The following is a 72089-nucleotide window of genomic DNA, read 5'->3' as shown; positions in this document are numbered from 1 at the left end:
GTATAAAAATGTAAGGTGATATGGGATCACATTGTCTTAGGCCTCTAAAAGAGAAAATCTTGCTCAAAGGAGAACCATTAAGGAGCACATTATAAGAAACAATTGATATACACTCATTAATAAGTTTTTTGGCCCTAGGGGAGAACCTAACTTATTCAAAATGAGATCAATAAAGCACCATTCTAGTCTATCCAAAGGCCTTGGCCATATCAAGCTTGATAGCCATCCAATTAACCTTGTTTTTTCTGTTTCATCTTTTCCATGGAGTGAAAAATCTTACTTGCAATACTAGTATTATCTCTATAGATCTGCCTTTGACAAAGGCAGCTTGGTGAGGAGAAATAAGCTTATGAAGGAGGGATTTTAGTCTACTTGCAATGATTTTGGAAATTATCTTATAGATGAAGTTGGTTAGACTAATAGGTCTGAAGTTTGAAATGTGTTATGGATTGGTAGTTTTGGGTATGAGTGTGATAAAAGTCTCATTTAGAGTGAGAGAGAGTTTATTTGAAAAGTGTCATAGAAAAATAATGCAAAACATCTGGCTAAACAGTGAATAAGGATTCATCATCTTTTTCAATTCAAATGTTCATCATGAGCATCAATCCCTTCTCAAGAGGTTATGAAATGTTAAATCTTTCAATGAGAATGAGAAATATCTTGGTGTGCCTAGTGTATTATCTGCCAAGAGAAGTGAAAATTTTGAGTATGTTAGCCCATTTTCAGATATCAAGATATTTCGGTGAGGACTTGGGAGACCCGAAAGGGTTTTTTAGACATTGGTCCTACTATTACTATGGTAATTATTAGACTTTGGTCTATAAATGCTGAAATATTAATTTTTAGTCCTACCTCTGCTACTTGACCATCAGTCAACTCAGTTGACTCTGGTCATGTTGCTTGCTCTTTTGAAATGGCAAGAATGTCCCTAAGCATGCGTCTCACGCACTTACCTAAATAATATTGTTGGAATCCAACAAAATTGACTTGCCACGTGTCAAAATCTCACAGTAGGATCAACGACCCATAAAATAGAGTCATTGGCCAATTATTCTATAAGAGTTCAAACTTCAAAGTACTCTTCTTCATGCATTTCATACTCCACTTCTTCCTCTAAGTAAATTTAAAAATAAATAAATAAATAATCATCCAAACATAAAACAAGCAAGCAAGAAGTTTGAAATATGGGTGGAGCTCCTTTCAAAACATTTTTTGCACCACAGGTAGGTAGACTTGCACTTCACCTTCAAAGTCTTTAATGGTTGACAAGTAGGACTAAACTCTAATATTTAAGTTACAGCAAGGACCATGTCCTAAACGATGACATTAATACTTGGGTCAAATTCTAACTTTTTTTTATATATATATAGATATGCCACCCCTATGCTACCAAGAAGGTCACACAGCTGCCAAATGCCCTTACCTAAAAAAGAGATGCAATCATGATAAATGTAGAGGCATTATGAATTTGGTCAAGTATGAAGATAAATCAGGCAAAGTACGTGAGATGTGGCTCCATTGTGATTGGGTTGGATGCTTCAATAAGATTCAACTAACCACTGCTGACAACAAACTTATTCTGCCAATTGAGAAGAAAGTCACATTTGTCCTTGATTGTGATGCATGTGGGCATGAGTGTTGCTTTGTTGTGGAGTATTCCCTATAAGGACATCTAATTAATGAAATAAAAGTTCATTTCTGCCATAGTAAGTGTTTGTAGTGTGTGTGCATTTCTGTAAGCAATATGAAGTATAACATAACAAAAGAACTAATATATATAGCACTGCAAGTAAGAAACTAAATAACATGGCTTCATACCATAAGAGTCATCTGATTAATTCAAATCCAAAAAACAGACATGATATTCCAACACATACACAAACATCTAAAACATGAAGACAACCTAAAACCAGTAGACAACCTAGAACCTAAGTAGAAGCAACAGCCCTAAAACCATGAAACACCACTTTAAGCTCCACTGACAAAGGCTCACCAGCATCATGCTCCTTTTGCTTTTTCCCCACTGACTTGTGATTCTTCATCTCCATTCCCTATTTCTTGATTTTATGTATTAAAGCACAAACCCCACAAACCTTGCCTAAGCCTTTGCCATTAGATTCGGTTAGTTCATTTGAATTTCCTTTGCATTTGACATCTAATGTTGCAGTTTTTCCTTTCCCTTTGACTGCTGCTATTTGTGTTGCCTTTCCATTCCCCTTGCCTACTGTTGCTGCCTTTCCTTTTTCCTTTTTCTTTTCCCTTGCATGTTGCTGTTAGTGTTGTCTTTCCTTTCCCCTTGCCTACTGATGTTGCCTTTCCATTCATCTTGTCTTTCATAAAAATTGGTTCTGATAACAAATCAAAACTAGGGGGTCGACTTATAGCCTTTGAAGTGGTATTAAATGAAGGGGTTGTACTTGGGAATACAATAGCATGGGAAACAACTATACTTAGACTTCCAAGACACTTACATACAACTACCAAGACAAGTTAAGTATCCAGTACTCCTGCAACGAACTAACTTAGATACCAACAACACCTAAACAATAAATATTCACCACAACCAACTTTTTGTCATGCTGTCACCACAACCAACCAAATGACCAAAGCATAGAAACTTATAGCAAATATAGCAGCAAAATAAATAAATAAAAAATGACTCATAAATCCAATAAGCAAAATATAACATCATTCCATGAAAATTACATCCAAAGCCAAAATATATACATGATCATTCTCAAAATATATGCAAACTATCTAAATCTAACAACCAAAATATATGCAATATCTACAACCATGCTTCCATAAGTAGGACAATACCATATGCAATATCTAGTGTAGCCCAAAATATAACTGAAAAATAAAATAAAATGGTACACTCAAATGATGAAAAGTACCAACTTTATCCACTTACTGTGTCTGGGTAAGGGGCTCTGTAGCTCTATGGCTTGAATTCATTGGAGGAGTTGATGGTGTTGCTGCATCATCACCAAATATCAAGTTATACAAACCCCTTGTCCTACCTCTGGTGCCTAGTGTTGGCCCTCTTGGCCTTCTACTTCCTCTTCTACCTCCTTCGATCAGCTTATGGTGTTGGTCCTTGTTGCATTGGTGGTGCTACTGCTTGCACTGGTGGTCGTGGTGCTCTGCATCCTCTTGTCTTTCTACTCATTCCTCTACCTCCTTGTTGTTGCATTGGTGGTGGTGATGGTGGCTGAACTGCAAGAAGTTGTGATGTTCAATTCTACCTCCTCTTGTCCTTCTACTCCTTCCTCCACCTTCTTCTTGTGCTGGTGCTTCTTGCATTGGTGGTAGTGTTTCATGCACTGGTGGCTGTGGCGGTGCTGTTTCATATTGCAATTGTGTTTCTTCCTGGACTTGACTTCTTTTCCTTTTCCCCCCCCCCCTCTCTTATTGCCATCATTAGTTTTAGCATGTTCATATATATGGTGTTTCTTGTTGAGATGTTGTTTCTTGCATTTGTTCCCCTACATGTCATGTTCTACCATTAGTTATGATAAGTAGTAATTATAATTAATACCAAACCATCACTAATTGAAATCTATTCAATTACCTTTGTCTTTACTCTTCCCTTTCTTTCCATAAATCCCCTTCTGTCTTGCTTCACAAGTTAAGGCATTGTGACCAAGTGTTCCACATTTTTTGCATTTTCTCTGAGTCTTATGTGGTTCATCTTCCCCTATAATCCTTTGCTTTCTTGGCCTTCCAGCCTGCTTTGTTTGTTCAGGAGGCAATACCAGTTCATTAGGACCTTCCTGTTAAGAGAAACAAACACATTGGTTGTATTACTTGATTTAGGATATTTTGCATTAGTTAAAAAGAGACAAACACATTAGTAATTAACTTACAATTTCTGGCCAATCCTCAATGTTATCAAGTGTGTAAAGATAATTTTCATAAGTTGCTCTGAATGCCTCCACACTGAAATATGGACTACAATACCTGCCATAAAATATCATGCAAAAATTAATAGTCTTGAAAGAAAATAACTTTAAAACTGGAATATCACCACAAAATGTAAAATCAATGTGATATAAACATTGGAACTACCTTGCCTACTGGGGTCTCTTTGGTCTGAGGACTGTAATTGTATGTTCATCATGCAACAAAATATTTAGTAAGGCTACCTGGGTTAGCTTTCACAATCTTCCTATACATCTTTGGGACAAGTCTGTAACCCTTCTCATAATTGTCATTGATTACTTCAAGCATTCTTCCTCTAGAACTCCAAGCAGCATAGTAAGAACTGCAACTCTATACTCATAAAACATCTCCTTTTGTATATCATTTGGCCTGTAATATGGATGGTCCCTCATTTTATCTTCAAGTGCTTTAGCAACCCATGGTGTGTTTAGCCTGTGTATACCTATTTTTCTCATCAGCTTCACATGTATGTTCACCATGATATTTTCTAAGAATAAAAGTGTGTTTGTCTTTTTTTGGTCACTGTAGCAGTTATAGTCTGCTCTAGGGCTGTTCACTAAAACTGGAAAACCGAAAAACCAAACCGAACCACCCCAAACCGGCCGATTCTAACGGTTTATTCAAAGTTTGGCTAGGTTAACGGTTCTTATTTTGTAAACCGAATCATTTCGGTCCGGTCTTCGGTTTATGCTCTCGATTAACCATTTAAACCGAACCGAACCGGCTATATACAACACACCCCCAAGAGTTAGTATTGAAGTTGACTGCACTTCTGAAAAGTCCAGCCCAACAGCTCGTGAAATGTGGCGGAAGGGTAACTGTATTGATAAGAGCCCAAAACTGTAGTTTTAACCCCCAGTAATATCATACTTTTAGACCAATTATGTGAGTAATAATTAAGAGTTAATCCGACACGTGTTTTATGCATTTCGGGCTTCAAAGTCCATTATGTGCGAGAAATGTGCCACTTTAGCGAGATAAAGGAGCAAGGGTCGGTTGCTAAGGAGTTCGTGATTAAAGGCCAAGATTCAAGAAGACAAAGCCTTTCTAAAGCCGGTCAAAAGCTGAAAAGTCGATGCGGCGTAAAAAAAGACACAAAGTCGTGAGAACTTCCGAAGGCCGTATCTTTGGACTCAGACCTCGGAATTGGGCCTACCTTATGTCAAAACGACCGGCTCGGAAAGAGCTTTCCAATAGTCTAAGCCTTGACCCTATCAGAGGAGCAAAAGTGGACGAAAAGTCTGTTGAAGCCAACTACAGCTGAAGAGGCCTTTTTGGACTGAAAGAATTGGGTTTTGGGCCTGATTCTCTAGCCCAAAACATGGCTCCAAGCCCATGCACGATTTTTGGATCTGAAAGTATAAAAACAAGAGTTTGACTCTTTGTTAATGGTAGATAGTTAGACCTAGATTAGTTAGCCTCCATTAATTAGTTTTAGAACTTAGTTTTAGAATTTCAATTAGTTAATTAATTAGTTTTTCATATCTTGTTTTAGATCTAGTTTCATGTTTAATTAATTACTTTAGAACAAAGTAGATTATTAATTTAGTATTTGAATCATTGTTTTATTATTCATTAGATTAATAAAATAGTGTTCTTGGCAATCTAGTTTCATTTCTATTTACTTATTTAGTTCAATTCTTAGATTCAATTATTTGTCTTTATTAGTTTAATTCAATTATTGCATGAGTAGTTTCCATTTGAGTCTAAATAAGCAAAGTTTTAATCTTTATATCATGCCTTGTTCGAATTTGATTGGGAATGATAGCGTGATGATTCTCGGCTAAACCTCCATTAGAGGGGGTTGAGAAGCCTTGATGAAGGCTTGATTCGTGTTAATGTTGAATAGTCGTAATTTCCTTTCCACTCTAGAAATGATTAGTTCACCATGAGAATGGGTGTAATCGTTCGCATGCTAGTTATGTATTGGTAGATATGCCATGTGTAATTAGGGATTAGGAGTAACTGCATTGATTCTGCATGGGCGATTCATTCGGATTACTGACGATTAATTCGTTAGTGGATTAAGTTGAGCTAAGGTGGAATCAATCCCCCTCTAACTCCTTATCATAGAATCGACGTAGTATTCCCATAGTTGTTTAAATAGTCGATTAGTTGTATCTTGTGGGTAGTTGCATCGTAGTCTAGTTTCATTTCGTAAATCTCTCATTAGACTTTAGTTAAGATTATTTATACGTAGAGAACATTACCATGCGGAAGGACTAGGAGTGGAACGAATCATCTACTCCACTATATCTCCATAGGATTGAGAGTAGAAATCTTTGATAAATCATAGGTGTTTCGACCCCCACCTACGTGGCAAACGTCCATTAGTAGGGGTCTCTATTTTATTCATTTAATCAACAGGGCTAAAGCCCAATTCCCAATATCATGGATCAATGTACAAACCCATTAACTCATGTGTCTAAGGCTGAACCTTAGCCACATGGCTTGCCACTAATGTACATTGATTTATGTCCAGATTCATTTATTATCAAAGAGATAATTATCAGTTGAGAGTTATATTCTATCACAATTACTCAAGCAACAAGATTACTTGAGCTACAAGGACTCTCTACTCTACCTATATAAATACCACGTTATTTTTCTTAAGGAACTACGTGGAAACTTGATCCCTAGAGAATAGATCTTGGGTACATAGGCAGCCATTATTTGGTTCAGTTTCATCTCCCCCAACATCAAAATTCCTCTGTTTCTTAGTGTGTTCTTTGTCATTCCTCTCGTTGTGTTGAAGCAGTTTATTGCCGAAACATAATTGGCGTTTCGACCCCCACCTACGTGGCAAACGTCCATTAGTAGGGGTCTCTATTTTATTCATTTAATCAACGGGCTAAAGCCCAATTCGCAATATCATGGATCAATGTACAAGCCCATTAACTCATGTGTCTAAGGCTGAACCTTAGCCACATGGCTTGCCACTAATGTACATTGATTTATGTCCAGATTCATTTATTATCAAAGAGATAATTATCAGTTGAGAGTTATATTATATCACAATTACTCAAGCAACAAGATTACTTGAGCTACAAGGACTCTCTACTCTACCTATATAAATACCACGTTATTTTTCATAAGGAACTACGTGGAAACTTGATCCCTAGATAATAGATCTTGGGTACGTAGGTAGCCATTATTTGGTTTAGTTTCATCTCCCCCAACATCAAAATTCCTCTGTTTCTTAGTGTGTTCTTTACCATTGCTCTCGTTGTGTTGAAGCAGTTTATTGCCGAAACAATAGGCACGTAAGAAGTTTTAGTTTACTTACGTTTTGAGTTTTATCGTTCATTGCGTAGGTAAACTTTATCATTTTTATGTTTTATCATGTATTTATGAAGAGTTTTGTCTATATATGGTGTTCTCTTGCCCATGTGGGACTAAATTTGTCTCAGCAAGTACTCCTCTAGCTGGTCCACCTAAATTCATTCATAAAATTTGCAACTCGCAAGACCCATCTTTTCGTCATCTTTTTGCCTCTTTCCTTCAGGACTTGAGTGCATTATTCTATTTCAATTTTCAGAAGTAACTTGTTAGTAGCTTTCTTTCCACATTCTATAACACAGCTTATCTATTTGATACTTCACCTTCATCTAATACAACTATTAAATAACTTTATAATATCATTAAAACTTTAATTTTCTTATAAGCTCATCTGAGAGAGAGAGAGAGATGATGAAAGTAGTATGTAATATTGGTTTTGTTAGTGCATCTGCTAGTTAATTGAAGGCTGTGATTTTTGTTCAAAGTAGTGGTGAGTGGAAAGTGGAGAAGAATAACTTCATTTTCTTTTAGTCCCACATCACCTAAAATTACAAGAAAACTATTAGGAGAAGTCTTTAAAGACGTTGGACTTGACTAAAAGATATTGGACCATGTACTTGGGCTTTTCCAATTTGTAAGAAGGCTTTCAGCGCAAATCAGGCTTAAATAAATATTTTTGGAAAAGGGGCCTAATTTAAGCACCGGTTTTAAACCGAATCGAACCGAATTTACAGTTCGGTCTGTTTGTTAAGAACCGAGTACTACCGGTTTGGCTCAAGATTTCACCTAAAACCGGACCGAACCGAACCGTGGACACCCCAGTCTACTCGCATAGAGGATCTTTGCATTCTAAAATGTATCTCTCCCTATCATTTTTCACTTGTTGTGTATTAAACTTATTTTTTATTGCCATTGTGCATAGCCCATGTCATTTGAGGCTTCAGCTCACATATAACCCAAACGTTTTAGTTATTGAAATTGGGTTTGTAACCTTAATCTCCTCAGCCTCAAATACATTTGGCATCCCCTTCACAACATTTCCCAACACAGTGCCTTGTAATTCATTGTCACACCCCGAATTTCGACAGAATTCGGAAAAACATTATTTGTTCCCGACTCTTCGATCTCCGAGGTGTGACACACTCTCCACTTCCAAAAACCCATAAACAGTTTAAATGTACGGATAATAAAAAACCAAAAAGAATTTTAAACTTAAACAAAAGTCCTCTTCATTACAAAAATTTACAAATGAAAAAAATGCAAATAAATTTATCTCAACTGAAAATCTATATCACCTCAAAGGAAAACAAAACCTATCTTTAAATGCGACGCTAACGCAAACCACAAGCAGCAACCAATCTTCTTCAACACTAAATCTGTCAAGACTTATCAACTGTGTTCATTTAATGAACACACCCGATAAGCAAACATGCAAATCGGGTTGAGATTATAAAATCTTTGGTGTGAGTAGCTCTAAAATACAATATATACTTATACATATACATACACAATCCATAAGGCAGTTAGTTCCTCCACCGAGGCGCCTTAACTTTCAACAACTAATACAACATCCTTAAGTTCAATAACTAAGGCAGGTAGTTCCTCCACTGAGGCGCCTTAACTTTCCACTAACCACACAACAAACTATACGCATAATAAATAAGGCATGTAGTTCCTCCATCGAGGCGCCTTAGGTTCTAACTAAACAAATAACTAACATATTACCATAATTATATTAATCAAGGTTTTCTTTGCGTGTCCCTAAAATCACGTCGTATCTATGTCTTACCTAGTTTCCCTGGCTACCACAATCGCTACCCAACGCCGAACATGTACATCCACATGCCTCCCCTTACATAATGTACCACTCCGCGTAACTACTACCGGCGGGATGCCGCGACACACCGTAACCCCACACGGAAGCCATTATGTAAGTAATGCCACTATTCGGCATAAAATATCGCGCGTCTCGTTCTATTTTGCGAACGGAATAATCAAGCCACTATTCGGCTACGCCAGAAGGGCCATTCAGATTCACTGAAACGCCAGAAGGGCCAATCACATTACTTACGCCCGAAGGCCATTCAGATTCACTGAAACGCCAGAAGGGCCAATCACATTACTTACGCCCGAAGGCCATTCAGATTCACTGAAACGCCAGAAGGGCCAAATCACATGAGTTGTGGTAGCTAGGTTCTAGGATTTTCGTTACGTAATTTATTCAAGTGTCATACATTTATGACTCATAAAAATTTCATTATATCACGTGCAGGTCAAACACATTATTGCACTAAGCCACCATATTTAGAAATATCTCAATTATATCTCATAACCACTTTCATTCTTTCACGTGCCAATATATTATTGCACTAAACCATAATCCCGTGGGAAAATATCCACACATACTATACTATCTCATAGATAACGTAATGCAGTGTTTATACATTTATGTCTCCAAAACTATTGCATTCAATATATATATCCCAACATATTATATAATGTCACAATATCAACGTCAAATCTTAATTAGATAATGACAACCAAATTTATACAAGCTTCTACAGCATTTTAGCATTTGATTTGTCCATACAATTTACAACATAAAATGTAGCACAATTAAACAGTCCACAGTCCACAACCAAAAGCATAATATATATATGTTTTACACACTACTCACGTCAAATCTTAATTAGATAATGACAAACAACGTTATATAATGTTCGACAATATTTTATTACTATATTTGTCCATATTTTTAAATATGTGAAAAACTGGAAAAAGTCAACATTCCACAGTCAACGGTCAAAGTCAAAGTCAACGGTCAATGGTCAACAGTCAAAGTCAAAGTCAACACGTCATGGTCAAAGTCAAATTCAACCCGTCATGGTCAAAGTCAAACTGTCATTGTCAAAGTCAAACTGTCGTTTCCATGTTCCACAGGTTCAGGGTCATAGCCATGGTTCGTGGCTAAGGTCAATGTGCATGGCTCATGGGCTCATGACTAAGGTAATGGTTCGGACCCAACTGGCCAAGCCCAAACCTTAGAACCCGAAAGTCTAAAACCAACTTATTTATTCCACCTGACCCAATTGGGATCTATATTAAGTCCTATGGACTGGCCCCAAGCAATATTAGAAACTGGCCCAAAATAGTTAAGTGGTTCGGTCCAAAAATTGAACTGAAATCGGCCCAAAAACTTTAAATTAAACTGGTCCACAAATCTTAATTAAATCGGGCCCAAACAAAACAATCTAATTGGAAAATGCCCAACCAAAATAAATAGAACTGGCCCAAAAACTTAAACTTTTCGACCCGGCCCAACAGATGGAACAGCCAAGCCTAAGCCCAAGCCCAAATCGGCTACTGTTCATCTTCTCCAGGCTTCTCTCCTCCACCACCAGCCACCAAATCGCGCCGGCCACCCACTCCTCACTTCATCAAATCGGTTTTGATCCCCATAAAAACCCAAACAACCTTAATGAAAACAAAAACCCCAAATCATTCAATCCAAACCTCACCCAAAACTAGATCTAGAAATTTCGACCTCCATTAATGGCTTGCTTCAAGCTCCACTCGACAGCCCTCACGCACTCAAACCTCAACAACCAAACTCCATTCAAACACACAATCAAAACCAACTAACCAACAACAAAGTTTTAAATGAAAACTGGGCGGTTACTGGTCGCCGCCATTATTAACTGTTTAAGCTTTCTCCAAGCTTCAACAGCCCACCCAACTCTCCAATACTCCAACACCCACTACGACTAATCATCCGACAATCAAAAGTTCAAAGCAACAACAACTATAGCAGTTTTTTTAGTTCAAACAATGAACAGGACGCCTCCGTGCTCACGCCGCCATTAACGACCTCCGAGCTTCCACCAGCGCCCATCTCCAGCACTCACCCACTCTGCACTGGTACCCCATCATCAACAACCCATCCCAACCACACTTTAATCAATCTACTTCAACAACACAGTATAACAAACAATATACCGGACAATTGTTTGTTTTGGGCTCGCGCCGCCGTTAACGGGCCCAATCAAATCTTCAACAGCTCAATGTCGATTTCGAGTTTTAACAACTAACAACAGTTTAACAAAATTTAACAACGACAATTTATCAAGTGTTTAACAATGACAGTACAAAGATTAATAACAGAATAATTAACATGTTTCGTGAAATAGAAAACTAATCTACTCACCTATATTAAAACCCGACGAATCCTTCATCGTCCGAACCGTCGCGCTCCACTCTCCAGCAAACGAGTTTCTAGCTTTGCCTCTATTTTTATTATTTTTTTATTCTCCAAGAACCCTATTCTCTAGAACAATGTGTTTATATATTTGGGTCTGAAACCCAAGCCCAACACAGACTCGGACCCAGAAATCAGGCCCGCGTATCCCAAATCCAATCCAGCCGATTTTTAAATAAATAATTAAATAAATAAATAAATACGTATTTTAAATACGGGCATTACATTCATCCTCCAAATTCTTTAGATCTTCATCAACTAACTAACATTGCATCTTCATCCCACTCATTCTTTGAATAATCACTATCAGTAGGAATGTACTCTTTATCAGCATCTTGATCACTACTATTATATCATGCATCCATTCAATTGCCAAACACTGGTCCAAAAGATGGCCCATACTCATACCTGAAATCATCAATATCACTCCCACTCCCACTCCCATTCAAATCTTCTTCAATATCATTTCCTACAACATCAACACCATCATTCCCATTCAATTTTTCTTCAATAGATCATGTCCTACAACAACAACACCCATCATTCCCACTCAACTCTTGTTGAATATCATGTCCTTCATCACCAACTTGTTCATTCAATTCATCCAAATATTCATGTAAATTTTGAGTACACAAATTCATTATCTACTTGATCTAATTGAGACAAGTGAACCACATTCTCAATCACATTGCCTTCCTTACTCACATTCTCAGGTAATTGTTCCCTCTATGTGGAGCACCAATTTCATCGTCATCAAAAAATTCCAGGACCAATGGTTCTCCATTAGGACCGGCCTACAAGTGGTTTAGTCTTCAATATGTTAAGCCTTCCTGACTTTCTAATAGGTGCCATTGCTTTAGGTTTAGGACTTCGAACTGGTTTAGTTTTGTGAGTGTGAATTGGTTTAAAGGTTTTAGTTGGAACTTCTATTAGATCTGTACTCGGGGTTTCAGTTGGAATAATAGAGGGATGTGTAGAATTATTGAATCTTAGTGATCTTCTAATAGTTCCAGTGACATTTATAGGTTTATTAGGTGTTGTGGGTACAAAAGTTGGGCACTTAAGTGGTGGGGGGTAGTGTTGGTATTGAACTAACATGAGAGGCAGTGGTAGCTTTTGCACTTGTTAGAGATGGGCAAACAAAAATATGTTTTTGTCTTTTTCAAGTTTAATAACACCCCACATATGCATAAGATGTTGGTTTTTTATTATATGACATATCACCCCCATCAACTAGACTTACAATCTGAAAGTTAACTACTTCACAAACCAATTTTTGCACATCTTTTATCAAATCTAGCATAAATAGCTCATCTCCATCCAGATTCACAGTGTGTTACTTATCACCCTTGTAATCACTAACTTAGTTTTCCCCTATTTGGTTCTCCCCCATTGACCACCATAATAAATCACAAATTCTTTCACACCTAGCAAAGGACTAGACATGGTAATACAAATAACAACAACATTCAATTTCAGACAACTTTCATGCACAATTACATTAAATTTCATGCAAACAAAAATTACATACAATTTACATGAATTTCAATCTATTCCATATGCAATTAGCTGATATATAGCTCAAATACTAAATATAACAAAGTTAAACTAAAAACTCCTTAATTGTTTCAAGCATTTAGGATTAAATACACATAATTAATTAAAAATAACATATTAGTCCCACTTAATAATATAATATTAGAGTTTAGTCCAACTTCTTAAAATGTCAATAAACATGCAACAAAACAAACCATTAACACATAACAAACAAACCATGCACGAGAAAAACCATTACAGATGAGAATGTCTGAAAGAAAGCTAAAACACCACTTTAATGTTATAGAAAAACAAAAGGCTTAAGGGACTACAGAAAACACCACTTTAATGTTAATGTTACGAAAGGCTAAAACGAAGGATTATTATACAAGATATACAACAAAATATTATTGTGCAAGCATTGAAGGAAAGACTAAAGGAGTTCAAACGTAGATTAATAGATTTAAATTATGTATGTAGTGTTTCTTCATGACATCCAATGTTTTAAATTCAAATAAAAAATCACCACTTTAATGTTTATTGCATATGAAAAATGTGATCTTTCATGTTTGCATATAAAAATTGTGTTTTTTATTATCAAACATATAAAAACATAACCTTTGGCCTTTTTACTTACATCAACTTAAAGAGTTAAAGGACGAAGATCAACTCCAAAACAAACGAAGATCAACTCAAAACAACAACGACAATCAATTCCAGATCATGACACTCCAAAAAAATGAATATCATGTGCTCAAACGAACCATATTATTGAGAGTACTAATGTGGATGTATTTGGTCTTAGGTGTCAAGGTTTCTTGTGAGAAGATCAGTCAAATGATTTTAGGGTTTTAGTGATTGAAAGTGAGAGAGGACGATGGTTTGAAGGAGAGTGAGAGAGAGCGATAAGGTGGGAACTTTCCCTCCTTATTTCACTATATTATTGAGATGCTCAACTAAAATCATACGACTACAAAATTAAGATTCTAATACACATTCATTTAATGACACGTGTGGCAATTAATAATTCAACCAGTAAGCGCATGAGACGCATGCTCAAGGGCATTCTCATCATTTCAAAAGAGCAAGCATCATGACCAAAGTCAACTGAGTTGATTGATGGTCAAGTAGTAGAAATAGGACTAAAAACTAATATTTCAATATTTCTGGACCAAAGTCTAATTACTATAATAACAGTAGGACAAATTTTATGGGTGTCAAAATAAATGGTCCTCAAACCCTCAGCCCGCCAGCCCCCGCCTATGGGCCGAAAAAAGCCCTCAAAATGAGGCCCTCACACATTTGTGGGCTGGGCCTACCCGACCTTCAAACCTTTGAGGGGAGGGTAAGGGCATAGACTTTGAAACTTAAGCCCTTCCTTAAGCCCGACCCTCAATAGGCCCTCAACATTTATTACATATATTTTAACAAATTTTTTTACAATATATTTTATTTTAGTATTAATATGTCAAAAATCACTTAAAAGAACGTTTATCTATTAAGTTTGCCAACCTTATAATTTCATTATAATATTTTATGAAATGAATTTAATTGATCTTAATTGATTAATACAACTTTAACAAGTTTTTTTTTAGTAGTTTGAAGGTTTAATTGTGAAGTACATTCGATTTTATCATTTTTAACTAATGTTTCTAAATTTATTTTGTAAATCAAATCTATAACATAGTATCTAGCCCTCACGTTTGGCCCTCAAGCCCGCTCGAGAGGGTTGAGGGGCGGGTAAAGTCTTCGAGATTTAAATATTGGCCCAGCCCGACCAGACCCTTGAGGTAAATAAAAGTAGGGCAGGCCCGACCCTCAAAACATGATGGCTTCATTATTTGAGGGCCGGGCCATTTGACACCACTAGGACCAATGTCTAAAAAACCCAACACGAAAAGTCCGGCATTTGTCGAGATGTCGTCCAAATTTTAGGATGTTCGGCCACTTCCATTTATGTCTCCGTCACCTTTCATCAACACCTTATTCTTCACTACTTCCACAATCAAAACACAGTATGGAGGAGAGCATGATGAAGATTTCACCAGCCTCTTTTCCACTTGAAATCACAGAGAACATACTTTCACGACTACCCATAAAGTCTCCTCTCCAATATAGGTGCGTATGCAAAACTTGGTGCAACTTAATCAACTATACTCATTTCATCAATTTGCATCTCACTCAATCCAAACAAAACACCCACGTGGACAAACTTATCTGGAATTATGCACGTTTATGTTTATTCCAGTCAACACAATCATCTTTCCATTTACACCCAACAGCTCTTCGAGTGCCGTCGCCACGTGCAAGTCTAACGTTTCCACTTGATCTTCAAACAACTTTGGAGACATGCAAAATATTTGGTTTTTTTTTTTTTTTTATGCAAATCATACTGTAATATATATATCTAGCAAAAAGTCATACAGACAGAGGGAAGCAGTTTGAATCTAACATATACCCTGGAAGATCAGACCTCCCTAATTGCTGATAGGACCAAGCAGCTAGTGAGTCTGCATCCCCATTAGAGATCCTACTGATCCATCTAAAGGCAAAAGACCTGAGCCCTGACCCTAAACTAATAACATGGTTCTTTACACTTTCCCATTGCCATCTACAAGAGTTGCCTTGTAAAGCTCCAATCACTTCACAATTATGCCCTTCTAACACAAAATGATGCCTTCCAAGATGCTTTGCCAACAACATAGTGACTTCCGCTGCTTCCAGCTCAGCTTCTGCTGCTTCCGAAGCCTTAAATCTCGTGACAGTTGCCCCTACAATGGCTCCTTCACTGTCTGCTGCTATAGCCCCAGCTCCAGCCCACCCATACTGCTTGTGGAAGGAGGCATCAAATCTAATGATTATACTATCATTTGGCATAATGGGAAAAACATTCTCAAAATTATTATCAACATCAACTAAAACAGGTTTTGAGTTAGGATATTCTTCACTATGCGCTAGAAAACATTTCTCTGCCAGAATGCTGCTCTCTCTGACCAGCCTTTCACAATTTGCTTTCCTATTCTCAAATTTAAGGTTGTTCCTGGCTTGCCAAATCTTTTAAATCAGGACAACACTGTGGGTTCCAACCAATCTAAGCTCTTCATTAGAGCTGTAACACCAAGCCAAGAAAAGATATAACCTCTCCCTTAAAGTGGTCTGTTGACCCTTGTGCACTCTCATGCCAACATGAGACCCAAACCAAATTGTCCTTACCCAGTCACAGGTAAAGAACAAATGTTCCGCAGTCTCCATATCTTTGAAGCAGAAAGGGCAGGAGAATTCCCCCTTAATTCTTCTAGCTGCTAGGACCTCTCCCATAGGTAGGATCTGCATGTATAGTTTCCAGAGGAACATTTGTATGTATGCTGGGATAGGAGCCTTCCAGATATGCTTAAGGGTGAGGGGGTTACAACTTGAGCTTTGCCCCACCTCCTTCTTAGGCTTGAGAAATTGGTAGACTATTTTGACAGTCATGCTTCCAGATTTGTCTTTTTCCCATTTCATTTTGTCAGCACTATTATCTTCAGGTCTTACTTTGATCTCATGAAGCACCTTGCTTCAGATGAAAGGGTTAAGATGAAGACTAAGTTTGGCCTCATCCCAGCCACTTTTATCTGGCAGAAACAAGTCTGAGACCACACAATTATCCAAATTGGGTGCATCCACCCCCAACTCCTCCAGAGTAATGGGTTTACCATTGCACTTCAGCCAATGATCTTTTAGGGCTGAGATAGACTTCCCATTGCCTATAGCCTAGATCAAACCCCCACTTATATCATTGAAGGTCTTATGGATACCTTTCCAGAAGTAGGATGCTTTGTCTGGGGGTTTTTTTACATCCCCTATCCAGTGCTTACCATAAATGCTGAACAGAGTCCTAGTCCATAGAGACTGGATATCTGTGGCAGCTTTCCATGGTAACTTGGCCAACATAGCAACATTCATGTCCCTCGCTTTCCTTAGACCCAACCCTCCAATGTCTTTGGGTTGACATATGTGCTCCCACCCTATGATGTGGACACTTTTAGTTTCTTCCTTGCATGCCCACCAGAAATCTCTACATGCCTTGTCAATCTTAGTGCAAGTGGAGACAGGTAACACATAGGTTGACATGGCATATAGGGGGGTAGACTGAACAACAGCTTGGATAAGAGTAGTCCTGCCAACTTGGGACAGGACCTTTGCTCTCCATCCCTTAATCTTATTATGAATCTTGTCTACCAAGTAATCAAAGTCCTCCGACTTCTTTCTAGATAGCATGATGGGAACACCAAGATACTGTTCCTTAGGAGCAAAGTTCCTAACTTTTCAGAATCTTTTCAATCTGAACTTTTGTCTATAAGACACATTTCTACTAAAAAACACACTGGATTTCTCAAAATTTATTTTTTGGCCAGAGGCCTCACAATACCCATCCAGTATCCTCTTTAGGTTCCCTGACTCCACCACATTTGCTTTTGTGAAAAAGATGAGGTCATCCGCATACATCAAGTGTGTTACAGCAGGGGAGTTCCTTTTTATCTTTATGCCATGCAGCTCCTCTTCCTGTTCAGATTTTGCAATCATTCTAGAGAGGGCCTCAGAGACAAGGATGAACAAGTAAGGTGATAATGGATCCCCTTGTCTCACTCCTCTTTCAGGGGCAAACTTTTCCAGAGGGGACCTATTAAGCATCACTTGGAAAGTTACAGTAGAAACACATTGGTGAATCATGTGTCTCCATTTCAGATTGAAGCCCAGATTTTCAAAGATGTTATCTAGAAAGGACCACTCCACCCTATCATAAGCCTTAGCCATATCCAGCTTAAGGGCAATCCATCCCTCATTCTTGGATTTCATATTTTTCATATTATGAAAAACTTCACAAGCTAGCTCCACATTATCCCCAATACTTCTGCCTTTAATAAAATCCCCTTAGAATGGGGAGACAATTTTATTAATCAGACCTTTAAGTCTGTTAGCAAGAATCTTGGAGATAATCTTGTACCCAAAGTTGCACAAGCTAATTGGTCTAAACTTAGAAGCATGATCAGGATTAGCAATTTTAGGAATCAAGGTGATATGGGTTTCATTCAGACTAGGATTCAGATCTCCTTGATGGAAAAAATCCTTGACACAAGGTCAATCACAGCAGGCCCAATGATATCCCAGCATTTTGTATAGAAGATGCCTTGGAAACCATCAGGCCCTGGGGACTTATACCCCCCCATCTTTTTCACAACAGCCCATATCTCCTTACTCGTGGGAATGGCAGTGATGATATCATTTTCTCTGGCAGTAACACAAGGATAAAACAAATTTAAGATCTCATCATTCCTTTCAGGGTAGTCAGAGGTAAAGATCCCCTTAAAATATTGATTTAAGGAGACCCCCACCTCAGTCCTACCCTCCTTCCAGTCCCCATCATTATTTCTAATATTCTCTATAGTGTTCTTTCTTTTTCTGAAAATGGTGGAGAGGTGGAAGAACTTGGTGTTTCTAGCACCATCCTTAAGCCACGAGTTAGAGGATTTCTGTTTCCAGAAATCCTTTTCTTTATCATACCACTCAAGCAGCTCATCCTTAAGCCCTTTAGCCTTGTTGTAGTTACCAATGCTAAAAGGCTTGCTCAACACAGTATCAAGCTTAGCTTGTGTGGCTTTGATATTGGTAAAAATGTTACCAAACACATGCTTATTCCACATAGCCAAATCTTTTTTAGTCTTATCCAACTTATTTATGAAATTGCTATCAGGTAACTCATGAGAAATCGAGTTCCAGGCTTTTTCAATGACTTCCATACAAGTATCATGTTTCAACCACATATCAAAGAACTTAAAAGGTCTCAGCAGTTTCTCATCCTTTTTGTCCAGGTTAATGAACAAAGAGATGTGGTCAGAGGTAGCATTGGCCCAAATCCTTATTTGAGCATTAGGGAAGGAAGCCAGCCACTCAGGCGTAGCCAGAGCTCTATCCAGTCTTTCCAGAATATGGTCATTAGGTTTTCTGTTATTGCTCCAGGTATATTTGGGGCCTTTAAACCCCAAATCCACAAGACCTAGCTCATTGATAAAGCTATTAAAATCATGCATGCTTTTAGTAAGTCTACTTCTCCCACCTATCTTCTCATCTAAGCTCGAGATAGCATTGAAATCACCAAACAGGCACCAAGGGCCAGGAACAAAGGGGGCAACGTCCTTCAGTTCTGACTACACTTTATTCCTATTGTGTGCCACAGGATCCCCATAAACAAAAGTAAAGAACCAAGGATCAGTATGAAAATAATTTAAAATATTAACTGTCACTTGGTTGCGAGAAGATCCTAGAATCTCTAGTTCCACATCTTCCTTCCACAAAATGGCCAGACCACCACTTAGCCCTTTAGCTGGAACCGCAAAATGTCTGCTAAACTTGAGTTTCTTGCCTAACTTTTCTATCCCTTCCTTACTTGCCTTGGTTTCAGACAAACATACTATATCTACATTAAACTTACCAATAAGGCCCATTAGTTGTTGAACTGCCGTAGTGGTACCAATACCCCGGCAATTCCAGGCGTGTATCGTCATGGATACCAAGGCAGCTGTGAAGGGACAGCTACCGCGAGCCCTGGAGGAGATGATGACAGACCTCCACTGTTTTCTTCCCCAAGCTTGACTTCATCTTTATGAACTTGTTCCGAGCTTTCTTCCTTATTACCACTCCCCATACTTGTTTCCCCTGGACCTTTCTTATGATATCTTTCGTATTTGATCAGTTTTACAATTGTGGAATCATCCATAGCCAAGGGAACTGGCTGGCCCTCAGATACCTCACTCTCATATTCAAAATCCACCATATCCTGAGCTTCATTGTTGATGACTTCCTGATCTGGATGTTCATCGTCTATTTGAATGTCTTCCTCCCAATCCTCAGACTCTTCTATTCCCTCATCCTCATCTGATTCATTATCCAAGTTATCGGAATCAGTAGATGATGGTTCCGATGATGTAGCCATGTTATCACCCCCTTCCATACCTATAGAGTCTTCAGACCCACTTGAGACAGAAATTATGTTGGCCTCTGTTGGGATTAGTAAATGTCCTTCCCCCCTTCTTCTCATCTCATCAGCTTCCCTTTTTACCCTCTTTGAGTGCTTAGCCACTCCTCTGATATTTCTTCTCAGCCATCTATTTCCACCCTCATCCGCCATGATCACACTTCCTACTGGCTTCGAGTACCTCTTCCTTTTATCTCCTATGCTTACCCTCTCAGTAGTGTTTTCTTCTTGAGCCTCAGTTAGACCTGCTCCCTTTATGTTGTCATGATGGAAAACTTTTTTCTTCTTTTTAGGACCTCGAGATACCATTGTCTTAAAACCCCTGCCACGCGTGGCCTTGCTTTGGAATTGATAGCCGGTTGATTGATACGGTAGAGTTGCCACAGCCGCTGGATCTTGTTGGATTTTCTCGAGGCTAGAGACATTAACCTTGGAACCAGTTGAGTATAGGTCTGGTGAGCAGGTAACCCTATTCTCTTTACTCCTCGTGATAAGACCCTCACCTAGATCCTTCCTGTTCAACTGAGCCCCCAGCACACCGTCCACTTTTTGGTCTATAATGGATAAGATCCATTCATTCTTTGGGCTGCCCTTCTCCTCAACTTGGCCTATATTTTGAACCCTATCTTGGTCCAGCCCAGGTGGACTCTTAGCAGCTCCTGGATCTCGAGTTATTTCTCTATCCAGCCCAGGATCTAAGCGACTACAAGTCTCTCTGTCCAACCTTTCCCTAACACTGTTTCTTTGATCGGGTCCATGTCTTTCGCAAGTTGTTGGGCCTCCACATCTATTTTCAAAAAGAATTGGAGATACTTCCAAACCATTTATATCCGTTAAGGTAGCCGTTAGTTGCTTTCCAGTTCTTTTGTCTTCCTCTGGCTCTCGACCCTTGTTTTTACTGCCATCTGGCTCCCCTGACAAATTTTGTCGCCACCTTTCCTATCTAGCACGATATCGTACCCCTTCCTCCCGAACCGCCCGGTCGCGTCTCCTCTACCGAAGTTTTTTGGGGCTCCGCTATAGTGATAGTCCGCACTGTTCAGATATGCAATGCCATTGACGAACTTGTTCGCTTTTATTTGACTTGAGAAGAAAGGTTTGATGTCTTTTGGTGAGCCCCCAAGTTTTGATAGTTCATATCTGTGTTGGGCTCTTATCCGGCAGCTGTACTGGTCATGGCCTATGACACTACAAAAATAGCAGAAAATATCAAGCTTCTCATATTTGAACCTTACGTCCAGCATCTCTCCTGTTTCAAGCTTGATCTTTTGGTAGATTGTTATGTATGTATCACCTTGATAAAGGGTATTTTACCATATCAGATTTAGAGACTACAACTTATAAGGAAATACCATTTGATCTCGGTGAATACCAACGTTACGTTTTTTGGTTTTTGGTATGATCGAAATACTCGAGATTTCAAGATTGTAATGATTGAGTTTGCTGTTGGTGGGGTGGTCAATGTTATTGTAGTGGGCAAATATCGTACATAAAGATATTATATCTGACATTTCAAAACTTGAAACATTTGCGTAAGGACTAATGTTTCGGGATATTTCAGAAAGTATGTTTAAACATTTGCAGGTATTGAGCGGGAAAAAAGAGGAGGAAGACAATGGATACGTGTCAGAGATTGACTGGGTCAAAACTAAATCAGGACACTATATAAAGAGGGGAAGAGATTAGAAAAAGGAATTCATTCATTATCCAAAAAATCAATGTAAAGAAGAGAGAGAAATAGAGAGGAACAAAGAGAGAAATTATAAACTGTTATTGCTATTTTTAATAAAACAAATATTCACTTCATCTTCTTTTCTGATTCTGTTTCCTTCATTCATTTTATTGTGTGATCTTAGAGCATAAGTAAGAAAGTGTTCTTAGACATCACAATTACTGTGTACTCTCTTAGAAAGAACTCATGGAGACGAATTCATAAAAATATTCCGTATAAAGGGTTTGACCATGATTCTTCGGGTATTTATGTTAATGGAGCTATTTATTGGGTAGCAAGTAACACAATGGATGTTTCCAAGAAAGTAATTCTTGCTTTTGACTGTGGGAATTATGATATATATGAGTTACTACCGCGTAACAGCCGTAAAGATCACCCCTGCATGAGTTTAACAACATTTGGACAGCGGCTTTGTGATATTTGCTATTGTGGAACGTCACTTGATGTGTGGATGATGGAAGAACGTGGTTGGGTGCATACCTTTACAGCTCCAAAATTTGATCTCAGCAATCCTACATCCACCAGGGCATGCCATCTTTATTTCCATGGCGACACGAAAGAAGAAAGTGTAAGTACTCTAGTTTGCTAGACCTGTATCAGACATATCACTGACATATAAAACTGTGTATTGTGTGGACTGACATACATTATTCTGTGGGTGTTAACACTGACATATATAATTTATCTGTCTATGTCTGACCAATGTCTATACATTTGTATGTATGTGCGTTTTGAAAAGAAGAAATTTGGGATTCAGAAGACCCCATCAGAGTATAGCCTACATAGGATGGTATTAAAACTTCTTGGTTTTAGTATGCGCTAGCACTTTAGTCATTACAGTGGCATTATGTGAAATTTTAAAATAGTTTGTGCAAGCAATTTTGATGTTTTTTCTGACAAACACGTGTCGAGCCTTTATATCCGTAACTCTTATTAAATAAAACCATTTTTTTTATTAGAGTGTAATGCTTTGTGTAGTAATAGAGCTTGCGTATTTCCTTTCAAGACTTTGAAGATGCCAAGGGTAGTAATTGATATTTGATAGTATAGGTATAGAGGCCGGATCTTCTCCACCCGGGTGGAAAACTTAACGTTTTACACCTTCCAAGATTATTTTGACACGTGCCCACTTAGTTAACACCCAAAATAAATGAGTTAGATAAAACCAATAAAAAAAAATCTAAACAAATCACTACAAAAAATATATATATATTCCATGTGTGGGTGCTTCTCTCCTCAATCTCGCCATCTCTCTTCTTTTACTCTTCTGTCTTACCCACATATTTTTTAGTCTTTCTATCCCTTTTTCTTGTTGTGACTTGTGACAGTAGAAGTGGCAAGTTTGTTCAAGACATCGGCATGACAATTGTTCCTTTTACTCCACACGAATCCAAAGTCTACGGGTATAATGTATGATGTTACACAAGAAGATTGTTTCGCACATTTAGAGCTCAACTTCAAATTTCACTTGCTAAGCTCAAAGGTAAACGGGGTGATAGGACTGACTTATAGACTGATTTATCGCAGTCAAGTTTGCTGGATGACTGCTCCAATGTCATGCAGTCATGCCATGATCTGATGCCTTACGACCACAACCATGCGACTGTGACCTTTCTGGAACTAGTTCAATAAAGGAGGATGTCAATACATAGATTAGATTGGTGCTTCTTCCAAACAACTTTGAATGTCATCGCTACTTGTACCAATTGTCGTCTTATCCACCTCCTCTTGTGTAATTTTTTTTGCAGAACTCCCTACGAAATGACCAAATAATAGAAGACAACACGCAATTAATCATAGGAACGATAGTGTTAAATAATTCAGTGATTTCAATGTCAGATAGACACTTACTTCCAGGGATCATCCCCCAACAACTATCATATCATCTTTGTTGTCTGTGTAAACTACCTGCCATCCTTTATCTGGTATGCGCAACAGCGGAAGAGACCTTCCATGTTAAATAGTTGCTCAATTAAATTCATTCAGCAAGTCGTAGTCATTCAGTTTCGAGAGGTCAATAGCTCTGCCAACCAAGTTTCCTTGCTTGTGAATCTTCATTTGGTTTACAAGGAACGAATCTTAAAGAGAGATAAATAACAATTCATGTATGAACTTTTTTTAGCTACTGTTTCACCCTCTAGATAATCACACACCCAATTGAGAGTGTAATCAGATGGGATAGGGCACTTTATCAAGCAGATACTCCTGCCATTTTTTAGCTTAAATTCACTCCTCTAACCGAAGTGGAACTTAAGGCTAATTCGGAGTTCACATGTATAGCATTGAGAACAATATATCTTCTTAATAATTCAAGAACATAATAATAGAGTAGTGAAAACACTCTGTTTACAAATTCATTGAATTTTAGACAAACACAATGTAAGTACGCAGGTTTTCCATTTTCACATCACGATTTTTTTTTTTTTTTTTTTTAGTGATTTGTTTAGATTTTCTTTAGTTACTTTCATTTTGAGTGTTAAACAAATGGATATGTGACAAAATCAAAATAATCTTGTAAGGTGTAAAACGTCAAGTTTTCCACCCGGGTGGAGAAGATCCGGCCTCTATACTATATAGGATCAAAACTGCTGTCGAAACATCTTCTTAGCTCTAATTTTACAGTTCTATTACATCCAGATTTCTGATACTGTGTACTATGAAGTATTCAACATTCCTTTACCAGAACTGCAAGTCTTAAAGACCCTTAAGGTTTCCTTCCAGCACGCGACAAACGACGAAGTAAGCATACATAGACTCGAAATTTTAGGCTGATGAATATATTTATTTATTGTACTTTAATATACCGAAGTCTAGCTCTGTTTCAGGTAGCTATTCACTATATTACTCTGCCAAAACAGAGTACTGTTGCGGATCTGATTAATGACCTGAAGAATAAGGTAACTATTGCCACTGTGCAAACACTTCATTTTATGTTCTCGTTGTAGTCGGTAGTGTTGGTATGTTTACTTCTAGTATTTGTTTTTTCTTTTGTGCTTATTATGATGTAGATTAAATTGGCGGAAACTTCAGTTTATTAAATCTACTCTTGAATTAAACAAAACAAAGAAACCTAAAAGACGACTCTTTTATTGAATCTCACAAATCATAAACTTCAACCTGCATAACCCTAATTACAAGCCCTTTTATTTATACTAAACCTAGAAACCAATAAACCAATAGAAAGCAGACATGTGTCCACTACTAACTAATGGATTCTTACACGACCATGGGCTTGGATTCGACTAAGGGGTGCACGCCCTCAACATCAGCAACACACTAATGTTCTACATCATATTAAGTTATGAGCTTTTCATTCATGAGATAAAGAATGTCTGGGAGTGGTTAAGTTGAAAGCCAAACCAATAAGAGATGCAATGCCACATTCAAAACTACCCTAAAACGAGCTCTAGTAAGTTAAAATCTGTGGTTGGTTACATCGGAGACGTCTGGATGGTTTTAGTCATGGAGGTTTGTCTTTGTACATTTGTGTTAGGCTTTCCTGCAGCCTAGCTCTCAACTGCGATTAGCGTTGTGTGTTCCAGCCAAGTCTGATTCAACATAAGTCTGAGCCAATGTTGCTGCACATTCATCTACACAAGTGGTTCCTGTCCCAAGTCCTTTGCCCAATGTTACTATGGAATCACCACTTGGTCCCTATTAACTACCTCATAGCTTGCTACTCTCCCTAAAGAGCCACTTACATTGATCTTTGTGGCATTTTTCTGCTGGAGCAAATTGTCGACGTTCTTTTATAGTGGAGCTATACCTGAGTTTACCGTATTCCCCATTTTCTCAAGATGAGTAACTTCTGGCACTGTGTTGTACATGTTAGCTTCATGTGTGCACTTTATTTTACACGTCACCACTTAATTCTTGCAGTACTATGATTCGATATATACATATACTTGTGGTCCCTTCCAAAATAGCTGCATTTCATAAATATCGAAGCAAAAGGCTGTGATCTAGGCACCATTTAAGGATTTGGAGGGACTTCTTTTTCTGAATTTTGACTGTATTCAGTTCCTCACTTCCTCATGCTTGCATAAAAGGTATTCAACATTATAAGTTTCAAAGAATTTATTTATTCTGTCACCAGGTGCCGAAGCCAACTTCATAAGCTTTGAAGTTCTTGAGACTTCTAAACTCAGGCCAATCATAGGATTTCCGGGTTTTGTCACATTGGTCTTTAATGGCTTTATTTTTGGTAGAATTTCCCCCATCTACGGTTAACTTCTGATCAAGCAGTAGCTTCCTTGACCACAATCACCACACCACACCAGCAGACCATACTGTATAATGGAATGCGACATAGGACCAACTTTTAGTGTGTGCATCTTCCTTAAAAGGATGGCAGCTTGCCAGCTTACCCAACCAACCTATGATTTATTTTTATATCTTTTCTATAATACAGTGCAGAATATGAAAACAATATGGCCCAAAAGAGTGAATTTTAGTAGAAATATTGCCCCTTACCACGTTACCAACATTGCTTTATTATGTGTAGAAAACCATCAGAGTGATTGCGATGTTTTTACTTTTAATCAATATGACCAGTACGCTTATTTTCATTGATTCATCACACCCTGCTTATTCATGGATTGGCCTAGAATCATATCGATATTGAATTGTACAGTTGACTTATCCTAGTTAGTTCTCTGTGACAGGTCGAGCTGTCTCATTCAAATGCGGAGCTTAGATTGCTTGAAGTTTTTTATCATAAGATTTATAAGGTTAGGTTTTAATTTAGTTACTATGACAATATACTGCAAACTTGTCATGTTATATATGGTTTCAATTTCGCTGTTAAATCCTTGCAGGTTTTTCCAACTAGTGAAAAGATTGAGCGCATAAGTGACCAATATTGGACCTTACGTGCCGAGGAGGCAAGTTGCATTTCATCGGTGGATACTAATATTTATTAGTGGATCAGTTTGAGTCCTTAAATCATTATGTTGATTTTTTTTGTTACATTGAATAAGTTGAGTTGCAGAATCAATAAAAAAAAAAGTGATCTACGTCATGGCTGGTTGTTACATTGAATAAGTTGGGTTACGATTTAGTACAATGTTTTGCTAGTATCCCTTTTAAAAAATGTTTTGAAATTTAAACTCTTCTTATATGTTGATTAAAGCAATGAATTTAAAAGTCAAAAACCTTGGTCCTCATGCTCACTTGATTCATGTTTATCATTTCACCCAAGATATCTCCCAAATGGTACTTGTGGACTGATGAAGAGCACTACTTGCACTCTGCTTGTTCAACCTGTTGTATGATCCTGCTTTTAAAATCTTGTCGTATTTTGACTTGCAGGTTCGAAATTTTGGGGAACCGTTCTTGTTTATCATTCATGATGGAGAGACTTTAGCTGAAATCAAAGTGCGTATACAGAAGAAATTGCAAATCCCGGATAATGAGTTTTCTATGGTATTTCTCTCCTGCACACTATAGATAGTTAGAAACTGTGGTTTTGGTGTTAAGTTCTACTCTGGTGAACACAAACTAAACTTGCACGTCTATCACATGATTTGGTGACTTTGCTCCATCACAACCTCTTTCTACATTCTAAAGGAGTATCTTCATGTGATGAAAACTAAATTTAAGATATATTCTATTGCTCAGTGGAAATTTGCATTTTTGTCGCTGGGTCAACCCAAGTACCTGCAGGACACAGATATCTTGTTGACTCATTTTCGGGTCTGTCCATCTGAACTTGATATATTTGCTTACCTCTGTTTCCTAGCTTATGCCTGCCCTTTTCTGATTTGTATTTCATCATTATTTTCTTTCTTATTGTTTTGTACATAGAGAAGAGATCCTTATGGAGCGTGGGAACAGTATCTTGGGTTGCAGCACCTTTAGTAGTTCTCCAAAACGCATATACTTATGGGGTCAATCGCTTTCATTGGCTTTGCATCATTTGTGATTTGGGTGAAGCATAGTTCACGATTCCGAAATCGTCAGAATTCCGACAAATTGAAAAACCGGAATTCCACTCGGAATTCCAGGTGATGTATCGAAATATGCAAGTTCTTCATTTTCACCGGAAAATTATACATGGCCGGAATTAAAATATTTTTTATTCATCTTTTATCATTTTATGTTCATTTAAACATTAAATGAAAATGAAAATGAAATAAAAATACATGAGCAATTAATTTTAAACAAATAAATATTCAATGGAATTTTAATTAAATTGTAAATCAATTTGTTGGTTAAATTTTAACCAACAAATAAAAATTAAAAATACAAATTACAAATTACCAAGTCAATTTTTTTTCATGTCTTAGACTCTTAGCCTCTTAGGTCCATTTTTTTCCCCAAACGACCTCCAAATTGTTTGAAAATTAGTTTACAACATTTGAAGGTTCAAAATAACCACAAAGTTAATAAAACGCTCAAAAAATTTCAACATAGTCTCTCTTGTAAATTTCACATTATACTTTATAAACCTGTCATAAATTCATACGCGTCATAAACTAACAAACATACAATCATACATATATGCATAGCCACAAAAACTTCTAACATAGTCTACCCTCAGAATTTCCGTTACACGCTTATAAACTGTCATAAATTCATATAAAATACTAAATACTAAACTATTTACTATATTAACAAACATATATATCCAAACATACGTAACCTAAAATACAAAGTTACAAAATAACAAAGAAGTCTAAGATATGAAAAATTATTACAACCCAAATGTCTTCAAAAGTCCAAATCCAAATGTCTCCCAACATCAATTAGAAACATAATTTCAAAACCTAAGTCTAAGTTCAAAAGCCTAATTAGAAGCATAGTTTAAACTAACACAAATCTCATAATACATAGTTATGCGCTTTCATCTGAGAATAAATGAATTGAGTGCAATATTGCTCCCAACTCATAGTATTCATGAACTTCAGATTATAATTATACACATATTGATCATAAGAACTCTGAGTAAGGTAGGTGCCCATCTGAAGTAGGTACCCAATGATGGGATACCCATCGTATTGAACAATAGCAGTCGGAGTCCAAATTTCTCCTACCTTCACAAAACCCGACTCACTAGTAGACGAAGGCTCCTAAGAAAAATCAAAATCAAGTATTGGTTTATTAGAAAAATAAATGATTTGAAATGTAAACAAACTTGGAAATAAACTTTATAAATACCTCAAACATTGCATACTGGTGGCCCATCTCCTGATGTGGTTGGAAATGATATGACTCGATCTCTTTACCAGAACGGGAATGATATGGCTAGCTCTCTTGCCCAGAAGGATAGCGATAATAGGAAGAGGCAGTACTACTTTCACCCGAGTAGTTCCCATAATAAGAAGAAGTATCACTTGCTCCACCGGGTTGTGCTCTCCTAGTTCTCTGGCGACTCCTAGAAACTCGTCTAGTTCCTTCCATGCGCCTCTCACCATCACCATCGAAAGCGTCAAAATCTACATCCCTGTCATATTGGCAATACAATTGATATGCATCCTCAGCAAGACCACCACCACCGCCACCACCACCATCATCACATCCATCATCATCATCATCAACATCATCATCATCGCCCTCCCCACCAACATCCATATCACCACCCTGCCCACCACCATTATCATCACTTGAATCACCAATAATATTATTATCTGGTTCCCCATCGGAATTAAATACTTCATCATCAGTGTAATCATGGTAATCTCCAATGGTGTCATTAGGTGGCTGTTCTTCTTCTTCCTAATCAAAGCGATGTCGATTTGGTAGGGGCGCGTGGTTCCTTATATCCTCTCCTAACATCTGTGCAATGAGGGGGTCAGGTAACCCGTCCTCACTATCTAAGTCGGGTAGTGGAGGGGGATTTCTAATCCACTCGAACAAAGGGTCCTCGGCCGGACTTCAAAGAAAGTAATGATGTAGATCAATCGGGTCATCTTGCTCCTTGACTCTTTTCAAGTGTTTCATCTTCAACCTCAAGTTGTAATGCACATAAACAAAGTCATGCAGAGTTTCATCATTCATGGTGTTTCTTTTCTTCAAATGGATCATCCCAAATGTGCTCCAGTTTCGCTCACACCCAGATGACGAACATGTTTGAGATAAAACTCGAATGGCTACTTCCCTGAGATTAGGTGCATCCTTCCCATATGAAAACCACCAATCAGCTGCATATATTCATTTACATGACTTCAGTAAAGCTTTAATACAAAGCTAAACACCACAATTTTTATTTAAAACCTACACGCTTACCCGGTTGAGTTGAACTCCTGCCATGCATAGCGGCTAGTGTACCAAAGGAACCATTTGCATCCAAAAAGGCCTTTAACTGTATATCACTTGTAAATATTAAATATTTAAAAGTAAAGGCAAATAATAAAGTAGCATGTTTCATTTCTTTTTTACCTCAATCATGCACTTTGCTTGTTTTGCAGGTTCGGCAACCAACTTTGCAATCACTACTTACAAAGCATCTATCAAATCCCCCCGGTTTGCCAAATCATTACTATATTGCTCGCTTGGATTTAGATAATAAGCTGAGAAACACATACGCATTCAATATGAGATAGAAAACTCCAAAATATATTTTTCATTCATTATAAATAAAGAACTCAAAACCTATAATTGCTTACCAGCCTTGTGCAAAACATGTGACAATTGTTTGTCCCATCTCCGGTCAATAATACACAAGATCCAAGCATGATATTTGGTTGCCCTCTGCACTTCACATCTCATCTGCTCCATTGCAGCATGCAAATATCCCATGGTAGGCTTTTCATCACCATCCACTAATCTCAAAACCTTTACCAAAGGTTTAAAAACTCTAACAAGCATCTTTATCTTTCTCCAAAATGACTTATCAGCTATGGTATCCTCAACCTTAAGTGCCATCACTGATGGTTTTCTTCCTTTAAGCGCCAACCAATTAGGTGATCTAAATATCTCTCTTAGCTTGTCCATTTTTTCCACCATGCACTTCAAAGCAATGTAATTGCTTGCAAATCTAGTAGGCCCTGGTCTCACAAGTTCTCCACCACACTTAGCCCGCATCAAATCAAGAACTTGAGGATGATTGTAAATGTAGGTTGTGACCTCCCTAGCTCGCTCAACATTTTTCTTCACAGCTGTTTTTCTACCCAACTCCTTCAAGATTAAGTCAATACAATGCGCAGCACAAGGTGTCCAAAACAAATTGTAACCTGAAATTGAAAACACAAAAGAAGTGTTTATAAGCAATTGCAATAGATTAACAAAAATTTATATCAATTATAATTTAAACATATTTACCAGGAGTATCCATAAGCACTTCTCCAGCTTTCTTGTAGTTGCTCCCATTGTCTGTAACAACTTGAACAATGTACTCTTTCCCTATCATATTAATCACCTCCTTCATATGTGCAAGTATGAAAATATGGTCTTTACAATGCCTTGACACCTCCTTTGAGGTATGGAAGACGGTCTGCCCATCACAATATACCATAAAGTTCATGATAGTCCTCCTAGTGGGCCCTGTCCAACCATCACACATAACTGTGACTCCATATTGCTTCCACTTCCTTTTCATTCTATCAATGTAAGCTTTCAATTCATCAAAATTTTTCTTCAAGTATTTATGCATTAACTCATGGAGAGAGGACCCCCCGCACCCCAATTCCCGCCCCTTGTCGCCTCATCTATCATAGGTGGTAGAAAGGATTTTTACACACAAAGATGTGGGGCAATCCCTGCCCATAGAGCAAACTTTGATACCAAGTCTTTAAACTGATCACCAAATCCCCTGTTAATAATATGTTTCACAGACGGTTGCCTTGCATCTTGATGTCTAAGGGCATCAAAGTCAACATCCCTAGGATAAGTTCTCTTATGAGAAGGATGGAAGTCACGCAATGTGCCATCAACTGAGGATGTAGACTTTCTTCCATGTGCCACAGTGTCTTGCCCAGAACCACGATAAGAAGATTGTTCTCTTCTTGATTGAGTTCTTGTATAACGGACTTGTACATCATCCCCACTTTCTGAATCAACAATAGTAGGATTGCACATAGTTTCCATTATATCTCTGTCAGCCCTTATTTTATCATATTTCTCTTGTTTCTTCCCTAACAAAAAATCTCTCATTATGACCCTCGCTTCACCAGGTACTTTAACACATTTTTCCACATCTTCATATCCACCCGCCAAATGTTATTTAAGATGAGTGATGCCACCTCCTTTAATGATTTTTTTGTAGTAATTGCATTCAAAGTGATTTTTCGAACCTGCTACCCTTGTACAATGATCCCATCCTATATCTTTAGGTCTTATCATTTTCGACAAATATTCACTACCAAAAAAGTGACTTTTAGCCTTGGACATATTGCCGCGGCTAGGGGTTTGGTGGCTATATCTTACTTGTTGCCACGACAAACTAAATATGTGGCAAGAAGTACCTTTTTGCCTCGTGATTATCCTTTTGTTGCAAAAGGTGCATTTTTTGCAACCGTTTCAATGTGGTCTTGGCTTTAAGTCGACCTTTCAGATTTAACAAATTTTGTGCGTGGCTTTAATTAAGTGTTTGGCGTCGATGGCTGCAAAAAGGCTATTTAAAACATTAAATAATTATTTTCATTAAAAAAAAATCAGAAAATAGAAAATAGATGTTAGCGTTCCTGCGGTTTTTTCGCTCGTTTATTTTGGTGAAAGTTGAATCTCAAATACAAAAAGAAAAAGAAGAAACCAAAAACCCAAATACTTTTCACCGGCTGCCGCACCAGTGCCTTCTTCTTCACCGCCACCTTCTTCACTTGATTCATTCTTTGCCTTCTTCTTCACCGGTTGCCTTCTTCTTCTTCTTCATACGCCTCCTCCATTGCTTACTTTACCTTGGGTAATCCATCATCTTCTCCCCTACGTTTTATTTTAGAGATTTGTTTAAGAAATCGATATTTTTGTGATTTGAAGCACTCTTAGTCACATAAACCGTGTAGATGGTATGGAGCTCCCGCACTCAAACCGCGGTTTGACGGATTTAGATCAAAGCTATTCAAAACCGCGCTTTGGATTTAAGGAACCGCTCTTTGCACTAAAGAATCAGTTAATTCATTTCTAATCATCCATTTAGATGAGTTTTTACGCTAGAGTAAAACACAAATCTAATTATCTATACAAACCATTCACTAATTTGAAGAACTTTAATAGATTCTCAACTTTAAATCAAAATATTGAAGATGAATTAATCAAAATCCAAAAAAAAAAAAAAAATTGGAAGAGATGAGAATATGACGATTTTATCGAACTAGCGAGTTTTGTTTCTCATAATTGATGAAATGGGTTTTGTCGAGATGTTGTCGTTCATGAAATTTTGGGTCTCAAGTGTGAAGAAGGTTTAAGGAAGAAGACCTGTACCACTATACTATACTCCCCATCTCATAGTAGCACTAGTGTAGTATAACTTATTTTTCTCAGTTTTACAGCCAACTCAATAGCTAATTATGTTTTTGTCCTTTCTCCTAATTCTACTTCTTTTTCAATCCTTCGTAATTTTTTTTTTTGGTTAGAATCATTTGTAACTTTGTTATCAAACATTTGATTTATTAATCCTTTATTAATTACTTTGAGAACACACAAGAAAAAATCAAGTATGATAACTAGCATTTGTTACTCAGTACTTCATTAATTAGTAAAATTACTAGTATATATAAGCGCTCTGTGGGCACTCTCAAAGTGGGAGCTTCTTAAGTTAGGCGCTCTCGGGATCTCGCTCCCGCTTAACGATCTGGTGACTAAGTCAAGCACTTCATTATTTTATTTAAATCTAAATATCGTAAGAATATTTGATCAATTGATTCGACTTTTCTATTGTTAGAATATTGTATATATATATATGAGGTTTTAATCCAATTTATGTTATTTTTGGATAAAAAGTTCGACTTTTCAAATTTAAAGCTTTAGCTTTCCTCGTATTGAGTTCTAGTTATGTTTTCATGGCTATTGCTTTCTTCAATTATGTGAGACCAATATTTGGTGGTAAATCCCACATTTGGACAGTTAATATGGCCTTGTCACAGTCTTTTTTTTTATTGGGTCTCCTATGTTATGTTAGGATATGTTAGTGAATATATTAATTTTTGAACTTGATGTAGGATATGATATTCTTGCTGAACAAGATTGTTTTTTTTTTTTTTTTTTTTTTTATGTAGTTGTAGTTCAGTTTTTAAATGGATAAAAGTTGGATGGATCCGACTCTAGGAAGATGTAGTCGTAAGTATATACTTGGTTGTGATAAATTTATCGAGTTTTCTTGGAATAATCGAATTAAGGAACTTGGTGGTGAGATTTACTGCCCATGTGTAGGATGCCTTAATCTAATGTTATTGCCTAAACATATAGTGGAACATCATATAAAGAATCGCGGGTATACTACGGAGTTATGTCCGTTGGACAAAGCATGGGGAGAGTGTGGAGGTAAATACCGAAGTCTAATCAGGGTGATGATATGCATACAATGTTGCAAGATGCATTAGGATTTCAAAACATGGTTGGTATAGACAATGACATACCACCTAGTTCGAATACAAATGAGTCTAGTTCAAATTGACTTTCGAACGGATGAGCCAAATGAAGAAGCACATAAGTTTTATAAGTTGTTGAAGGAAGCGGCATTACACCCTTGTACCCCGGCTGTACTAAGAGTTCAAAATTGTCTTTTCTAGTACGATTGCTTCATGTAAAGTGTCTTAACGGCTGGAGTAATCATTCGCTTGACATGTTGCTTGAGGTATTAAATGATTCACTTCCAAATGACATCAATATGCCCAAGAATCATTATGAATCAAAAACAACCGGGATCTTGGGATGGAGTGCATTAAGATAGACGATGTCCTAATGATTGTATGTTGTATTGGAAGGATAATAAACCAGTCATGGACAAGGATAACTGTGATGTATGTGGTGAGTCAAGATGGATCACGACTTCGGAGTGTACAGAAAATAGAGTTAGTTCATCTGCAAAACCTAAGAAAAAGGCTACTAAGGTTTTGCGATACTTTCCTATAAAGCCAAGACTCCAAAGATTATTTATGTGCTCAAAAACTTCTAAAGATATGAGATGGCATGCTGATGATCGTACGAAAGATGGTGCTTTGAGGCATCCAGCTGACTCCAAGGAATGGAAAAGCTTAGACCAAAGATATCCTTCATTTGGTTTAGAATCTCGCAATGTCAGACTCGGAATGGCTAGTGATGGCTTCAATCCTTTTGGTAGTCTTAGTTCTATTCATAGCACTTGGCTCGTTATTCTAGTTCCGTATAATCTGCCGCCTTGGATGTGTATGAAACAACCTTTTCTCATCATGTCATTGCTAATTCCTGGCCCTAGCAGTCCGGGAAATAACATTGACGTGTACTTGCAGCCATTGATTGATGAGTTAAAGGAGTTGTGGGAGAAGGGAGTTGAGATGTATGATGCCTCTTCAAAACAGAATTTTAAAATGCATACAGCTGTTTTGTGGACTATTAATGACTTCCCAGCATTTGCTAATTTGTCCGGATGGAGCACTAAAGGACAACTTGCCTGTCCCTCTTGCCATGAGAAGACTTGCTTAAAATGGTTGCAAAATGGGAAAAAGTTCTGTTATATGGGAAGTCGTAAATTCCTGCCACTTGATCATAGATATCGAAAGAATAAGAGTTCTTTTGATAACAAGACAGAAATGGGAGTTGCTCCAAGCCCCTTTACTGGAAGTGATGTACTTGCTCAATTACATGGATTCGACCAAATCACATTTGGTAAGGTGAATAGTGATAAGGTTATTGGACAAAAGAGAAGTCGAGAGGATAATTCTTTGCCACACAATTGGAAGAAGATTAGTGTATTTTTTGAGCTCCCATATTGGAAATACCTTTGTTTACTCCATAATCTAGATGTCATGCACATTGAAAGAACAACGGTGAAAGTTGGCTTGGGACACTGCTGAATTTAGAGAAGAAATCAAAGGATAACCCAAGTCAAGACAAGATTTGGTGTTAATGGGTATGCGAAAAGTCACTTCATCCGATAGCTAAAGAGGGTAACAAATACTATATCCCCCGCTCCCTTTACCTTGTCCTTGATCGAGAAGAGGAAGCTTTGTCAAATCTTGAAAGGTATTAAAGTTCGGATAATTTTTCATCAAATATATCGCGTCATGTTCAAATTGTGAAAGAATGCAAAATACCGGCCTAAAAAGCTATGATTGGCATGTTCTAGTGCAAAGAATCAAGCGCTTCCGGTTCCCAACACGTGGAATCTTACCTAAGGAAGTTACATTGGTTCTTGTTGAACTCTCTAATTTCTACAAGCAGTTGTGTTCAAAAGTATTATGGGTTGCAGAGTTGGAACATCTTGAGTACCAGATTGCTGTCACACTATGCAAAATGGAAATGATATTTCCTCCATCATTTTTTGATGTTATGGTGCACTTGCCTATTCATTTAGCTGGTCAAGCTAAGCTCGGTGGACCAGTGTACTATCGATGGATGTACCCAATCGAAAGGTCAGTAAGTAAAGATAATAGTAATGGTTACTTTTGTTTGTATTTTGTTAAAATTTGAACTTAAATTTTGTTATATTTTATATTTATTCAGGTACTTGTACACTTTGAAGAAGTATGTTCGTAATAAGAGTAGACCAGAGGGATCCATTGCCGAAGGGTATCTTGCTGATGAATGCTTGACTTTCTGCTCAAGATACTTAGATGATGGGATGGAGACTAAGTTCAACCGGACAGGGAGGAATGAAGAGTTCCGAGTTGTTGGATTGGATGGACAATTTTCTATTTTTCGGGATCTGATGCGTGTTTTTAGGGAAAGGAACGTTTAGCACTTTAACAGACGATGAGTGGGAACAAGCTCATTTGTATGTGCTAATCAATTGTGAGGAAGTGGTACCATTTATTGAGTAAGTCCACTTTATTGAAATTGTGCCTTAGTTAAAAGAAATATTATTTATAAACCTATGTCGTAAATGCAATAATGTTTTGTACATGAAACACAAACAAGTGATTAGGGATGAGCTCGGGCGGCGGGAAAGTGCTAGGAATGTGGACCGTATTCATAATGAACGGTTTGGTAAATGGTTTGAAAACCAAGTAAGTGTTAATTGTATGTAGTTAGATTATGTATATCAGTTTATGTACTCTATTTACTTTTTTTCCAAAGTAGTTTTGTAGATAGCAATATGATTTCCTTTGTTTAGTAACATGCCTCAAGAAGGATTCTACTTGTTTTATTTATATTTATATTTAGCTGATTTAGGGATATTTAGAGGATGTTTAGTACAGTTTAGATTTAGTTTCTTATTTAGGGATGTTTGTTCTACTTGGAATTTAGTCTGTAGGTTCCTAGAACATTGGTAATTAGTCCGTCAACACAAAGAACAAGGAAAAAAATAGGAAGATGTTAGTAAAATCTCTCTCCCCCCCCCCCTGCATTAGTTGTTTCCTTTTTTTTGGGTCCTGGAGAGTGGAAGACAAAGAATGTCTCTCAGATTACCGAGTAATTAGTTGTAATAGCTCTTTTTCTTTGCTTCAGAGTATATCTTGATCTAATGTCGATCTACTATAATGACTTTACTTGATCTAGTTGTGTTATCAATAGTGATAAAGTTATTAGGGCTATTCAAAATTTCAAACCTTATAATAATTACTCATGTACAACAATTTATATTCTACTTCAGATAGAGTGTTCTGAGGTCTGAGCCTCAAACCTTGTAATAAAAGTCCAATATTCTGCCATGTTGTTTGTTGCAAAAGAAGCCATTTTTTTGTCTTCTTTCTTTTTGATTGGAGCTACTTGCTACTGATTGCTTATGTTTACTGAAGTTCAACATTATTTTTTTCTCCTTATCTGAATAGGTCCAGCAAATGAAAAAGGATGGAGAGTTGGTCAGCGAGCAACTTCAGAGTTTAGCATATGGTCCTAGTCGATTTGCTTCTTGTTTCAAGGGCTGTATTGCAAATAGATACAGATTTCACACAAAAGCTCGTGAGTCACGAAGGAAAACTCAGAATAGTGGAGTTTTTGTATCAGTAGAAACGTCAAGCTTTGCGAGCGCGAAAGACATGAACCCAGTGACCGGTAGTGTGGGTTATTATGGTGTGTTGAATGACATAGTTGAGTTGCGTTATTGCAAGGAGAATAGAGTGTTTCTGTTCAAGTGTGATTGGTGGGATGTTATGACTCGCGCATGAATGAAAATAGATGAATATGGGTTCACTACTGTGAACTTTACACGAACCTTAGCTACGAGTGAACCGTTTATTTTAGCATCTCAAGCTGAACAAGTTTTTTATCTCCAAGATAATTTGGATGATAATTGGCGAGTTGTGTTAAAGACGCTTCCAAGGGACTTGTATGATATGGGTTCAAGATGGTTGAGTCGTTGAAGATAACACGTCTTGCATGCAGCAAGATGTGGATAACATAGTTGACAGCACACACGACATTAACGGTTGGACTAGGAGTGAGATTGATGGAGTAGAAGTTGTTGCGGATACTATTGATGAAGATATCATTGACGGTGTCGAATGTGATGAAGACTTCATCAATGATAGTGATTGTGATGAAGACATTGATAGTGATTGTGATGAAGACAATGACAGTGACGATGATTATATGGTGTTTTTTGTGCTATTTTTTTTTGTGGGAACAAACTCATTTTTTGTGCTGTTTTTTTTTTTGGGAACAAACTCGTTTTTTGTGCTTATTTTTTTTTTTTTTTTTTTTTTTTTTTTTTTTTTTTATGTTTTGGGAGTGGTTATTATCTAGTGTCTTCCTTGATGGATTTACTTGATGAATTGCTTTATGTGACGATTTAGACAGGTGCAATGGTCAAACGATTTCGAGAGGATCCTAATGGTGACGAGAGCGGTAAGTTTAACTAAACATTCTAGTTAATTATTGTCTTATGTTTAATTAATGAAGCTTTGGGCTTATGTACAGCTGGAAAGTGGGTAAGGGGCACTTCTACCCTTCCTAAGGTATTTGACCAACCAAATGGCTCAAAGTTGGAATTGGTATGGAAAGGCAGACAACCAGTGGGACCTCGGAAACATCCAAGCTTGTTCTCTGAATATCTTGGAGTATTAATGGCAACGTCACGTCGATTTGATTGGACAAAAAATTGGGAGCTCCAAGATGTAGGCGACAAAGAGTGGTTATGAGATAACATTAAGGTATGGACATTTGGATCTGCACACACTTGCACTAATTTAAAAAAACTGTCTATTTCATTTCTTAGTAGATCTTTTTGTCTCTCATTTTAGGATAAATGGGAACTTGATGAGACCCGGAAGGAGCCCACTTTGGCTCTGATTTCCGGGGATGAATTCAGAAACAAAAAGAGTAAATGGAAAAGGAACTTTTATACCCGCTATGCCACATATGAAGAACGTATAAGCCATAGGCCAGAGCAACTATCGCAACAGGAGTGGGTTCAACTTATGGAGTTTTGGGATACTCCGGAGCATCAAATAAGAAAAAGTGTAATGTTTAGCTTAAGTATTTTTTATAGGGTACAATACTAACTAGGAGATCTTTTTGTATAGGCAATTTCTAAACGTAACGAGGGGCTAACCGTGCTAAGCAAATAGCAAAGCATCTTTCTTTGGAAGAATAAGTTTTCCCGGTTTGAAGAGATAATGGTACATATGCTTATTATTTTTTATTTCCTACTCGCGGCATTGAATTTGACTAGTGATTAACAATTAATAAATTTCTTTATATTTGGTTAGAGTCGAGGCTGGAGCACCCCCTTCCCTAGGAGATCTTTTTGTGAGGACTCACACAAGTTCACAAACGCATGACGTTCTTGATGATCAATCAAGAGAATACATTGTATGTAACAATTTCATCTTAGTAATAGCTTCAGGTTTAAATATCATACTCGGCTGTATTTAATATCCGTGGTGTTTTTTTTTTTTGGAATACGAAGCACAAAATGAAAGACCTAGCAGGTATAGATGAACATGGGACACAACTACCTCTCTCAGATGAGATCTATAGGGAAGTGATGCCTCCATAGCGGCATGGACGTGTGAGGTTGAAGGGACGAGGTGCAACCAGCTACTTTGGCTCCCGACTATCTTCAGACAATCGTGTGAATGACCTGGAAAGCCAGTTGGCTGAAATGGAAAGAGTAGCACAAGAGAAGGAGGAGGAAAGACGACTTAAGATTGAAGAGATTAAGAGGCAAGCACAAGAGAAAGATGAGCAAAGGCGACATGAAATAGATGAGATGAAGAGGGCATTGGATGCACAAGAGATGGACATGGAAACACGACTTATGCAAAAGGTGGCTAATTTTGCCCAAATGGTATCACGTAGGTACGTAAACATGCTTAGTTTCTTGTCTATGAATGTTCTTTTTCTTTATAATCTGAGCTGGTCTCTTAAAGTCTGTAGTTATCTTCACCCTGTTAAAAAACCTTCCTAGATGCATATCAAGTACTTGCAACTTTGAGTCCAAATAGTATTTAAGTAGTTGCTTAGAGTTCAAGTCAGGAACCCGATATACACTGGTTTCAATAAACTTCCCTTTTTGTACCCTAAGAATGTAATTCAGTAGATTGATCAAACTGTTTATATCAAATAGAAGTCAGAGTGGCAGACCACTTGACAATTGTGATGCCAACTAGATAAAATTTCCGATGTGAAACTAATAAAACCACATACTAAAACTTTTTTTCTTTCTAAAGGGTAATTTGTATAAATAGCAAACAAATGGGTTACAAGTTGTTACAGTACAAGTGAAGTAGCTCATGAGAATGGAGGCACTCTTGATTTAATATCCTCGGTATATTTCACGCATTGAATCTATAGTAGTTAAGATGCGTAATACTCCTTATCAACTTTTTTGCTTGCCACATGTTCTGATTTCCCTTTGTTAAGAAAAATATCATGGTCCTGGAATCAATTTGCACCCTGATCTTTTTGATGCCGTGCCTTAGTGCCTTAGTACCTTACTAAGTCCCTGCTCCACTGTTTGCATCTCAATCAGCTCTATGGATTTCTTGCTGGCCTTTCCATGACTTGCTGCAGCCACTTCTTCTTCCTCATTGCGAATGACTGCTGCCCATCCACCCAACACCCCTTGAAGAGGACCATCTGTGTTGAGATTATTTACAGCCACTTCTGCTTTGTTCCAACTGCATAATTTCTGTTGCTTCCTCTCGATTTGATCATCAACATTCCAAGTATCCATGAACTGTTACGTTTCTGGTCCTCTCTCCCTCTTGATGTCAAATGCCATCAGCCTAGGAAAGAAATGCAGAACTCTGAAGGTCTAGTGAGTTGCAGATGCAGTCAGTGTAATCTTCAATTATGTCCATGCTAAGTTTTTACCTGCGGTAGAGCAATACTAAGTTACTAACCCTTGCAAATACGCAAATGCATCCACCGTTCGTGCTAGTCGCCAAGTATTAGAAACTAGACTTAAGGGTGCATTGGATGGTGGGCTTGACATTCCTCACAGTGACAAGAGATTTGCTGGATTTAAGAAAGAGAATAAGCAGTTGGATGCAGGGGTTCACCGAAAGTATGTCTATGGTGGCCATGTTGCTGCTTATATGATGACGCTAATAGAGGATGAGCCAGAGAAGTACCAGACCCATTTCTCTGAGTACATCAAGAAAGGCATTGAAGCTGATGGGATAGAAGAACTGTACAGAAAGGTACATGCTGGTATTTGTGCTGATCCAACAGCATGGAAATTGGAGAAAGAGGCTCCGAAGGCACACAAGAGGTTCAACTTGAAGAAGCTGACATATGATGAGAGGAGACCTTCGGATCGGCCCGCCGACCGATTGTCAAGCCCCGCTTCTTCTTCACGGGAGGGAAGTGTTTAATCTGCTACTCTTGCATTGCCTTCTTGTGAGATCGTAGGATCGAAGAAGCAAGAAGTTTATTCAACCGGGACATCTACTTTCTTTCTTTGAATGGACATTTGTTTGAAAGCACCTATGTTTATCAAACCCCCGCTTTTTGTGGGTAGAAAGCGATTTGACTTATTAGCGCGGTGGCATGAAACAAATCTCGGTGATCGATGTCTCAATGCCCAATTTCGCCCGTACACCAGAGCATCGATTTGTCAAAACAAATCTTAGAGAAAAAGCAGTCAACGGGATCCATACTTGAAGTGGAATCAAGATAGAGCTGTCTAGCAGAAAGGGATTGAATGCGCTGAACTCTGCTGCAGGAGCAGATGATGATGAGAATGATGATTAGAGATAGTTCACCTGATCCATTATGCATTTTTGTCGTTTTTGTTTCTTGTCAAGAGTTTCCCGTGGGACCTTTTCTCTTATGCTCTCTAGATTTGCTATGTTTTCAGTTATCTACTATTTTATAGTTTTGGATATTTACAACTTGAAAAGGTAAACTTTGAGGGATTTTTTTTTGGTAGGCAAGCGGGGTTTTTAACGAGGTCCCCTACCCCATTCCATTAAAATAAAAGTAATGATAGCTTGTTACAATCTCACATATTCCATGCCTATAGCATCCTCATATACAATTTTCCTAATATCCTCTGAAAAAGAACTAGGAATTATATCAACTTTCCTTACATTTGGTACATTTTTAGCTAAAGCATCCGCCAGTTTGTTTGCTTCTCGGTACACATGAAGAAGTTTAAATTTTTCGAGCTGCCCTACCAGACTTTCAATATTTCTAACAAGCTTTTTCTTGCCACTTACAATGCGCCCCTTACTAGGGGTGGGAATTTGGCCCCTAACGACCCTAATCCATACGACCGACCCGACCCTAAGCCCTATAAAGCCCTCACAACTAAAGCCCTCCACAGAGTTTTAGGGGCCCGGCCCGCCCTAATGCCTTCTAGTAAGGGGCTAGGGCTAAGATTCTAAAACATAGGCCGACCTTAACCAAGCCCTAACCGCCCCTGTTTCACACTTTCACTATAAATACACATACCATAATTGTCCAACTCTTTGTTTAAATATTTTCAATTAAAATAACATTGTCCTTTGTAATTTATCACTTACACCCAAGGGTACTTCCAATAACTTGTCTTATATAACAAAACTTGTCAACTTAATGACCATGAAGAACAATGAGCACTAGCCTAATAAAAATAAGACTTTATTCCTTTGATCATCAAGTCAAAGTCCATAACTTATTATTCTCAATTTCTTTTCTCACTTATTTCTTATAAATTATATTTTTATTCACATCCAAGCCAAGTCTAAAACTAAAGATTTCCTTCCACACCATTAAAGCAAAATACAGAGCAGACATTTGTAACATAGAAACCAAAAACAACCTTTGTCGAGGAAAAATGACATTTGTAATCTCAAACCTTTCTCCATCACTTGTTCAAAAGCCAATATTTTCATTTCCATATACAAAGCTTGAATCACTTTTAAATTAGAAGAAAGGTAATATTATATTTGTTTGAATATATTATAGAAATAATTTATGATATTACAAATAGTTTAACAACTTCCATGACCCTTAACCAAAACTATTATGTTTCTTCTTTATATCTATTACTTTTTCCTTTAAAATGATAATATAATTATTTGTCTATGTATTTCAATTTAAAATGTAATTTTAGTGATGTTTGAGTACAAGGAAGAACAAATTCCGAACTCTCGATGTACTTCAGTTCATTAGAATGTGGATGTGCATTTTAAATTTTTGGACTTATACATGATTATTACTAGATTGGTTGGACTTTGAGTTTGTAGATTATTGTACATTTTTGTAATATAAATGAGTTTTAAAACTGATGTAGTAAAAAAAAAGAAAATATATAGGCCCGACCCTAAAGCCTTTAAAGAGGGCTTAGGGTAGGGTAAGGGCTTAAGGTTTAGACTTGTGACCCGGCCCGACCCGACCCTATGCTGACTTTAGGGCTGGGTCGACCCGGCCCTAATATTTGAAGGGCTTTAAATGTTTAGGGCCGGGCTAGCCCGACCCGGCCCATTGCCCACCCCTACCCCTTACCCTTCAAATAGGACACCACAGTTGTCGAGTCTGTTCTTGCTTCAATTCGTCTGATGCCCTGCTCTATAGTCATTTCCTACCCTTTTTCCAGCCCTTGTAACTCTATCATCGCGATCTCTCCATACTCAATCTTACCTTTCCTTGCCGCCAAAACCTCCCCTTTATCAGTTCGAATTACCGCAGCCCATCCTCCAAGGTCCCCTTGTAGAGTGCCATCCGTATTCAAAACCCACCACTCTGTATCAGCTTGTTCCCATCTACATTTCTGTGGAATCGACACTCTTTCTTCTATATTCACTCTCCAAATACTGTTAATTGCTTGTAACTCACTTCCTGGTTCCATCTTGGCTCGCAATGAAATCAATTTGGTTCTCGCATCATTGAAAAGCAGATCAGTTAGCTTTGTCGTTGTTATTTGCTTGTTTTTAAAAATCCTCTGATTTCGTTCTTGCCAAACCCAATAGATCATTCCATTCCATACAAGCTTTACTGCATCTTGCTTAACTTTATCCCCTTCCCTTTTGTTTTCTGACTGACCCATTCCAATTCAGCTTCCCACGTAGCTTCTCTGCCTCTGTTATACCTAGCTCTTTGAAGCAGTGAAGCCCAAACAAATTGACCGTAACTGCATCCAAAAAACAGGTGCTCCTCATCCTCCACATCATGCCAACAAAGAATACAAATATTTGATGTTACCTTCTTCCACTCCCAAAGCTTGCTAAGTGTTTTAAGTGCACCTTGTAATGCCATCCAACTGATAAAAGAATGCCTGGGTATTCGATTCGCATACCATACAAGTTGACTCCACTGGGTCCTCGATGTGGCCTTGAAGAAGGAGGAGGAAAATCCATCGCTACCCGGGGCTTTGTCGCTGCATATATTTGATAAAGCTTGTGTGATTTCATTCCTAGTTATATCAGCAACAAGACTCATCTTCATGGCTTCAGAAATGTGTGGCTTTGGTGGTAAGTCATTGAAGGCAGATAAATCCAGAGTTGGCAATTGGTCTGGCCCATATAGTTCTTTATAATAGTCTTCACATGCACTACCAATTTCAGTTACATCATCCAACAGCCTCCCATTCATGTCTTTTACACAAGTTATCCTGTTCATAACTCTTCTTGCTTGCACTGTTTTAAAGAAATAGCTCGTGTTATTATCCCCAAGCACAATTGTCTAGTCCCTCGACTTCTGCCTTTGAAACTCCTCTTCAGACTTAGAAGCTTTAACATATTGTGCAAGTGCCACTCGTTCAGTTCTGATAAGGCTAGCATTCAAAGGATCTGCTTGTAGATTCGTCTGCAATGTATCTAGTGCTCTCTTCGTTTCCACAACCCTTGTAGTGACATTGCCTACCTTTTCTCTATTCCATTCTATTAGTGCTGCTTTCACATGCTTTAGTTTCTTCATAAAAATGTACATTGGATTCCCTACTACACTTTCTCCACCACTTCCATAAACCCTACTTCTTTTACCCAGTAGTTAAAAAAATCTGAACCCTTTCCTCTTATGATTTCGCTGCTGTACTGAGTATACAATCATGGCAGAGTGGTCTGAGGTTGCTCCTGGGTTGAGAAACTCAGCTTCATAGTCACTAAATTCCCTAATCCATTCATCGTTCCCCATAACTCGATCCAATTTACTGCAAATTCTATTCCCTTGTCTGTTAGACCATGTCATGAAATTTCCTCTATACTTAATATCCACCAGGCTTGCACTAGTAACACAGTTTAGTAGGTCTACAAAATGAATAGGCCTTACATCAGCCCCTCCCACTTTCTCCTGAGGGTTCAAGATAGAATTATAGTCACCTAGAAGAATCCATGGCTTTGTTATAGTACAAGAAAGATCAATGATTCTACTCCATAAGGTTCTTCTTGATATGTTTTCTGTACTCGCATAGGTAATAGTCACGCAAAACTCCTTTCCAGTAGTAGTTATGACCTCCATTGTGATGCACTGGCAATCTACTTGCACATTGGACACAGATGCCCTCTTGGGGTCCCAGCAAACCCATATCTTACCCAGCTCACTAAAATTATAGTTATGCACACTCTGCCACTGATAGCAACATTTATTCACTATTTCATCCATCTTGATGTTCTTCACTCTTGTTTTGATCAACCCCATCAGATTTGCGTATCAAATCCCTTACCTCAATGTGTTTGAAGGGTTGGTTAAACCCTCTCATGTTTCAACATGCTAAATTAATCATTAAGATAGTTGGGGTTGTATTCCTGACCCACTCTTGGTCCCTTTTTCTGCACCAGCTCTGTTGCTCTTACGCATGTGTTGTGTACTTGCAATGGCGTTGATACTCTCTCCTATTGCATTCTCTTCCTTTTCTTCATTATTATCTTTTCTGACTTTGGTTTCCCCTTTGGCCTTGTTTCTAGACTTCCTCTTGGCCTTATGCCATCCTGTCTGACTAGAGAGGCCAGTGGTTTCTATTAGCTGTTTAGTTTTGACACTAATACCATTTATTGGTGGAGATTCTAACATTCCAGCTACCTCTGAATCTTCTTCAGCATCAAGGTGGTCTGAAAAATATGCTTTCTCGAATTCCTCTTCACTTACCGAGTAGCTATCCTCCTGCCGAATTTCTCCTCTCTTGATTGAGTAAACTTTCTTTTCTTTAGAATCTTCAGAATTTCCTTCTTCTCCTTCTGTATTCAGAGGACCCACTTCTGATGGCTCAAATTCAGTTCTGACCTCCTCAAATTTGTCCTCCTGTAACAGTTCTTGTTCATTTCTGGAAATGGCTGCCACATATGGAACTATTTCCATGTTATTTTGCTTTTCAATCTCAGTTTCAGATTCCTGCACACCTTCATCCTCTGCTGGCATGAGTACTGCAAATCTGTTTGAAGCTTGTACCTCAGAATGAACTACGACTTGTGAACCTCTAACTGTAGGTTCAAGGGCTTCAGTCACTTCTCTGTAAGTTCTCTCTTGTGTTTGGCCAACTTCTTCTGTTATAATAACTGGAGTATCCTCAGTCTGACCATCATTAGTGACAGTTGTTCCATTTTTATCCCTTAAGCAGCTTGTCTGGCCTGTGAGAGTATTCTTTTTTGGCGTCCATCTCATATGTTGTTTCCTTGGTTTGTTCTGAACCTGTGTTCTAGCCATCTGTGGTTGTATGACTGGATTCTCACTCACTTCTTTGTTTTTTATGCATTTTGAATCAAAATGACCAAAAATCTTGCAACTAGTGCATAAGTCAGGAACCCATTCATAATCTAGCCCAATGTCTACTATATCCCCCTCACCAATCTTGGACAGAATAAAGGACGGAAACTTAAACTCTATGTCGACAACTACGCAGATTCTTGCATATGATATTCGGGTTCTTCTTGCTGTAGCATCATCCATGCAGATGGGCTCTCCAATGATGCTAGATATGAAATCTATACCATTTTTAGTCCACAGATGTTTTGGGAGATCCACTCGAATCTAAATGGGAAGAGCTTTGATCCCATTTCTGTATTTGTCAATTGATGGAGTCCATGGTTTCACAACAAATATTCTACTCGCAAGGAACAGGGGTTCATGGTCTATAACACGCTGTTTATCCTCATCATTGACAAATTTAAAGTAGAAAAGATTTTTATCTGCCATCATAGTAAAATCGCCTGTTAACTTCCATTGTTTCTGGACAGCATCCTTAACAAAAAGGTACGACAACCTCTTTTCCACAAAGAAGCCTACTACGTATTCATTCCATAGATCTATTCCTTCAGTTATGATTTCTTTTGGAACCTCAGCAATTCCATCTGAAAACGAAGGATACACCTTAGTAAGGTTAGGCTGAAGTTTAGAATTCTTACTCTTAGTAAAAAGTGAGCTCCATGTTTGCATTCCGGTGGAGCTAAGGTTCTGGATTTGAGCCTCATCCCGATTTGTCATCCCCTCATCAGCTAGGGATGGGGGTAATAGATTTGTAGTTCCACCTGGCTCCAAAGACGTTTCCATCCTTAGTCAACGGCGATCTTCGCCGGGAAGCATCAGTCAAAGTTTGCCAAAAGTGGCAGCTTTCCCTCCAAGCCGTACTTTCGAACTATAAGTAGTTAAAAGATTGGAAAAGACCACACTACCCTTTCACTTTCTCTAGTCTAGGTATTCCTTTGAGCTATTGAACTTTGAGGAATTTACTTTGAAGTGCGGTTATTGTTTTGTTCATCAATTGACCTATCTTATTGAAAAAACTTCTGGTAATTTGAGAAGTTATTGGGTAGACTGATTAATAAGTAGGCATTGTTTGCAATGTCTGGTTGATCTTGGTTTTAAGAAAGGGGGGATGGAGCAATACTTTTATTATAGTTTACAATAATACAAAGAAGCAAAGTAATATATATTCTTTTACTGAAATGATCACCTTTATAACTGATACAGAGACTGATAATGAGATTGGGTAGCCTCCTAAGTTTTGTTTCGATTTGAAAGTGTTTTGGCTAAAGAAGAAGTTTGATCTTTTTTTGTATAAGTTACCTTTTTGTTTTTCATTTACGGAAGTCACATGCAAAAAGAGTATCTTGTTTCATTTGCGGTGACTATTTGTGTAGTATCTTGTTTTCAACTACTTAAAGTAGAATAAGTAATGGGGTTTAAGGCCGATTATTGGGTATTGTCAACTACGTCATAATCCATGTGTTTGCTACATTATAATATTATCTATCTGTATTATTCAGTTTCTAATAATGGAATTGCATCGACATCTACTCTGTTTTGTCTAGAATATAGAATTCTAGATATGTTACAAGTAGTGATCGGTCTTGACTTGTTTCTTTTCCTTTGGGCAGGTGAGAAAAAAAGGGCAGGGAGTGGCTATTATCCTTGGTCTTTCGGGTCTTAGGTATGAAATAGCTACAAAACTTATAGTGAACATTTTGGTTTATAGAGTCGACAGTCGACACTAGGGGTGGGCAATGGGCCGGGTCGGGCTACCCCGCCCTAAACATTTAAAGCCCTTCAAATATTAGGGCCGGGTCAGCCCGGCCCTAAAGTCAGCATAGGGTCGGGTCAGGCCGGGTCACAAGTCTAAACCTCAAGTCCTTACCCTACCCTAAGCCCTCTTTAAAGGCTTTAGGGCCGGGCTTTAGGGCTATATTGGGCCTATATATATATATATATATATATATATTATATATATATATATATATATATATTTAAAACTCATTTATATTACAAAATGTACAATAATCTACAAACTCAAAGTCCAACCAATCTAGTAATAATCCTGTATAAGTCCAAAAATTTAAAATGCACATCCACAATCTAATGAACTGAAGTACATCGAGAGTTCGGAATTTGTTCTTCCTTGTACTCAAACCTCACTAAAATTACATTTTAAATTGAAATACATAGACAAATAATTATATTATCATTTTAAAAGAATAAGTAATAGATATAAAGAAGAAACATAATAGTTTTGGTTAAGGGTCATGGAAGTTGTTAAACTATTTGTAATATCATAAATTATTTCTATAATAGATTCAAACAAATATAATATTACCTTTCTTCTAATTTAAAAGTGATTCAAGCTTTGTATATGGAAATGAAAATATTGGCTTTTGAACAAGTGATGGAGAAAGGTTTGAGATTACAAATGTCATTTTTCTGACAAAGGTTGTTTTTTGGTTTCTATGTTACAAATGTCTGCTCTGTATTTTGCTTTAATGGTGTGGAAGGAAATCTTTAGTTTTAGACTTGGCTTGGATGTGAATAAAAATATAATTTATAAGAAATAAGTGAGAAAAGAAATTGAGAATAATAAGTTATGGACTTTGACTTGATGATCAAAGGAATAAAGTCTTATTTTTTATTAGGCTAGTGCTCATTGTTCTTCATGGCTGTTAAGTTGACAAGTTTTTGTTATATAAGACAAGTTATTGGAAGTACCCTTGGGTGTAAGTGATAAATTACAAAAGACAATGTTATTTTAATTGAAAATATTTAACAAAGAGTTGGACAATTATGGTATGTGTATTTATAGTGAAAGTGTGAAACAGGGCCGGTTAGGACTTGGTTAGGGCTTGGTTAGGGCTAATGAGGGTTGAATTAGGGTCGGGCCTATGTTTTAGAATCTTAGCCCTAGCCCTGCCCTAGAAGGCATTAGGGCCGGGCCGGGTCGGCCCTAAACTCTGTGAGGGCTTTAGTTGTGAGGGCTTTATAGGGCTTAGGGTCGGGTCGGTCAGGGCCGGGTTAGGGTCGTTAGGGCCAAATTCCCACCCCTAATGGGGGCTATATTGGGTGCTAAAGGCAAATATAACAATCCTAACCACAAAAATGTCATTCCAATAAAACTGTTAAAAGGGTCTTAAATTTGGAAGGAGTAAAAAACTCGGCCAAAGTTAAGATTTTCGCTAGCAGCTGCTATAATAAGTTCGAGAGACAGACGACATAGTTTCTTCCGTCCATGTGTTGAATTTCGATTGATAGTAGAAACTATGCTGTCCGTCTAAAAAAATTTCAAAAAATAATGGACGGACGGCAGAAAATGCCGTCCGTATCATTTAGCACTTCAAAACAGAAAATACGATTGGACTGGTTTTTTTATTTTGGGGAGCCAAATTTGGCTGGGCAAACTATAAGACCTATGTGGCAGTTATGTGGCACTTTTAGCAATCTAATTTAGCAGCTCTCTACTGGACTTGCTCTTAGTCCCAACTCTCCATTAGATTTGCTCTTAGTCCAATTTGAATGTTTTGAAAGTGTAGAGATCCACAAGTCTTAATTAATAAGGTTACTTGATTGTTAAACCGCAATGGGAAAAGTAATGCAGATAGTAGTCCATTTCTTCCTCAACAATAATAATGAAATAGATAATATTTCTAGTTTATTTGTGTAATCTCTTCATGTAAAATTGCAGTGGATAAAACTTGAATTGGTTCCGAATCAACAATAGGAAACTAATTTACATTGACATATATTGACATGTTAGATGCAAGGATCCTTTCAAGGTGATAAAGAATTTGACGCTAGCAGTGAAATATTAGTAGCAATCACAAATTCACAATAAAGAAGAACAATGTTCACAAATTTCAGTGGTTGCGGCACAATAGGAAGAAATAGGTGTGAAAGATTTCCTTCTAATTTAGTTTCCTTTAGCAAGGGTAAAATAGTATTTGACTAACTTTGAAAAGAATGTGCGAGCTGTCAGGGGGATTGGGTGAAACGTGTGTGGCCCAGATTTCGCTTGGAGCTCAAAATCACTCCGTGAAGTTAACCGTGATTTCGTTTTCTTTCTTTATGTTTTTTTTTTTTTTATTATTATTATTATTATTTTGAAAAAAAAAATGTGCATATCCTAATCCCAATCCAATTGTCTTGGTAAAATCAAACCGAACCCCAAACCAATTCAAAATTTAAATACCTGACCTAATTCACTGTCTTATACTCCTATGTCCACTTAAAATTTATTTATATTGGATATAAAAGTAAAAAAAATGTAAATTTTGATTTTTTTAATATATTAATTGATTTATAAATGACAAAATAGTAAATATGTCAATTAGTGAGTAATTATTTATTTGTCATTGTCTTAATTGAGTCGAGCATAATATCCAAATTTGAATCTAATCGCGTTAGTAGAATCAAACTAACCCCCATATCCCAATTCAAAATTTAAATACGTCACTACCTTATGTTCACTGGAAATTTATTTATATTAGATATAAAAGGAAAAAAAATATAAATTTTGATTTTTTTAATATATTAATTGATTTATAAATGATAAAATAGTAAATATGTCAATTGGTGGGTAATTACTTATTTGTTGGTGGGTAATTACTTATTTGACTTCGTATTAATTTCAATTTAATTTTGAATTTTAGAATTATCAAAATCTCAATTGGAATTTTGGTTTGAAAGTATCAAAATTTAGTACGAGAGAAATGAGATTTTGATTAGAAATTAGAAATAATGAAGAAATGAGATGAAATATGGGTTTTTTTTTTACTTAACCTCCCAAAACTATGTAGCGTTTTGAATTAAACCCTATTTTTAAAATCATTTGACTTAGCCCCCAATTCGGGTTGATATTTTATTTATTGACAATATTGCTCTTCTTCTTCATTAACCATAGAAATAAATCCTACTACCAAAAAATAAAATTTGTGATAAATTTCAAAACAGGTAATGTACTAGTTGTACTAACCCCAAATTAACTCAAAAATTGAATCCCCATATTGTAATTGGTGCACAAAACCTTTTTCTTAAAATGAACATACTAATTTATTTTTATTGTTATATCTTTGCGAAAAACATAAAACATGGAATTATAAAATTTGTTTATATTTATTGTGTGTATGAGTTGGCTTTTACCTTTAATTGTGTCTTGTTTTGGAGATTAGTTCGCCATTTTTTGTGAATTAATTCCCATGGTTGATGGCGTGATGAAGAAGAAGGGCAATATTGGCATAATGTAAAATATTAACCTCGACTAGGGGGGCTAAATGAAATGATTTTAAAAATAGGGGGTTAAATAAAAAAACCACGCCCACTTTTGTTGCAATTTTGGTAATGCTCAATTTGCTTTCAGCCCAATATAAACATGACATGTGTCCAACCAATTAAACAAAACGTTGTTACAAAATTTGTACCATTTTTAGTTTTTTTCCTTTCTATTATGCCCTCTCTTTCCCCCTTTGCCACTGCAATTAATTGTTCATACTTCATACTATCACCCAATTTACCTCTCTCACTCACAAATCATCAATGCCAAACACCCATGTGGCCATGTAATATACCTCTATCTTCAATTACAAATATAAAACTGCATATCAAAAAATAATAAACATTCTTATTCTTAAATTTGAACAAGTCTATGAGAATCTTAAACTTGATTAACTCTTTGCATCGTTACATTAACTTGCCATTACTAGTTTTAACCTTCTTATTTTTCAATTGGTCATTTGAATTGGTTATTAAGTAATTTTTTATTAGTTAAATGAGAATTGTAGAAATGGAGGTGGTGAGTAGGTATTCTTTTTCCACAAATTTGCTAGAAATGTTATTATTTTTTATTGGGTAAATGGTCTTATATTACAATAAGTTCTTCAACTCGCTTCATTACGTTCGATAGTTTAATTGATTGAGCGACAAAGAAAAAGAAAAAGTGATGGCGGACTGGTGGGTTAAGGTGGAAGATGAGGATATAATAGGAAGAGAAGTAATTTAGGACAGTACCAATCTTTTAACTATTTTTTGTTTTGCTGGATGGACACGGGTCATGACTCTATTGGGCTGGAAACAAACTAAACATTATCAAAATTGGAGCAAAAATGAACTCTTCTCGAGATTATACAATGCTTGATGTCGAGAAGATCAGTGCCAATTGGAGGTACCCCATGGAACCTGGACCTACAATATTCGTGAGTTCTATTATTGTCTATACGAATTCTGGGAGATATTGTCTGTCTCTGGCCAACACAAGGCACGTCTTTAACTTAACAGATAACTAGTTTGTGATTTTGGAAAGAACACTGTTCTGATAATAAGAAAGTACTTGTTCTAATCAATGTTCACGATTTCGAACGAAACGTCGGAATTCCGGTGGATATTTCGGTTTTTTAAAAAAACGAAACGGTATCGAAACGAATTACTCTGAAATGTTTCGCTGGTGGCATTTTCGGTAAATAAGTTATTATTCGACGGCAAATAACGAAAACTAACCGAATACTTCTCAAATTCGACAATACCGAACTGTTCACTCAAAACTTTTTCTCTCTCCCAAAAAACTATTCACCGGAGTAATCGGAGCATGGATCGGAGCATGGATGATGTGGATATTTTCTAGTTTCCAAATTCTAAATCTAAAAGGTAAGAATTTATTTAAATTTTCTATTTTACAAATTTTTCTCCGAAAAATATACGAGTTCCTAAACATCATATCAATCTTAAGATTTGTTAAGAGTTCGACTATAATCTTTTTAATCCACTGAATTATATAATTTTAAGGATGGCATTACCGCATTAACAAGACCTGAACTTGAGGATGAACAATGAACAAGTTCAGGTATCATTAACAAGTCTCCACCAGGGAACACACTTAACCCGCATCATTGAATTAATCCTCCTTAGCCTTTCACTGTGTCGACCATTTCGAAATTCATATATTGAATGGCTACAAGTTAACATTCCTTGAAATTCATATATTGAACGACTTGAAATTCTAGATCTAAAACTTGTGAGTTGTGACTTGTGAGTCAAACATACTGAGTATGAATCTATGATACAGCCATAGTTCATGATTATGAAATCTCATTTAAATGAAGAAGACTAGCTTTCCCAGTAATCATTTTAACTTTTTCAATTGGGAAATGAAGAATAAAAAGCAACAATGTAGTATACTTGGTTTCGGGAAGTATAAGAAACTTGTGTTTATATCTTCAACCAAGGTTTTGTACTGTATAAGAAACTTGTTACTCTTTTTGCTCTTTGTTGGACGTACTATAGTAGCAAGATACCATGACTCTTCAAATCCTTTATCCTTACTATTTCAACCTCTTGACCAATCATAAACTCTTCTTTCCTCATGCTTGTTTTAATACTATTGTTTTTTTCTCTGTGAAAAGTTAATACCATTTAAGAAGATAGTGTGAGAAAAGAATAGTGTAATGGAGACAGAGGAACGAAAATGTTTTTTATATGTAAAAAATGGTGCAAGCTAGTCTTCTTACATTGGTTGATTACTTTATTTAATCTGTGTTTCTATCACATTTAAATGAGATTTCAGTATATTTTTCAATGGTTAAGAATATGTTTTCTCTTATCCAATGTGCCAACATGGTTTCTATCACATTTAAATGATGATTCTTGATATGTGGAAGGTTTTTATCAATGTATATTTTTTTTCAAATATAATTTCTAGGTTTCTAGTAAGTAGGCCGGTTTGCATATTGTTCATAAATGCTTAGTTTTGTGTAACCATTCATGTTTTATGCGTATGCATATATTATTTTATTTTGGATTTTATGAAAATATTGTGGAATGTGTTGTCTGCAGTGGGAACATTGTAGAATATTTGTCGAAAATGGTAAGATCTAAGGATATAGGATGGGATCATTGTACAAGGGTAGCAGGTTCGAAAAATCACTTTGAATGCAATTACTGCAAAAAAATCATTAAAGGAGGTGGCATCACTCGTCTTAAACAACATTTGGCGGGTAGATATGAAGATGCGGAAAAATGTGTTAAAGTACCTGGTGAAGCGAGAGTCATAATGAGAGATTTTTTGTTAGGGAAGAAATAAGAGAAATATGATAATAAAAGAAGGGCCGACAGAGATATAATGGAAACTATGTGCAATCCTACTATTGTTGATTCAGAAAGTGGGGATGATGTACAAGTCCGTTATACAAGAACTCAATCAAGAAGAGAACAATCTTCTTATCGTGGTTCTGGGAAAGACACTGTGGCACATGGAAGAAAGTCTACATCCTCAGTTGATGGCACATTGCGTGACTTCTATCCTTCTCATAAGAGAACTTATCCTAGGGATGTTGACTTTGAAGCCCTTAGACATCAAGATGCAAGGCAACCGTCTGTGAAACATATTATTAACAGGGGATTTGGTGATCAGTTTAAAGACTTGGTATCAAAGTTTGCTCTATGGGCAGGGATTACCCCACATGCTGTGTGTAAAAATCCTTTCTACCAGCCTATGATAGATGAGGCAGCAAGGGCAAGAATTGGGGTGCAGGGTCCTTCTCTCCATGAGTTAATGCATAAATACTTGAAGAAAAATGTTGATGAATTGAAAGCTTACATTGATGGAATGAAAAGGAAGTGGAAGCAATATAGAGTCACAGTTATGTGTGATGGTTGGACAGGGCCCACTAGGAAGAATATCATGAACTTTATGGTATATTGTGATGGGCAGACCGTCTTCCATACCTCAAAGGAGGTGTCAGGGCATTGTAAAGACCATATTTTCATACTTGCACATATGAAGGAGGTGATTAATATGATAGGGAAAGAGTACATTGTTCAAGTTGTTACAAACAATGGGAGCAACTACAAGAAAGCTGGAGAAGTGCTTATGGATACTCCTGGTAAATATGTTTAAATTATAATTGATATAAATTTTTGTTAATCTATTGCAATTGCTTATAAACACTTCTTTTGTGTTTTCAATTTTAGGTTACAATTTGTTTTGGACACCTTGTGTTGCACATTGTATTGACTTAATCTTGAAGGAGTTGGGTAGAAAAACAGCTATGAAGAAAAATGTTGAGCGAGCTAGGGAGGTCACAACCTACATTTACAATCATCCTCAAGTTCTTGATTTGATGCGGGCTAAGTGTGGTGGAGAACTTGTGAGACCAGGGCCTACTAGATTTGCAAGCAATTACATTGCTTTGAAGTGCATGGTGGAAAAAATGGACAAGCTGAGAGAGATGTTTACATCACCTAATTGGTTGGCGCTTAAAGGAAGAAAACCATCAGTGATGGCACTTAAGGTTGAGGATACCATAGCTGATAAGTCATTTTGGAGAAAGATAAAGACGCTTGTTAGAGTTTTTAAACCTTTGGTAAAGGTTTTGAGATTAGTGGATGGTGATGAAAAGCCTACCATGGGATATTTGCATGCTGCAATGGAGCATATGAGATGTGAAGTGCAGAGGGCAACCAAATATCATGCTTGGATCTTGTGTATTATTGACCAGAGATGGGACAAACAATTGTCACATGTTTTGCACAAGGTTGGTAAGTAATTATAGGTTTTGAGTTCTTTATTTATAATGAATGAAAAATATATTTTGGAGTTTTCTATCTCATATTGAATGCGTATGTGTTTCTCAACTTATTATCTAAATCTGAGCGAGCAATATAGTAATGATTTGGCAAACCGGGGGGATTTGATAGATGCTTTGCAAGTAGTGATTGCAAAGTTGGTTGCCGAACCTGCAAAATAAGCAAAGTGCATGATTGATGTAAAAAAGAAATGAAACATGCTACTTTATTACTTGCCTTTACTTTTAAATATTTAATATTTACAAGTGATATACATTTAAAGGCCTTTTTGGATGCAAATGGTTCCTTTGGTACACTAGCCGCTATGCATGGCAGGAGTTCAACTCAACCGGGTAAGCGTGTAGGTTTTAAATAAAAATTGTGGTGTTTAGCTTTGTATTAAAGCTTTACTAAAGTCATGTAAATGAATATATGCAGCTGATTGATGGTTTTCATATGGGAAGGATGCACCTAATATCAGGGAAGTAGCTATTCGAGTTTTATCTCAAACGTGTTCGTCATCTGGGTGTGAGCGAAACTGGAGCACATTTGGGATGATCCATTCGAAGAAAAGAAACACCATGAATGATGAAACTCTGCATGACTTTGTTTATGTGCATTACAACTTGAGGTTGAAGATGAAACACTTGAAAAGAGTAAAGGAGCAAGATGACCCGATTGATCTACATCATTACTTTGCTGAGTCTGAAGCCGAGGACCCTTTGTTCGAGTGGATTAGAAATCCCCCTCCACTACCCGACTAAGATAGTGAGGACGGGTTACCTGACCCCCTCATTGCACAGATGTTAGGAGAAGATATAAGGAACCACGCGCCCCTACCAAATCGACATCGCTTTGATTGGGAAGAAGAAGAACAGCCACCTAACGACACCATTGGAGATTACCATGATTACACTGATGATGAAGTATTTAATTCCGATGGGGAACCAGATAATAATATTATTGGTGATTCAAGTGATGATAATGGTGGTGGTGGTGGTGGTACTAGTGGTGGTGGTGGGTAGGGTGGTGATATGGATGTTGGTGGGGAGGGCGATGATGATGATGGTGATGATGATGATGATGGTGGTGATGATGGTGGTGGTGGCGGTGGTGGTGGTCTTGCTGAGGATGCATATCAATTGTATTGCCAATGTGACAGGGATGTAGATTTTGACCCTTTCGATGGTGATGGTGAGAGGCGCATGGAAGGAACTAGACGAGTTTCTAGGAGTCGCCAGAGAACTAGGAGAGCACAACCCGGTGGAGCAAGTGATACTTCTTCTTATTATGGGAACTACTCGGGTGAAAGTAGTGCTGCCTCTTCCTATTATCGCTATCCTTCGGCAAAAGAGAATGAGCCATATCATTCCCGTTCTGGTAAAGAGATCGAGTCGTATCATTTCCAACCACATCAGGAGATGGGCCACCAGTATGCAATGTTTGAGGTATTTATAAAGTTTATTTCCAAGTTTGTTTACATTTCAAATCATTTATTTTTCTAATAAACCAATACTTGATTTTGATTTTTCTAAGGAGCCTTCGTCTACTAGTGAGTCGGGTTTTGTGAAGGTAGGAGAAATTTGGGCTCCGACTGCTATTGTTCAATACGATGGGTATCCCATCATTTGGTACCTACTTCAGATGGGCACCTACCTTACTCAGAGTTCTTATGATCAATATGTGTATAATTATAACTGGGCGTTCATGAATACTATGAGTTGGGAGCAATATTGCACTCAATTCATTTATTCTAAGATGAAAACGCATAACTATGTATTATGAGATTTGTGTTAGTTTAAACTATGCTTCTAATTAGGCTTTTGAACTTAGACTTAGGTTTTGGAATTATGTTTCTAATTGATGTTGGGAGACATTTGGACTTGGACTTTTGAAGACATTTGGGTTGTAATAATTTTTCATATCTTAGACTTCTTTGTTATTTTGTAACTTTGTATTTTAGGTTACGTATGTTTGGATATATATATTTGTTAGTATAGTAAATAGTTTAGTATTTAGTATTTTATATGAATTTATGACAGGTTTATAGCGTGTAACGTGAAATTTATAGGGTAGACTATGTTAGAAGTTTTTGTGGCTATGCATATATGTATGATTGTATGTTTGTTAGTTTATGACGCGTATGAATTTATAACAGGTTTATAAAGTATAATGTGAAATTTACAAGAGAGACTATGTCGAAATTTTTTGAGCGTTTTATTAACTTTGTGGTTATTTTGAGCCTTCAAATGTTGTAAACTAATTTTCAAACAATTTGGAGGTCGTTTGGCGAAAAAAATGGACCTAAGAGGCTAAGAGTCTAAGACATGAAAAAAAATTGACTTGGTAATTTGTAATTTGTATTTTTAATTTTTATTTGTTGGTTAAAATTTAACCAACAAATTGATTTACAATTTAATTAAAATTCCATTGAATATTTATTTGTTTAAAATTAATTGCTCATGTATTTTTATTTCATTTTTATTTTCATTTAATGTTTAAATGAACATAAAATGATAAAAGATGAATAAAAAATATTTTAATTCCGGCCATGTATAATTTTCCGGTGAAAATGAAGACCTTGCATATTTCAATACATCACCCGGAATTCCGAGCGGAATTCCGGTTTTTCGATTTGTCGGAATTCCGACGATTTCGGAATCGTGAACTATGGTTCTAATATTTATCACCCTCGTTTGAAGCATGCTCCCAGTCTCCCACTTATATTTAACAACTCCTTTAGTAATCAAGGAACTGTTTAGCCAAAAAAAAAAAAAAAAAAAATCAAGGAACTGACTTTAGCTTCTATTGCTACTTGAATTAGACTGGCGGCTTTTGGGACTCCATTTTGTAATACACTAGTACATGGCCCATGCCGTAAGGTACTAAAAAGCCCATCCAAAGTCTGACTAAAAAAATTCCAATCGATGCCCCACAAAAAACTCCCAACCGAAGCCCATTAAAAGTAATGTTGCATTTGTTGACTTCAATAATGATACAACACTCTTGTTCCACACTATTAAAGGACCTACACCTCATAAGCCCTAAAATTCGCCACGTCATAAACTAGATCTAAAGGTTAGGAGGTGGTGTTGGATGTCCAAACACCACCCCAATTTGTTATTTAGATTTAGATTGTACACACAATTACACAAACAACCAGAGATAAAGTGTCCAAGGAGAGATATTTATGCATGTATCACCTTGAGGAGGGGTATGTTACCCAGGGGCGGCCTTGAGTTTTGGGGGGCTCTAGGCGAGATCCTAAAGTGTGGTCTCTACCGATAAATCATGAAAAAAAGCCAATTTTATTTTTCTTATTTGATAAAAAAATAAAGTCCAAATTTCTTCACACTCTTAAGGAATCAAATGTGTATTTAATATCAACAAATTCACACCAACATTCAATTATAAAAACTAAATATTACTGAAAAACTAGTCCTTTTATATTTCTAGCTGTGAAATCACTAATTAAGTCTTCATAATCAAGTTTTTCTACTAAAAACTTTTCAATAAATAACATATCTAATTCATTTAATCTTTTTTGATACATGCTCGATCGAAGGTAAGATTTGATCAACCTCAGCTTTGAAAAAAAAAAAATCTGCAGATGCGATGGTAACTGGTATAGTCAACAAAAGAGAGAGGAATGGAGACCGTGGAGTGCAGGTTGGAGAACTGGAGAGACTTTAGAGAATTGCAGAGACCGAGAGATTGAGAGGAGAAGTGGAGTCGCGGAGAACAAACCTTTGTATAGTTTAGTATGGATGTTTAATGATTTATGTTTGGGCACAATTTGGAGCCAATGTTGGGCCGAAAAAAGAACAGTAGAATGTTTGTTTGCTAAAATGTTTTGGGCCGAAAAAAAAAAATTAATTGACCATAACTGTTTTCAACCATGGGCCCTAGAATATACATGAATATACCTTGAGTGCTGTATTGGGCGCCACCAGAATTACATTGGGCAGCCTCCACCCAAGCCCAAATCGCAAAGCCCAATACACCCCCCACTTCCATCGCCAAACCGGAAAAACCTCCCTTAACCGGTCATCTTTCTCGCGCAAACCCTTCGAACCCTAACAAAAAAAACCCAAAAACAATCCAATATTATTGAACCAATCCAATCATGATTTAATCTAATCGCGAAACAATCCAATCACGAAACGCGAAACAATCCAATTCTGCTGAAATTTAATCCAATCGCGACCCAATCAAATCCAACATTCGAGCTTTTGCAATTTCGCCATTGAAGCTTTTGCAAGTTGGGAGAGCGGTGAAAGCTTGAAATTTATTTGGAGTATAAAAGAGACTGCTGTACTTTTTTGTTCTTCTGGCTTTCATCATCACATTTTACATTGCCTTTTTGCTAATGTAACCAAAGCGTCTTTGAGAGAATGCAGGTTAGTTACCAATATCTTGTTGTTTGCAATTCATATTATGTTTGCTTTAAGGGTGATTGTTTATTGCGTGCTCTCTGCTATTGGAGTAGCACATGGTTAGCACCATTCATTCGCAGAAATAATTTTGCAGTGGAAAGATCACGGAGTTGTAGCTGTTTAAGAATGTTGTTGTTGCTTATGAGCTATCAAACACATCATAATACTATTTTCATTTGCAGAGCAATGTAATTCTTTGAATTTAGGTTTATACCACTCTCCAACACCTATACCGCAGGCAGTCATCTTGAGATCTGGTCTCTGCTCCACACACTAGTACTCTTGATGAAGATATAAAAGTACTCTCTTAAAATAAGGTACAGTCCTCTTCCTATATCTGTTCTTGTATCTTTTTCTTTTTGTAGTGAAAGTGAACCTTTCTTGTAAGAAATCTGTAATGAGCTTGAAAACCGTGTATTTTTACTTCAAAAAACTAAAAACTTTCAAGTAAATATATTATCTTGAAGCAGTCTTTGAAGACCTAAGAAATGCCCCGTAATTGCAAAAACAGACCGATGCTTAGAGGACTTTAGAGAAGTACAAGTATCGATTTCAGAGATTATTTTTGTGTGTATGTAATGGGGAGGGTTGACTTTTAATAGGATAGTCGAGCATGACACTAGTCTCTCCCAAGTTGAACACCACACTCTACTTTGCGAACCGCAGGTAAAAATGATTTGGTGATCGAAAAGAAACCATCAACTCTACGATTTTCCAAATGGGACTGCTCTGGGGACTTGTGGAAATTTTACATGTAAACTCACGTAGTTGACATACCCCAAATTTTTAGATTTTGGCTGATTTTATGTGGATATAATATTGCTCCTCATATAATATACTCACTATTTAGGTCCTCGCCCCACAAAATCAGAATTCTGAAATTTCTGACCCTACCAAAATGTAGTCACCAAATGGTGAAAACAAAGGGTTCACAATTCTCTGTTTGGTAACAATTGTTTATGGTGATATCGTTTTAGATTGGGCTGGTTTTTTTCAGAGATGTTTTGAATAGTTTAGAGATCATTCCTACATTCCTATGAGTCCCTGGACTCCCAGTAGGGATTATTATAAATTGCTTTTGCAAATTTTTTATGTTTCACTTAACTTTTTTTTTTGCTTTTACTTTTTCTTAATTACCTAAGCATGAAACTTTCATGATAATCGGGGTTTTTCTTACGGTGTTGTGGAATTTCCAAGATTATTTTCAACCCGATGTTTTCCATTTATCCGCAAGAGGTTGACAATGATAAAGAAAAAAAAGTTTTGGGTGTTTAGTGGGATAGGGAGGTTAACAAGGTAAAATCGAAGGTCATATTTTTGGTTCCCACGGGATAACTCTCTAAATGTATTTGATTGACTTTTATATGGACCCAAATTGAAATTTTGACATGTCTTTCTCTCGTCTAAGTAAACATTAGACCAGTCTCTTATTGTGTGTGCAAGGATAAATTTGCCTTGTTATTATGGTTTCACTGATAAATTTGTCTTTTGCATTGGTTCTTTACCGAAGAGGAGAAGTGGTCAGTTATTTCTTTGGTGATTAGACTAGATTTAGGGTAGTGGGGGGAAACGATTATCTTCTGTGCAAAATAAGGAAAGAATAAATTGAGTCCCTTCATTGTACTTCACCATATGTCCACTTAAGAGAAAAAAAAAAAGTTTTTTCTCTTGGATGTTAAGAGCCTAACTGTGAACTCACCAAGTTTTGTCAGTAGTTCATATGTTTTGGTATAAGACTCCACTTGGTTCTTATCATCATGTCCTCCACTCGCGGAACACAAAGAACTTTCCTAATGTGTGCATGGTCATCTTGATTAAGAAAATGAAAAAGTGAGAACAGCTGACAAAACTTTAATTTGATGAGTTATGGGAATATGATGTTTGTCTTGTTCATCTTTATATAGTATGAGAAAATGAGCTCGAATTTCCTATATATTTTCTTCGAGAGAAACTGAAAAAGAGAATCAATGCATTGAAAGTGAACAACAAAATTTTTTTTTTTTAAGGGTACAAAGTGTACTAAGTGTCGATTGTGTGAACTAAAGTGAACTAAAGTGTACTAGGTTTTAGTTCCATAGATATCTCTCTCGTAAAATTGTCGATTCGAGAGGGTGTACAAAGTGTCTTGGTAACCAATAATGGAACATCGATAAAACACAGATTTATCTGCGGTGACTACAAGAGCGATCGCTTGACCCTTAGATGGACCGGCGGTATTGACAAAGGATATGTCTCGAGCAATAAAGCCATCACCGCCAAAGCACCTAAGTAGAACATATACACAATAAGCTAGTTAACAATGTGGAAAATTAATACTAAACCAAAACAATATTGTAAAACAAATACAAGAAACATGTATATTTGATCATATAGAAGAGCGACCGGTTTAAAAGCCCGCTTTTTTCCTTTATGATATGGTACTTTATCTAACTTGTGAGTTCAATCCCACTGTCCGCCTATGAATCCATATTATAATTGGATCTTGTTGAATTTTGGTGTTTATTAGTTATAAGCCCATTCATATCATGTCATGTGGGATGGGCAACAAAAATGTTGCTCATTCCTTAGTCACCGACATAAAAAAAAAAAATATAGTAGTTCTAGTATTTGAGAATCTTTATATTGTAATATGTGTTTATATTATAGTGTAGGTATCAAGCTTTCTCTTAAATGGGCGTGTTAAATTGAAAACTTATATAATATCTTCATAAGCTTACACGGTGTAGTCTCAAAACCTTTTAGTTTCTGATCTTATTAATTTGTTTAACGAGCGACACTATATAAGCTAATAATCAAATACACTATATAAGTTTCCGATGGACCGTCCGTTTAAGAGAAAGTTTGGTGTAGGTATTGGGCAAACAACATCTCCTTTTGAGCTCAGGAGAGCATGCCATTGCGAAGAGATTGAAAGAAAAAAAAAAATTACAAATAAAAATAAAAGAATTATTGCGTATTATACAAGCATGTGGACTTGGGGTTGTTGTTTTACTATCTAGGATGCTATTAAGTTGGTCTATAGTATGATCGAGTAAATGACACGAGGAGTCATATTGCAGCATATGACTTGGACTGCATTTAATTTGCATAAGCTGAAGACTTGACGCTACTTTTGTTAGAGATTATTTTACATTCTATAAAGTTCTCCATTTTAGTAATAATACGCTTAGAGAACTACTAGTGATGCTACCCCTTAGAGGGGGTAGCATGGTGATACCCCCAAACATGTGATTTAGAGCCTCGTTTGAAAATTAAAAAATGAGTTGCTTTACATCTTGTTGCTAAACTTTCATAGTGCTCATCTTTCATACCTAGTATTTTCCTTTAGGGCTTGATGTTATAAGAGAAGATACTTTTACCATTTTATGATTAGTGTCTCTGTACATTCTGTTACTCACCTTTTATATTGCTTATGTTCTTGAGTCTTGACTAATGAGTAATGACCTTGATTACATGCAGCTTTTACGAGTACTTGCTTAAGGTCTGGATACAGGGGAACAAAACTGAAGCGGTAAAGCATTATAGGTGAGAAGCTTTTTCTTTGGTTATCAAATTTCTTGAATGTACAATCAAGGTGGTTTTTGGGTGGTTTCCCTATGCTTGACGAGGGACAGAAATTGTATTGTGGGTTGAATATTTTATAGGGTGGTATGTACATATGGTTGTTGGAAGGATGTCATTATTGATTTCCAGGTTATGACAGGTTTAAGTATACGAAATGTTGACCAAACAAAGGAAACTCTGCCCAAAATTCGATAGAATTTGGATAGATGTAACCTCATTCTATTTCTTCATATATACTTGGAGTTATCATAGCAAGCTTATAAGTCTATTAGTTTTAATTTGGGATGATCTCTTTTTTCTAGTGGTTTTCTTTGTACATTGTTTATTTAAATATGGTTTACTAATACTTGTTTTATTTTTCTTTGTAGCGATGGGTCCTCGATCAAAGAATGTGAAGAATGTAGCTTAAAACTACATTCAAGGGTGTTAAGAAATTGTTTGGTGGCGGTTCCTCTAGCGGTGATGCAGTTGGAAGAAAAAAGACATAGAGGTGACGGCTTAACGACATCAGCGCGTAGAGGGGACCATTTGGAAAAAGAGGTTCCTGAGGTTGATTCGTTTAGTGAAGATAGTGTAGATAGTGTAAATAGTGATACTAATGTAGGTTTAGATGTAGGTTTAGACAAAGGGAAGAGTATAGTAGAAGAGGAGAGTGAGAGTGAGGAGGAGAGGAGGAGGAGGGGAGGAGGATGAAGCGGGGATGATGATGTTGAAGAATATGTGGTAGAAGACGTACCACCAGTGGAAGAAGCACCTCCGGTATTGGATTTCGTAAGAAAATCCAATGATGATTTGGAGTTTCAAAGAGGTGTGTATGGGGGAGGCCCGTATGAGTCAGAGTTGTTGTATGACTATGCGGTGCATGTCGCTCGCGATGTTTGGGAGAGAAGGGTAATATTTTGTTTTTCTTGTGTACTTTGATTTTCTTTTACAAAATCTTTTTGTTTCGTTCATATATATCTAATGCGTGCTCGGTTGTTTCAGGAGGATCGCGGAGCGTTGAAGTGTGTTTCACACTTAGCGAAGTTATCCCAATGGAATTTCAAAAATGAATGTGAAAGGTCTCCGAGATTTGCCGTGCAGTTGAGAAGGACTGGGTTGTTTGATCTCGTGGAAGGTTATCACGAGCATATGGATCCACCATTGATCTCTGCGTTTGTGGAGAGATGGCATCCGGAGACCAACACCTTTCATATGCCAGTTGGGGAGATGACTGTGACTTTGGACGATGTTGTCCAAATCTGTGGAGTCACAGTTAGAGGAAGAGCGCGGTGCAAAGGGGACGATGGCTGAACTTACAACAATCGATAAATCTTTACATCTTGGTGCGGGGCTCCCTATTGATTTGATTAAGGAGGAGATGGAAGCTAGCAAGTTCACTTCAAAAAAGTAAGGCTAGAATTCATCCGGAAGCATTTTGCGAACAAGATTCATGATAGCCCTATATGTGACTTTGGGAATGTGGTAGAAGGCCTCGAAGTTTCGGGATGTTCAACGGATGTTAGAGCTTTTATTCTATTTTTCTTTGGATGTGCCGTTTTTAATCGACAAGTCCGGGACTGGAGTGCCTATATGTTATCCGAGGTCGTTGTTGAAATTCATTGAGATAGAAGAGTATGCATGGGGTGCAAACAATTTTGGCGTTTTTTATATAGGGTCGGGGCGCCACATGTGCGAAGGTGAAAGGGGTTACTGAGGCTATATGACTCTTCTACAGATAAAATTTGAGTATTTTAGAGTTTATTTTTTTTAATGTTAATTTTATTACTCTATCAATATGTTAACTATTTGTGTATATCTAGGCATGGATCCATGAGTATTTTTCGGTATTCATGACAGTCCAAATTTCAACTATATATCTCGTCTCTCACCAGGCGTGCTCATAGACACATCGGCCGCTCCACACTATTACGACACAACGTATGCATTGCAGTTTTATCGAGCGATAATTGATGATTTGAATGAGTTCAATGTAAGTATTAAATTCAATGACAATTTGGTATTTAAGTTTGTTTTTATTTATTTTTTAGTAATTGATCATTAGAGTTGTTAATGACACATTTGATTTTGTTTCAGGTTGTTTGGCATCCCTACAAAAATATCAGAGATACAAACCCGATCGATGACATTGCATTTTTTGAGGGATTGCTATGTTTTTTCAACATTGTCGAGCTTTATGCTGTCGCAAGGGTGGGCGTCAGTTGGGTCACGTGCAACTTGTACCTAAAGATCCTCCAATGCCAAATTGGAGAACAAGAACTGTGGTAGGACGCGGGTATGAGGTGAGCTGGACCAATATTGGGCCACTTTACTGGGAGTCGTGGCAGAATCACGTGATCCAACTCGCAACCGAGGACCTATTTCGCCTTATCCATGGGAGTGTCATCAAAACTACATGACTTGGTATGCGAGGAATTCTCATGTAGTTTTGGTGAACCCCGAGCTTCTTCCTATTTATCCCTCCCCGGAGACAACGCCTAACCGTTTCACCGATTGTAAGTATTGTGATTTTTAATTGAGTTTTTTCTAAGCGTGATTTTTGCATTCGATTGGTAACTTATCTTGATTTTTCTTTTTTTTAAATGAGCGGCGTCATCGATGAAACCAGTCGTTTGCTAGAGAGAGGTCTGCAATTGGCTGGGAATGATATGCCAGAGGAAGCAAGGTCCTCCTTCGAACAGGCGCACAACTTGACTAGGTGCAAGTACATTGGTGGGCGCTATAGTTGATTTGTTTCAGTTTAGGGTTTATAACTTTGTAATTTAGTTTGATGGATGTAATTTGTTTCAGTTTAGGGTTTGTAATTTTGTTAACTTTGAATGAATTGATGAATATGATGTTTGCATGAATGTTTGAATGGAATTTAATGTTTAGGGTTTAGGGTTTAATGTTTGAATGTAATTTGTTTCAGTTTAGGGTTTAATGTATGAATGGAATTTTATGTATGGATGAATTTGATGAATGAGAGTGTTTGATATCTGATGTTTGAATGGAAAAGTGGAAGTTGATGAATGAGAGTGTTTGATATTTGATGTTTAAATGGAAAAGTGGAATTTGATGAATATGAAAGTGTTGTAAAAACAAAACGAATTTTGAAATTTTTTTCTTCCAAACGACCCAGCCGCATCGTTTGGCATAAAGGCCAAACGACCTCAGCAGATCGTTTTGTATTAAAGCCAAACGACCACGGCAGATCGGTCGCTTTTAATCTCAAACGACCCATGCAGATCGTTTGGTCTAAAGGCCAAACGACATGACCACATCGTTTGGTCTAAAGGCCAAACGACATGACCACATCGTTTGCCCTTTAGACCAAACGATCTGGCTGGGTCGTTTTGTATTAAAGCCAAACGACTTCACCGTGTAGTTTCGGTCATTATTGACAACATACGAACGTTATTTCAAATCACTCGATTGCGGTCCGAATCAACTAGTCGATCACTCGATTGCCATCCGAATCAACTTAGTCGATCATTCGATTTCAAAATCACTCGATTGACGTCCGAATCAACTTAGTCGACGCTTCTATTTCCAAATCACTTTCGATTGCCGTCCGAATCAACTTAATTGATCACTTTCGATTTCCAAATCAAATCAAATAAAAGCCCTAACATTATTTCCAAATAACAAAAAATAAAATAAAATTACATTTGTTCCAAATTACATCAAAATATCAAATTACATCAATATATCACTTAGTCGATCGCTCGATTTCAAAATCACTCGATTGCCGTCCGAATCAACTTAGTCGATTACTCGATTTCCAAATCAAATCAAATAAAAGCCCTAACATTGATAACATAAAAATCAAATCAAATTACACTTGTTCCAAATTACATCAAAATACAAATTACATCAAAATATCATATCGACAACATACAAACAACTTAGTCGATAACATGTACTGTTGGGTCTTCAACGAGCTCATTTTCCCATATTAAATTGGGAATGTTCAATGCCATAAATTGCAATTGCCTTACTGTCAAGGCCAAATTCCAACTTTCAGCAATATCATATCGAGCTCTAAGCCATCATGACATTGGAGGAACCGGACAATCTTCAACAAGTTCAACATTGACAAAATGATTTCCACCAACATGTGTGCTACCCAACACTTGGGTCACTCTCTCAGGATTTTCTTGGGTTCTCAGCGGCATGAGAAGGAAGCACTGACGAGCTTCTAAATGCATAAGGACAACATTAAATCTTGAAGCAAATAAGTATCCAAAGAAAAGGCATGCTCATCCACTTATTTAAGGGCGCGTGAACCTTCTTCATGTAGGATTTCCTTCATCGAATAAAAAACCTCACTTTGATTGTACAAAGTACAATAAAGCGGGGAGGTTGTCGAAGCTCTTCAGACAACTCCCTTCTCATCTGCGGGCCATTCTTCTTGACTTCTTCCTAATGCAATGCGAAGCTCTATAACCGCAGTTGCCATCGCCAACGGGGTCATGGACTTTAACAATGTATTTATGCATTTCTTCGGAAATATCCAACCCGTAATCCTTAGACCCCTCGTCTTTCCAAAGTCTAAGCCATCTCTCACATTTCTCGTGGTGTGACTGTTTTTGGAGAAGGCTTATTTCTTGGTGTGGTTGTTTTGGTGTTTTGGGAGAAGGTTTATTTCTTGGTGTAGTTGTTTTGGTGTTTTGGAGAAGGCTTATTTGTTGGTGTGGTGTGGATATTTTGGGTTGGTAGTTTTGGAGAAGACTTCTTTCTTGGTGTAGTGTGGGTGTTTTGGGTGGGTAATGTTTGGTTGTGACGAGACCCACTCTTCATGGTCACGCGTTGAGAATGTTCAAAATGAGATGGATCTCGCTTTGAAGAGTTATCATCTCCGTTTGAAGCTTTCTGCGCAGCCTACCTTCGGCCGACCTTTGGTTTTGCTTCCTCACAAGGCGGTACTAGCCATGTACTTTCTCGGTACGGCAATCTCCATAAGCTTCCTAATCATAACCCCTTCTTCTTCTTGAAACCATTGCAAACCTATTCATGAACAAGTCCATCAAGGTGCAACATCGGGACCAACACCCACCGACACATTGGGAGAAGGACATAATGTTTTCCAAAAGGGGTCGATAGCAATCAAAGGGATGGACCGCTCTTGCTCTTCAAACTCAATTAATTCATGAGCACATGGCAGTCCATGGCTCGTCGCGCAAATAGCACCAACACCTTTATCTCCATCTTTAACACGCTTTTACGCGGGTATCTATTTCTTCAAATAACAAGTCTAAACACTTGCGTGAGACAAGGCCTCCGAAGTTCACGAAAACAAAGAAATCCGGTGGTGGTGCCGAAGTTACAATCATACTTCTCTCGAAGGTAGCTCTAATTTCGACATCCGGATCTCTAGAATCGGGTGGATTAAGCTAAACATACTCAAAAAATCATGACAGCTTTGCATTTCCTAGTACACGCTTCACCGAAAGCATGAGACCCTTCAACTCTATTGGTCGTTGTACTCCCCAAAGTGAATGTGTTGGTTAGTCCAACAACATACCTAATCGATCCCCGCGGAGGAAACCAAGTCTCGCGAAATAACAAACAAAATTGGAGTACTTCAACCCCGTAATATTTTTCCAAATCATCCCATCTACTGGAAAATAACCTCTCGTCTTCGATTTGACTACGTTGTTCCACGAGAAGCTGGGCCTTCTCTACAAGTTCTCGTAGTTGGAAAAAATATCGTAACATTTTGAAAAAGGACGACGTGAAGCGATATGCCATCTACATAGATGCTTTGTGCGTTAGGAAAAACTCGTCACGGCACTCATCGGCTAAGTCCCCGCCGACACGATCACAGATGGACTTATGTCACCAAGCAAGCCACTAAAATGATGCAGGCCCACTCATAGTCGATTTGTTGTTTCGGAGCAAAGAAAGACGACACACACGGTGAAAGATTTCCACGTTGAAGTCACCCCAACAAACTGCACGAAAAGGCCACCGATACCGTTAGTTTTGTAGGTAAGCCTCTAACATGAAAAACTGTTGGAAAAGTCCGAGCCAACTTAACACCTTCCGGATGGGCCCATAACAATCCCGTTATCTCCTCGGTATTCTCATCCCGCCTCAACTCCTCAAAATAATGTTCTTTTGCTAACAACTCACTTAATCTCTGTGAATTGTGTGAGACCGCTCATATCCATTTCCTCACCTACGCTTTTGCGGTGTAGACTTGGGATATACTAGAGATGTTATCATGATACCTATTCTTGATGGAATCCAATATTTGTTTAGGTTTTATTCCACACTTACTCATCTCTGACAAATACTCGAACTCTGGAACGGTTAGTCGAGTAGCAAATGCATGTCCTTCAAGGGTCTTCGCCAATGGATGGTTGTGAACACCATTAAGAACGACAATTTTCCAACTATCGACAGTGCCGCGTTGGAAAATACCTTTTAACTTAAATGGACATCCCGATTTCTTGGTTCCCGACCTTCTCTTATTAGCCTTCTCTTCGCCTTCCTTCTTGTGTGACCGATACACACCCGAGCACTCGCAAGCCAAATTCAATCTTGCTACTCGGTTTCCTTTGGCACACTCCGACTTTTCAATGACCACAACAACATTAACTTGTCTTCCTCTAGCGGTTGCCCAATCGATTGCCTCGCTACGTGTATGAAAGACCTAAACACATAAAAAACAACAACTATTATTAATACACTAATAAAATTATATTTAGAAAATTTAAAAAAAAAAAATGAAATCAATGCCTACTCAATCATACCTCTTCCGTAGTAAAAATTTCTGTTGTATCACTTAAAATCGGTTGACAATCCACATCATTCGAGTTTGCAGAAGATCGGTTCCCGGATAGCGGCAAAGAATTCTACATATAGAAGAATAAAACAAGAGTCTCAAACAATTTGCATTTAGTTTCAAACTGACCCAGCCATGTAGTTTCATCAAGAGTCCAAACGACCGGCCATGTAGTTCTATAGTGTAATGAAACGACCGGCCATGTAGTGCTATAGTGTAATGAAACGAATTCCAGCCATGTCGTTCTGTAGTGTTCTCAAACTACACCGCCATGTCGTTCCGTAGTGTTCTCAAACTACAGGCCCATGTCGTTTGATAGTGTTCCCAAACGACCCAGCCATGTCGTTTGGGCTCGGGTTTTGCATTCATTCATTTTGCATCCATTCATTCATTCATTCAATCAATCAAGTGTTTTGTATTCATTTTAATCAAGTGTTACCTCATTATTTAGGTTTGCATTTTGTCGTCGACAATTTCTCAGAATTTCATTTGCTCGACTTGTCGCATCTTCAAATTCTTCACCTTGACCTTCAACATTTTGTTCCACTTCTTCACTTTCAACATATCTTCTATTTTCTCCTTCTCTAATTTGTTGTTCTTCTCTAATTTGTTGTTGTACCTCAAACATTACCTCAAATACTTCTTCTTCATCTTCATGTTCCATTTAGAGAAACTTGAGTGTGTAGAGAAACTTGAGTATGTAGAGAAACTTGAGTATGTAGAGAAACTTGAGTATTCTATGTAAACCCTAAACTCTAAACTGAGTGAATGAGTATTCTATATATATTTGAAATTTTGATATATTTCGAATAATTGAATGAAATATATTTGTAAACCCCCCAAACTAGTTTATTATTTACAATTAA

The 72089-nt window shown here is 37.3% G+C and overlaps 3 protein-coding genes, 1 long non-coding RNA gene and 1 pseudogene across 7 annotated transcripts; 4 read left to right on the top strand and 1 right to left on the bottom strand.

Annotated features, from left to right (window-relative positions):
• The first annotated feature begins 23019 nt into the window (after positions 1-23019).
• LOC147492919 (ubiquitin C-terminal hydrolase 12-like) lies at positions 23020-28252 on the top strand. 3 transcript variants are annotated; one of them, XM_086565801.1, is made up of 8 exons: positions 23020-23687; positions 24400-24501; positions 24588-24659; positions 26427-26492; positions 26580-26645; positions 27073-27186; positions 27382-27456; positions 27573-28252. In XM_086565801.1, the coding sequence occupies exons 1-8, from the start codon at positions 23595-23597 to the stop codon at positions 27699-27701; spliced, it is 717 nt and encodes a 238-aa protein (XP_086421927.1). In that variant the 5' UTR covers positions 23020-23594; the 3' UTR covers positions 27702-28252. The 3 variants fall into 3 exon arrangements, with proteins under 3 accessions (XP_086421927.1, XP_086421928.1, XP_086421930.1); XM_086565802.1 differs by having other exon boundaries at positions 23020-23245; positions 27573-28250; XM_086565804.1 differs by having other exon boundaries at positions 27568-28231.
• Positions 28253-29666: 1414 nt separating this feature from the next.
• Positions 29667-32970, bottom strand: LOC147492918 (uncharacterized). The gene is made up of 5 exons (XM_086566304.1): positions 31024-32970; positions 30369-30935; positions 30142-30272; positions 29989-30064; positions 29667-29903 (listed from the first exon to the last, which is right to left on the bottom strand). Exons 1-3 carry the CDS (start codon positions 31352-31354, stop codon positions 30199-30201), a joined length of 972 nt encoding a protein of 323 aa, XP_086422430.1. The 5' UTR covers positions 31355-32970; the 3' UTR covers positions 29667-29903; positions 29989-30064; positions 30142-30198.
• Positions 32971-36102: 3132 nt separating this feature from the next.
• LOC147492917 (uncharacterized) lies at positions 36103-38101 on the top strand (annotated as a pseudogene). The gene is made up of 4 exons (XR_015200193.1): positions 36103-36248; positions 36340-36652; positions 36740-36842; positions 37608-38101. The product of XR_015200193.1 is annotated as an uncharacterized LOC147492917 (transcript).
• A 359-nt stretch (positions 38102-38460) lies between these two features.
• LOC147492916 (uncharacterized) lies at positions 38461-39212 on the top strand. Its single transcript, XR_015200418.1, has 3 exons — positions 38461-38622; positions 38695-38927; positions 39018-39212. It is a non-coding gene; the product is annotated as an uncharacterized LOC147492916 (long non-coding RNA).
• Positions 39213-54544: 15332 nt separating this feature from the next.
• LOC147492915 (uncharacterized) lies at positions 54545-57811 on the top strand. The gene is made up of 4 exons (XM_086567693.1): positions 54545-54964; positions 54995-55769; positions 55858-56424; positions 56896-57811. The coding sequence occupies exons 1-4, from the start codon at positions 54656-54658 to the stop codon at positions 57213-57215; spliced, it is 1971 nt and encodes a 656-aa protein (XP_086423819.1). The 5' UTR covers positions 54545-54655; the 3' UTR covers positions 57216-57811.
• The last annotated feature ends 14278 nt before the right edge of the window (positions 57812-72089 follow it).

This window comes from Coptis chinensis, chromosome 6, assembly GCF_015680905.1.
Source record: "Coptis chinensis isolate HL-2020 chromosome 6, ASM1568090v1, whole genome shotgun sequence".
In the NCBI taxonomy this organism is placed as follows: domain Eukaryota; kingdom Viridiplantae; phylum Streptophyta; class Magnoliopsida; order Ranunculales; family Ranunculaceae; genus Coptis; species Coptis chinensis.
Note: the sequence above shows the minus strand (reverse complement) of the source record. Positions and strands in the feature narration are given on the sequence as shown.

Bases quoted from the DNA above. Each gene is read 5' to 3' on its own strand.
- LOC147492915 (XM_086567693.1), top strand. From the start codon at position 54,656: ATGCGTATGCATATATTATTTTATTTTGGATTTTATGAAAATATTGTG. The intron at 54,965-54,994 runs TAAGAGAAATAT...AAAAGAAGGGCC, and splicing joins ATTTTTTGTTAGGGAAGAAA to GACAGAGATATAATGGAAAC. The intron at 56,425-56,895 runs GTAAGTAATTAT...ATGCAGCTGATT, and splicing joins ACATGTTTTGCACAAGGTTG to GATGGTTTTCATATGGGAAG.
- LOC147492919 (XM_086565801.1), top strand. From the start codon at position 23,595: ATGTCAGATAGACACTTACTTCCAGGGATCATCCCCCAACAACTATCA. The intron at 24,502-24,587 runs GTAAGCATACAT...GCTCTGTTTCAG, and splicing joins AGCACGCGACAAACGACGAA to GTAGCTATTCACTATATTAC. The intron at 27,187-27,381 runs GTATTTCTCTCC...TCTATTGCTCAG, and splicing joins CGGATAATGAGTTTTCTATG to TGGAAATTTGCATTTTTGTC.
- LOC147492918 (XM_086566304.1), bottom strand. From the start codon at position 31,354: ATGCATAAATACTTGAAGAAAAATTTTGATGAATTGAAAGCTTACATT. The intron at 30,936-31,023 runs GTAAATATGTTT...TTTCAATTTCAG, and splicing joins AGTGCTTATGGATACTCCTG to GTTACAATTTGTTTTGGACA. The intron at 30,273-30,368 runs GTAAGCAATTAT...TGTGTTTCTCAG, and splicing joins ACATGTTTTGCACAAGGCTG to CTTATTATCTAAATCCAAGC.